Source organism: Rutidosis leptorrhynchoides, chromosome 9 (genome assembly GCF_046630445.1).
Source record: "Rutidosis leptorrhynchoides isolate AG116_Rl617_1_P2 chromosome 9, CSIRO_AGI_Rlap_v1, whole genome shotgun sequence".
Lineage (NCBI taxonomy): Eukaryota > Viridiplantae > Streptophyta > Magnoliopsida > Asterales > Asteraceae > Rutidosis > Rutidosis leptorrhynchoides.
This window is the reverse complement of record NC_092341.1, coordinates 64089226-64161314: the sequence shown is the minus strand read 5'-3', so window position 1 is coordinate 64161314 and position 72089 is coordinate 64089226.

Genomic DNA, 72089 nt, shown 5'->3' with positions numbered 1-72089 from the left:
AAATTAAATTTTTTTTTTATTTAGCGTTGCTCTTCCGGCTTTTAAACTAGATTTCGAGTCCCCGGCAGCGGCGCCAAAAATACTTGATGTTATGCGAGGTGTATATAAAATAGCTTATATTTTACAAGGAAATACTATTAAATACGATACAATTTTACACAAGATATTTATTTATTTAGAGAATGGATATACTTAAACCTTGCTACAACACTTATAGGCAGTGTACCTAATCGTACAGTAGTGTAGTTTTTAGTAAGTCCGGTTCGTTCCACGGGGAAAATCTTTTAATCAAAGCTTAACGCTATATTAGTTTCATTTTATAAAAATACAAATATATATATATAAGTAATATTATTATTATAAAGGGGGGTTTTTACCGTTTAATGACCGGTTTGTCGATTTTAAAAACTTTAGTCGCAGTTAAAACAAAATGTAAAATATTGAATAAATAAAAGACTTAATTTAAAGCGTAAAGTAAATAACGATAATGAAATTGCGATAAATAAAAGTGCGATACAATAAACTTGCGATAATTAAAAAGTACTATAATTAAAAGTGCAATTAAATACAATAACAATAAATAAAAGTGCTATAATTAGAAGTGCAATTAAATATAAAATAAAGGAAATTAAATATGAAATAAAAGAATTATGCTTATTTAAACTTCCGTAATTATGATGTTTGACGTGTTGATTTTAGTTTTATGCCCATGGGTTAATTGTCCTTTGTCCTGGATTATTTAATATGTCCGTCTGGTTTTTGTCCATAACAGTCCATCAGTCATAAATATAAAGTGCGAGTGTCCTCATCAAATTATCCTTATACCCGAAGTTAAATATTCCAACTAATTGGGAACTTAAACTGTAACAAGATTTTAATACTTTGTTTAATAATTACACCAGGATGTCGACTGAATGTAACCCAATGTTTTAATACGTTGTTATCAATTATGCCAAGTGTCCTTGTACATAATTTCACCCCTGTTTTAATAATTCTAGTGGCTATTAATTCATTCCCGTGTCCGGTTAAATGAACGATTATTCGTACATATAAATACCCCGCCCATTGTGTCCGATCGAGTGTATATGGTTATTTATAGGGACGTCCAATTGTAAATCTTTATATTAACATTAACAAATTATCATTTAGTTAAACAAATATAAAGCCATTAATAGCCCATAGTCTAATTTCCACAAGTGTCGTTCTTTTGTCCAAACCCCAATTATGGTACAAAGCCCAATTACCCAATTTTAATAATTAGCCCAACATCATGATTACTTCGGATTAAATAAGCATAATAATAACTTAGCTACGAGACATTAATGTAAAAAGGTTGAACATAACTTACAATGATTAAAAATAGCGTAGCGTTACACGGACAGAATTTTGACTTACACCCTTACAACATTCGCTAACATACCCTTATTATTAGGATTTAAAATTAAAATTAAAATTAAAATTAAAATATAAATATTACGTATAGATATATTGAGAGATAGAAAAAGATGTGTTTTGTGTTACACCAAAGCTCGATTTTTATAGGCCTGTGATCTGGAAAAGATGCTCATGCGATCGCATGAGCTTTACCCTTCAAGGCCATGCGATCGCATGGCCAGCTGGGGAGACTCAAAAGTCTTTTTTTTTTGCCGATGGTTTTTAAATATAATATAATATATATATTAATTTTAAGAATTAATTATATATTATATTATATTCATGTGCATAGTTCACTTGAAATTTTTAGTCCATTGTGTCGAGCGTTGAGAGTTGACTCTGGTCCCGGTTCCGGATTTTCGAACGTCCTTGCGTACAATTTAATATCTTGTACTTTGCGTTTTGAATCTTGTACTCTTGTAATTTTGAGACGTTTCTTATCAATAATTGGAACCTTATTGATTGTATTTTGTACTTTTGAGCTTTTTGGTCGTTTGCGTCTTCAATTCGTCGAATCTGTCTTTTGTCTTCACCTTTTATTATTTAAACGAATATCACTTGTAAATAGAACAATTGCAACTAAAAGCTAGTCTTTCTTGAGGAATAATGCTATGAAATATATGTTCGTTTTTAGCATTATCAGTCGCGGGGTTTGAAATTTCAGATAAGGTGGTTTCGTTTGACAGGTTTCGTAATTATTTTTTTTTATTTTTCTATTTTTAATTTAATTAATATATTTATATAAATTTAATAAAACTTATATTTTAAAAACTAAAATAAAAATAGAAATATTTTATAATTTTATAAATAAAAATCTTAAAACTAGATTTATATATATATATATATATATATTTTTTTCAGTTTTTATTTTATGTTTTAAATAAACACAAAATATTTAAATAAAACTTATATTTTTATAAAATAAAAATAAAGAAACTTTATAAAACTTAAATATTTAACAAACTCTTAAAAATATTTATATTTTTGTTTTTCTTTTTATGTTTTCGAATATTTAAAACGTATTTTTACAAAAACGTATTTTTATAAAAGTAAACTAAAAATAATTTTTTTTTTATTTAGCGTTGCGCTTTCGTCTTTTAAGCTAGATTTTGTTCCCCGGCAGCGGCGCCAAAAATACTTGATAGTTAAAGCTAAGGGGTATAAAATACTATTAAATTTTACAAGGAAATACTATTAAATACGATACAATTTTACACAAGATATTTATTTATTTATAGAATGGATATACTTAAACCTTGCTACAACACTTATAGGCAGTGTACCTAATCGTACAGTAGTGTAGTTTTTAGTAAGTCCGGTTCGTTCCACAGGGAAAAATCTTTAAACAAAGCTTAACGCTATATTAGTTTTAATTTATAAAAATACAAATATATAAATAAGTAATATTATTATTATAAAGGGGGGGGGGTTTACCGTTTAATGACCGATTTGTCGATTTTAAAACTTTAGTCGCAGTTAAAACCTAATGTAAAATATTAAAAATAAATATAACTTAAATTAAAGCGTAAAGTAAATAACGATAATGAAATTGCGATAAATAAAAGTGCGATAAAATAAAATTGCGATAATTAAAAAGTACGATAATTAAAAGTGCAATTAAATACAATGACAATAAATAAAAGTGCGATAATTAGAAGTACAATTAAATGTAAAATAAAGGAAATTAAATATGAAATAAAATAATTATGCTTATTTAAACTTCCGTAATCATGATGTTTGACGTGTTGATTTTAGTTTTATGCCCATGGGTTAATTGTCCTTTGTCCTGGATTATTCAATATGTCCGTCTGGTTTTTGTCCATAACAGTCCATCAGTCATAAATATAAAATGCGAGTATCCTCGTGAAATTATCCTTATATCCGAAGTTAAATATTCCAACTAATTGGGGACTTAAACTGTAACAAGGTTTTAATACTTTGTTTAATAATTACACCAGGATATCGACTGCGTGTAATTCAAGGTTTAATACTTTGTTAACAATTATGCCAAGTGTCCTTGTACATAATTTCACCCCTATTTTAATAATTCCATAGACTATTAATTCATTCCCGTGTCCGGTTAAATGAACGATTATTCGTACATATAAATACCCCGCCCATCGTGTCCGATCGAGTGTATATGGTTATTTATAGGGACGTCCAATTGTAAATCTTTATATTAAAATTAACAAACTATCATTTAGTTAAACAAATATAAAGCCCATTAATAGCCCATAGTCTAATTTCCACAAGTGTCGTTCTTTTGTCCAAACCCCAATTATGGTACAAAGCCCAATTACCCAATTTTAGTAATTAGCCCAACATCATGATTACTTTGTTTTAAATAAGCATAATAATAACTTAGCTACGAGACATTAATGTAAAAAGGTTGAACATAACTTACAATGATTAAAAATAGCGTAGCGTTACACGGACAGAATTTCGACTTACACCCTTACAACATTCGCTAACATACCCTTATTATTAGAAAAATTAAAATTAAAATTAAAATATAAATTATATATATATATATAGTTACGTATATAGATAGAGAGGATGGATATATGGATATTTAAAACGTCGAATTGCGCTGGCTTTTATAGGCATTTTTGTCCAGGGAGACTCCGCGAGTCGCGGGCTTTTTGGCCTTCAAACTCCGCAACTCGCGGAGTTTGTTTCTACAGCTCATCTCATTTTGGAACCTTTCTTGCCGACGGTTTTAATATATAAATATAATATATATATAATTTATATAATTAATTATATATTATATTATATTATATTTATATACATAGTTAACTTGTAATTTTTAGTCCGTTGTGTCGAGCGTTGAGAGTTGACTCTGGTCCCGGTTCCGAATTTTCGAACGTCCTTGCGTACAATTTAATATCTTGTACTTTGTGTTTTGAATCTTGTACTCTTGTAATTCTGAGACGTTTCTTATCAATAATTGGAACCTCTTTGATTGTATTTTGTACTTTTGAGCTTTTTGGTCGTTTGCGTCTTCAATTCGTCGAATCTATCTTTTGTCTTCACCTTTTATTATTTAAACGAATATCACTTGTAAATAGGACAATTGCAACTAAAAGCTTGTCATTCTTGAGGGATAATGCTATGAAATATATGTTCGTTTTTAGCATTATCATTAGGACAAGGCTAAGTGAATGGAACTATCTAAAGGTCTAGCATACAGTACCAACTTGTACTCCTACAGCAACAACCATATTCAACCACTTACAACAAGAAACAACTAGCAACTAACAACTTTGCTCCAACTAGAGGACCGGCGGCTTGTACGGGCACACGATCCTAGCCGATCAGGCTAGAATCTACCGATAGTCCTTACTACTGAATCCCTAGTATAGTCATCCAGACACAGGTGATGCGTCATTCAGCACTATACTCAACAAACAGTAGCAAACTGGACCCAACCACAACTAGGTTGACCTCTCTGAGCTGAACCTAACAGATCAAGGTTCCAACAACAACAACAACTTGTGCACATACAACCAGTCAACTACTACTACTACAGGCAACTATTACTACTAAAAGCATGACAACTACAAATCAACACTTAGTCAGAATTCCAACTGCCAAAGACCATCGGTCGATGGTCAGAGACGGTCGGTCGATCGTCACTACACCATCGGTCGATGGACTACTCTATCGGTCGATCGTTAAAATTGCAGCCGATGGTCAAAGGACTCACATCATCGGTCGATGGTCTAGTCCATCGGCCGATCGCCAGACACCATCGGTCGATGGTCTTTGACCATCGGCCGAGGGTAGTTCATCAGCAGCAGCAGCTGAAAAGTGATGGGTTTCACCCCAAACTCACCAATTCTCGATCTAGAGCTCGTTTTTAACCTCAAAACTAACCAAATCAAAGACTCTATACATGTACAAACATAAACCAACAAGATTTTGACTCAAACAACACCAAATCTAACCATTTTGACCCAATTTACACTTTTATTAAAACTAACACAAAAATTCTTAATTTCTCAAATGTTGAATCACGAAATATTATAATTCTTACCTTAAACGAATCAATGAATCACAGAGAACACAAAGATATAAACGATTTGAGCTCTAGAAGAAGGATTAAATATCTAGGGTTTGGTAGTATATGAAGATGAGAGTATGTGTGTGTGTGAATATTCTTGAAACAAGAGCAAGAAAGGCAGGCATAAGTCTTTTATTTGGGATTAAAACTAACACAAAAATTCTTAATTTCTTAAATGTTGAATCACGAAATATTATAATTCTTACCTTAAACGAATCAGTGAATCACAGAGAACACAAAGATATAAACGATTTGAGCTCTAGAACAAGGATTAAATATCTAGGGTTTGGTAGTAGGTGAAGATGAGAGTATGTGTGTGTGTGTGTGTGTGTGAATATTCTCGAAACAAGAGTAAGAAAGGCAGGCATAAGTCTTTTATTTGGGATTAAATCCCATACTGTGCAACACACAGGTATCTATCAGTTATCTTATATCTTTCGTACTTCATTTGGCTACCCTAAGGGAGTCCAAATTAAATAAACAAACATGTTCTGTGACCCTTGTCACAAACTGGTCTCAACTAAAACACCAAATAATTATAAACATATAATTATTATAATAACATACAAACACACCCAAGGATAAAAGGGTCATTTCAGCTAGGCCCGGTAACAGGATGTTACAAATCTACCCCCTTAAAGAGATTCCGTCCCCGGAATCGGGTCAACTACGGTCAATAAAACCGTAAACTCAACTAAGTCTTTCACAATAATCGATCCAAAATAGAAAATCATCCTTCCAATACCCATCGTCTTTCTTCAAACAAGTGCACGCATACGAAATTTCTAACTTTTACTCACGTCCGTACAATACAAATTACCACCATGTCTACTTTTCAACAACTTGAATCCACAAATCTCCACTGTCAATCCAATTTTCCAAGTTAAATTTCACGTTTCTAAGTCATCCTGTATCGATTTTTCACAATCTGTCATCAAATTCAACTTCTAATACAGTCAACATTTCACAATTATTCCAAGCTCAGACTATAGAATTAGTCATCATTCTAAGTTATGTGTCTATGTCCACAAAATTGTCCGTAATTCAAGGCAATATTCCAGGTTATTCGTCTTTTGTCCAATCATATCACAATCCAATATAGCACATGCCACCTAATTTTTCCTTCAACTTCCCAGAAATTCTGTATGACTCACCTTAATACACTTCTGTTGGCCAGACACAAGTATATTAGCCTGAATCACACCTTCATTCTGAGTCGCTCGAAATGGAAAAATACTACTTGTTCCATCCACTAACTTAAGTCCAACGAGTCTCCTCAAACGCCTCGGCAAATAAATAAGCTACTTAATAATTAATCAATCACACCATATGTCCAATCATAGTTATTTAAACATTGTCCATCAAATGTTCAAATATAATCTACCAACATTACCACACATCCAACAAGCATAGGAAAATATCTGGTCAATAAGGTCCACTACTGACATATCACTCCTACTCATGTCACTATCTAACAACTTTCTGTAGTCAAAAGTCAACTGCATAAAGATACCCAACACATCTCTATCCAAGTCACGGTCTTTAATCTCAAAAATCAACCTAAGGTTCACCCTTACCCCAAAAGGCACACAAGGGTCGCAACCAGACATACAACAACATAACCCAACAAAATAAATCTTACGCTTCAATCAAGATCTACCAATCTACACACACACATACACATATATATACACAATCATATACATATATACAACTAAAAAATACGAGGATTTTAAAGGATACCTGTATTCACATCATATTCAACATTTGCATCAGCAACCATCTGATAATAGTTACAAATCAACTAGTTACAAATCAACACTTAGTCAGAATTCCAACTGCCAAAGACCATCGGTCGATCGTCAGAGATGGTCGGCCGATCATCACTACACCATCGATCGATGGACTACTCAGTCGATCGTTAAAATTGCAGCCGATGGTCGAGGGACTCACACCATCGGTCGATGGTCTAGTCCATCGGCCGATCGCTAGACACCATCGATCGATGGTCTTTCTAACACCCCGTTTTTCCCCTTACGTGATATATAAGAGTATTGTGTAGGTACGACTAGAGTATGAAGGATTGAGATATGTTCGTGTGTGAAGTTTATGTGTGCAAGAAAATGGGTCAGACCATGTTAAAGGTCGCGGCGTGGAGGTATGGGTTGCGGCGCGACATTACAAACAAATCAGGATCAGGAGGCACGGTAAGGAAGGCACCAGACCATGCCTTGGGTCGCGGCAAGACAGAAAGGGCCGCGGCGCGGCATTCAGCTAATTTCAATTTCGGGAGGCATGTTAAGGCAAGCACCAGAATACGTTATAGGTCGCAGAATGATGATTAAGGCCGCGCCACGGCATTCTGGGCGAGCTGGTACCAGATTTTCAATTTTAAAGGATATTCGAGGGCATTTTAGTCATTTCGCGTATGTGCCAGATTTGGGATCTTAAATCCCATCCACTCATATCATTTTCTTTATTTCTTTTCCTTTTCTTCTTCATTTTCTCTCAAAACTTAAATACTCCAAATCTTTCAAGAGGGATTTTGGAAGGGAAGGTTCGGGTTTTGATCGAAGGCGTAAGAGGCAACTTTGTTCTCCTCGTTCTTAGCTACAATTTGATACTAGCAGTAAGCTCTAACTCCGAATTTTGTTTTCGTGTTCTTCATCTAAATTTAGGGCTTTTGATTGTATGTTCATACATGGAACCCCACTAGTTGTTAATGGAAGATAATAACTAGGATTCGGGTTTATTAGTGATGAAGGCAGGTTTTGGGTTGATTGATGATTTATCCTTGTTTAGGGCTTTAAATTGAGTGTAATCACTATGATTAGTGATTATGGAAGTGTTGGAACACATTTGGGTGTGTTTGGTTGACTAATTTTGAAATGGGTCAAAATTAGGGTTTTGGTGTCAAATTAGGCAAGACAAGTGTTTAACACTTGTGTTCGGGTTTAATTGGCTTATTAGGACCATTGTCACTAGTGTTAGTGATTATTGGTTAGTTTGGGCGCGGTTTGGGCTTGGAAGTGCAATTGGGTCGAAATTACACTAGTTGTCGATTCGGGTTAGTTTGTAAATCCACCCTAATTGTGTTATTTGTTATGTGATAATGGAATAGGTACATTCCATTGGCGAGTTGTGGATTGTTTGGTTGCATTCATCAAGGCGATAAGGTGAGTGTTAATATCCTATGTACATACGTATGTGTAGGATGAGTGCGGTTCGGGTGAAGTGGTTCTCGGTTATAGAGCTCACTTCGCCTATAGGTGGGTTTGATGGACTTGCGTATAGGTCCAATTGGAATGGTTATGCGTATTGGTTGACCACCTTTGGTGAGGTGCACACTTTGTGTGTACGTTATCACATTGCTTGTGATGTGGATAATATAACCCCAATGGCGAAGGGTTGATATTGAGTTGTGTTTGGGAGAAGTGGGTCACGTGTGGATGCGGATTCACGATGACACGTGTAGTTCGGTCATCTTATCGGAAGTGAGTCTCGTGTAGTTCGAATTCACGATGACGCGTGTAGTTCGGTCATCTTATTGAGGTAGTGATCTCGTGTGGTTGCGAATTCACTAAGGCTCGTGTAGTTCGGCCAACCTCGATGTTGTTGTGTGATTGAAGATAGTAGTCTTGTGTGGATGCGGATTTACTAAAGCTCGTGTAGTTCGGCCAATCTTCATTCGGTAATTGGTAATCGGTTTTGATATTGGGTTAAGGGGTTAACCTTGGACGCTTATATATTGTTTTACATATTGTCGTATTGTTGTGTTGTAGCTAACCCTCCGGGTGTAGCTTATTGGCATTGTTCACATCATCGTTGGTGAACTTATATTTGTTGCTAATTTAGCTTGTTGCTTAGTGTTCGTACGGTATGCTTAGCTTAGCTTGCCTTTATGCTTGGATGCTCCGGTATGTGTTATTTGATTACTTGTGTGGCGTGTCCATTTTATGCATATATATGTATGTAGTATATTCTCACTCACTAAGCGTTAGCTTACCCTCTCGTTGTTTACATTTTTATAGATTTGCATGGAGGCGGTGGTTCGGGTAAGCATGGGGACTAGTGGACTCGCGTAGTTTGCTTTAGAAGTGTGCTTTTGGAGTTGTTAGGATTGGGTAGCGTATTCCCAATCACCATGCTCGTTTGGAAATTTAACTATGTATTAAATGTTTTAAAAGTTTATTGAACTTATTATGTAGTGACCCGAACTTTTCCATGTTTATATATATTAAATAAAATTGATATTTACATGATTAAGTGTTTCCAACATGTTAAGCAATCAAACTTGTTAAGACTTGATTAATTGAAATAGGTTTCATATAGACAATTGACCACCCTAGTTTACCGGTGATTCACGAACGTTAAAACTTGTAAAAACTATATGATGACATATATATGATTATATATATAGTTAACATGATATTATGATAAGTATGTATCTCATTAGGTATTTTAACAATGAGTTATATATATAAAATTGAGTTTATTGAATTAAGAAACTCGAAACGATATATATAACGATTATCGTTATAACAACGTCTTACTAAATACATATGAATCATATTAAGATATTAATACACTATGTTTAATCATGATAAATGATAAGTAAACATGTCATTAAGTGTAGTAACAATGAACCACATATGTAAAAACAAGACTACTAACTTAATGATTTCGAAACGAGACATATATGTAACGATTATCGTTGTAACAACATTTAACTGTATATATATCATACTAAGATATATTAATATATCATAATATCATGATAATGTAATAATTTAACATATCATTAGATATAATAAACATTGGGTTAACAACATTTAACATGATCGTTAACTTAAAGGTTTCAAATCAACATTTACATGTAACGACTAACGATGACTTAACGACTCAGTTAAAATGTATATACATGTAGTGTTTTAATATGTATTCATACACTTTTGAAAGACTTCAAGACACTTATTAAAATACTTCTACTTAACAAAAATGCTTACAATTACAACCTCGTTCAGTTTCATCAACAATTCTACTCGTATGCACCTGTATTCGTACTCGTACAATACACAGCTTTTAGATGTATGTACTATTGGTATATACACTCCAATGATCAGCTCTTAGCAGCCCATGTGAGTCACCTAACACATGTGGGAACCATCATTTGGTAACTAGCATGAAATATCTCATAAAATTACAAAAATATTAGTAATCATTCTTGACTTATTTACATGAAAACAAAATTACATATCCTTTATATCTAATCCATATACCAACGACCAAAAACACCTACAAACACTTTCATTCTTCAATTTTCTTCATCTAATTGATCTCTCTCAAGTTCCATCTTCAAGTTCTAAGTGTTCTTCATAAATTCTACAAGTTCAAGTTTCATAAAATCAAGAATACTTCCAAGTTTACTAGCCCACTTTCAATCTTGTAAAGTGATCATCCATCCTCAAGAAATCCTTGTTGTTTACAGTAAGATATCATTCTAAATCAAGGTAATACTCATATACAAACTTTGATTCAATTCCTATAACTATAACTATCTTAATTCGAGTGATAATCTTACTTGAACTTGTTTTCGTGTCATGATTCTACTTCAAGAACTTTCAAGCCATCCAAGATCCTTTGAAGATAGATCATTTCTTGTCACTTCCAATAGGTTTACCTACTAAACTTGAGGTAGTAATGATGTTCATAACATCATTCGATTCATACATATAAAACTATCTTATTCGAAGATTTGAACATGTAATCACTAGAACATAGTTTAGTTAATTCTAAACTTGTTCGCAAATAAAAGTTAATCCTTCTAACTTGACTTTTAAAATTAACTAAACACATGTTCTATATCTATATGATATGCTAACTTAATGATTTAAAACCAGAAAACACAAAAAACACCGTAAAATCGGATATACGCCGTCGTAGTAACACCGCGGGCTGTTTTAGGTTAGTTAATTAAAAACTATGATAAACTTTGATTTAAAAGTTGTTTTTCTGGGAAAATGATTTTTCTTATGAACATGAAACTATATCCAAAAATCATGGTTAAACTCAAGGTGGAAGTATGTTTTCTAAAATGGTCATCTAGACGTCGTTCTTTCGACTGAAATGACTACCTTTACAAAAATGACTTGTAACTTATATTTCCGACTATAAACCTATACTTTTTATGTTTAGATTCATAAAATAGAGTTCAATATGAAATCATAGCAATTTGATTCACTTAAATCGGATTTAAAACGAAGAAGTTATGGGTAAAACAAGATTGGATATTTTTTGATTGTTGTAGCTACGGGAAATATTGTAATAATTCTATACAAATCATATCCTAGCTAACTTATAATGTATTATACATGTATTCTAATATACTATGTAATCTTGGGATACCATAGACACGTATGCAAATGTTTTGACATATCATATCGACCCATGTATATATATTATTTAGAACCACCATAGACACTCTATATGCAGTAATGTTGGAGTTATCTATACAGGGTTGAGGTTGATTCCAAAAATATATATACTTTGAGTTGTGATCTAGCCTGAGGCATGTATACACTGGGTCGTGGATTGATTCAAGATAATATATATCAATTTATTTCTGTACATCTAACTGTGGATAACTAGTTGTAGGTTACTAACGAGGACTACTGACTTAATAAATTTAAAACAGTAAAACGTATTAAAAATATTGTAAATATATTTTGAACATACTTTGATATATATGTACATATTTGTTATAGGTTCGTGAATCGACCAGTGGCCAAGTCTTACTTCCCGATGAAGTAAAAATCTGTGAAAGTGAGTTATAGTCCCACTTTTAAAATCTAATATTTTGGGATGAGAATATATGCAGTTTTATAAATGTTTTACGAAATAGACAAAAGTAAATGAAACTACATTATATGGGTGAATGATCAAAGCCGAATATGGCCCTTTTGTTTGGTAGCCTAAGAATTAGTAAACCGATCTACTAATTGACGCGAATCCTAAAGATAGATCTATTGGGCCTAACGAACCCCATTCAAAGTACCGGATGCTTTAGTACTTCGAATTCGTTTTTATCATGTCCGAAGGATTTCCCGGAATGATAGGGGATATTCTTATATGCATCTTGTTAATGTCGGTTACCAGGTGTTCACCATATGAATGATTTTTTTATCTCTATGTATGGGATGTATATTGAAATATGAAATCTTGTGGTCTATTATTATGATTTGATAATATATAGGTTAAACCTATAACTCACCAACATTTTTGTTGACGTTTTAAGCATGTTTATTCTCAGGTGATTATTAAGAGCTTTCGCTGTTGCATACTAAAATAAGGACAAGATTTGGAGTCCATGCTTGTATGATATTATGTAAAAACTGCATTCAAGAAACTTATTTTTGATGTAATATATTCTTATTGTAAACCATTATGTAATGGTCGTGTGTAAATGGTATATTTTAGATTATCATTATTTGATAATCTACGTAATGCTTTTTAAACCTTTATCAATAAAATAAAGGTTATGGTTGTTTTAAAAAATGAATGCCGTCTTTGAAAAATGTCTCATATAGAGGTCAAAACCTCGCGACGAAATCAATTAATATGGAACGTTTATAATCAATATGAACGGGACATTTCAGTTGGTATCCGAGCGTTGGTCTTAGAGAACCAGAAAATTGCATTAGTGTGTCTTACCGAGTTTGTTAGGATGCATTAGTGAGTCTGGACTTCGACCGTGTTTTTTCTTCAAAAACGATTGCTTAACATTTTTTTGTTGGAAACTATATATTATTAACATGTAAATATTATGTGATAAATTAATCTCTTAATGTGTTTGATATTGTGTGATAGATGTCTACCTCTAGTACAAATCCCATTGATTCACCTAATAATAATGAAGAGTCGAATATATTTTGGGAAGATTCACAAATTACCGAAGAGGAACCGGAAGAGGAGGAACCGGAAGAGGAGGAACCGGAAGAAGAGGAACCAAAAGAGGAGGAACCGGAAGAAGAGGAACCAAAAGAGGAGGAATCGGAAGAGGAGGAACCAGAAAAAGAAGAGGTTCCAGAGGAAGAAATATTGATACCTATAGTAAATCGATTAAATAAAAGAAAATCCTCAACCAACGGACCAAAGTTAATAATGGTCAATGGTGTTTCCGCCGAGGAAGCAAAATATTGGGAAGATTACCAATTTTCTGATGAATCGGATCCTGATGAGGATTCTGATGATGTTATAGAAATTACATCGACCCAATTTAATAAAGCGAAATAAAATAATAAGGGAAAAGGTATAAAAATAGAGAAACCCGATTCCAACCCCGATGAACTTTATATGTATCGACAACATCCGTATTTCTTAAAATGTAACAATGACCCGGGAACCTCTAAACCACCAGGTTTTTCTAAACCATTATGGAAAACGATGGCTCGTATTAGAGGAACACCATATATTCCTAGAAAAATAGGAAAACGAACCAAGTCCGAAGAAGAAGAAACTAGCGATTCAGATTATAGGGTTGTAATCATGTTGTGTATTATATGTATTGTAGTGTGCTTGTACTTTTATGTTCTATGTAAAAATTGCTTGTATTGTTTGTTATTACGAATCTAATCCTTGTCTATTTTACAGTATAAAAAAAATGGACGTTAAGGGTAGACAACTGAATATTTTAGAAGACCTACCAGAGGATATGATTGAGGAAATCTTGTCTAGAGTCAGTCAGAATTCATCAGCACATTTAGTTATGGCGAAATTAACTTGTCAAACATTTGAAAGACTTTTCAGAAATGCCTTAGTTTATAAAAGGCTTTCCTTTGATAGGTGGGGTATATCACATTGGGGAGACCGTAAGTTACACCGTGTTTTCTTTAAAGCATTAAATGCGGGGAACCCAAATGTAATTTTACGCTACGGGTTAAGAACCTATTTTGACTCAACATATCTCAACATAGGATTTCGTGAATTAGAAAGAGCTTCTAACATGCAACATAAAGAAGCATGTTATGCTTACGGGTTAGTGATGTTCGCTTCTTACCAAAGTGAGAAAAAGAACATTGGATTGCAACTTTTAAATAAAACCTTCCCACAAGTGACGGATTCAGTAGTTGGGGTGAAAAACAAGGTTTTTAGATTATTATGGGGCTGTTGGACATTACGAAACCCTCGTTCTTTTGATGACATTACAACATGCTGCCTAGCCAATGGTCATAACGGTTATTTTCCACAAGACCAAGGATGAAAAGTCGTCTTAGTAAAACAAGAATGCATGACTTGTTTCTGGACTTATAAACTACGTGTCTTTATTTCCTTTGCTGAACAACTTGCGTATTAACTAGATTTATCTTCAAAACTGTCCTGTATCATAGTGTACTATATTTCATGTTAAATGTAATATAGCGAAGTTGTAAGTTTGAAGAATATTTGTACGTGATATATTATTATAATCAGTTTTTCATATGGAATTGTAGTAGTTAAATTGTATATTAGCTACTAAGTATGAACTTAACGGGTAGGTAGTACCTGAATTTAAACTTATAAAACGCTAATATGAAGAAAAAGCTTTTATAAATGAGTTCATATTATGCTACGAAATACTATTGACTACTCTTAATATTCTGTATGATTAACTCGATTCAGTTGGCTATTTTGAAGGAAATGGCACCGACTACTCGACACACCATGAATATGAGCGAAGAGGAATTTCGTACCTTTCTTGTTGCAAACATAGCCGCAGTACAGGCTGCGCTACATACCAACAATAACTCTGAATCTAGCAATGCAGCTAACGGCGCAAGAAATCGTGTAGGATGCTCCTACAAAGAATTCACTGCCTGCAAACCTTTGGAATTTGATTTAACCGAAGGACCAATTGGATTGAAACGGTGGATCGAGAAATTCGAATCGGTGTTTGCCATAAGTAAGTGTACTGAAGAGGACAAAGTTAAGTATGCTACGCATACCTTCACAGGTACTGCGTTAACGTGGTGGAACACCTATCTTGAACAGGTAGGACAAAATGCCGCTTACGCACTACCGTGGTCGGCATTCAAGCAATTGATGAACGAGCAGTACTGTCCTAGAAACGAAGTCAATAAACTCAAGGCAGAACTTAGAGAGTTACGAACACAAGGGCTTGACATTACCACATATGAACGACGATTCACAGAGTTGTGCCTATTGTGTCCGGGAGCATTCGAAGATGAAGAAGAGAAGATCGACGCGTTTATAAAAGGGTTACCAGTAAGGATTCAAGAAGATGTGAGTTCACAAGAGCCCGCTTCTATACAGAAGGCAAGTCGAATGGCTCATAAACTCATAAATCAGATTGAGGGAAGAATTAAAGAGCAGGCAGCCGAAGAAGCCAACACGAAATAACTCAAGAGGAAGTGGGAGGAAAACGGTGACAAGAGTCACCAGTACAACAACAACAACAATTACAACCACAATCGCAACAACTATCCCAACAACCGCAACAACAATCGCAACAATAACCGCAATCCTAACAATAACTACAACAAACATCCCAACAACAACAACAATTACAACAACCGTTTCAACATCAATAACAACCCCAACAACAACCTCAATAACAACAACGGCAACAAAAACCAAAAACAACCATGTCATAGGTGTGAAGAAAATCATCAGGGGTTCTGCACGACATTTTGCAACAGGTGTAAAAGAAATGGTCAGAGCGCGACAAAGTGTGAGGTCTACGGACCAAAGTTTAACAGAACTAAAGGAAAAAATAATGTCGGAACAAGTAATGCCGAAACGAATAGTGTCGGAGCAAGTAATACCAACTCTGTTTGTTATAAATGTGGAAAACCGGGTCACATTATTAGAAATTTCCTGAATCAGGGTAATAGTAATGGGCAGGGCCATGGAAGAGTTTTCAATATTAATGCGGCAGAAGCACAGGAAGACCCGGAGCTTGTTACGGGTACGTTTCTTATTGACGATAAATCTGCTTATGTTGTATTTGATTCGGGTGTGGATAGAAGCTATATGAGTAGAGAATTTTGTGCTAAATTAAGTTACCCATTAACGCCTTAGGATAATAAATTTTTACTCGAATTAGCAAACGGTAAATTAATTTCAGCAGATAATATATGTCGGGAGAGAGAAATTAAACTGGGGGATGAAACGTTTAAAATTGATTTAATACCAGTCGAGTTAGGGAGTTTTGATGTAATCATTGGCATGGACTGGTTGAAAAAGGTGAGAGCAGAGGTCGTTTGTTACAAAAATGCGATTCGCATTATGCGTGAAAAAGGAAAACCTTTAATGGTGTAAGGAGAAAAGAACAACGTGAAATTAAATCTTATTAGTAGTTTGAAGGCACAAAAACTAATAAGAAAAGGTTGTTACGTCATTCTAGCACACATCGAGGAAGTTAAACCTGAAGAAAAGAACATCATTGATGTTCCCATCGCAAAAGAATTTCTCGATGTATTTCCGAAAGAATTACCGGGATTACCCCCACATCGATCCGTTGAATTTCAAATAGACCTTGTACCAGGAGCTGCACCAATAGCTCGTGCTCCATACAGACTCGTACCCAGCGAAATGAAAGAATTACAAAGTCAGTTACAGGAACTTTTAGAGCGTGGTTTCATTCGACCAAGCACATCACCATGGGGAGCTCCTGTTTTGTTTGTCAAGAAGAAAGATGGTACATTTAGGTTGTGTATCGACTACCGAGAGTTGAACAAACTTACCATCAAGAACCGCTAGCCACTACCGAGAATCGACGACTTATTTGATCAACTACAAGGCTCATCTATTTATTCGAAGATCGATTTACGTTCTGGATATCATCAAATGCGGGTGAAGGAGGATGATATTCTGAAGACTGCTTTTAGGACGCGTTACGGTCATTACGAGTTTATGGTTAGGCCGTTTGGATTGACTAACGCACCAGCTGTGTTCATGGACCTCATGAACCGAGTGTGTGGGCCATATCTTGATAAGTTTGTCATTGTTTTCATCGATGACATACTTATTTACTCGAAGAATGATCAAGAGCACGAAGAACATTTGAGAAAAGTGCTAGAGTTGCTGAGAAAAGAAAAACTGTACGCTAAGTTTTCAAAGTGTGCATTTTGGTTAGAAGAAGTTCAATTCCTTGGTCATATAGTGAACAAAGAAGGTATTAAGGTGGATCCAGCAAAGATTGAAACTATTGAAAAGTGGGAAACCCCGAAAACTCCAAAACACATACGCCAATTTTTAGGGCTAGCTGGTTATTACAGGAGATTCATCCAAGATTTTTCCAAAATAGCAAAACCCTTGACTGCATTAATGCATAAAGGGAGGAAATTTGAATGGAAGGATGAACAAGAAAAAGCGTTTCAATTGTTGAAGAAAAAGTTAACTACGGCACATATATTGTCATTACCTGAAGGGAATGATGAATTTGTGATATATTGTGACGCCTCAAAGCAAGGTCTCAGTTATGTATTAATGTAACGAACGAAACTAATTGCTTATGCGTCTAGACAATTGAAGATTCACGAGCAGAATTATACGACGCATGATTTGGAATTAGGCGCGGTTGTTTTTGCATTAAAGACTTGGAGGCACTACTTATATGGGGTCAAAAGTATTATATATACCGACCACAAAAGTCTTCAACACATATTTAATCAGAAACAACTGAACATGAGGCAGCGCAGATGGATTGAATTGTTGAATGATTACGACTTTGAGATTCGTTATCACCCGGAGAAGGCAAATGTGGTAACCGATGCCTTGAGCAGAAAGGACAGAGAACCCATTCGAGTAAAATCTATGAATATAATGATTCACAATAACCTTACTACTCAAATAAAGGAGGCGCAACAAGGAGTTTTAAAAGAGGGAAACTTAAAGGATGAAATACCCAAAGGATCAGAGAAGCATCTTAATATTCGGGAAGACGGAACCCGGTATAGGGCTGAAAGAATTTGGGTATCAAAATTTGGAGATATGAGAGAAATGGTACTTAGAGAAGCTCATAAAACCAGATACTCAATACATCCTGGAACGGGGAAGATGTACAAGGATCTCAAGAAACATTTTTAGTGGCCAGGTATGAAAGCCGATGTTGCTAAATACGTAGGGGAATGTTTGAAGTGTTCTAAGGTCAAAGCGGAGCATCAGAAACCATCATGTCTACTTCAACAATCCAAAATCCCGGAATGGAAATGGAAAACCATTACCATGGATTTCATCACTAAATTGCCAAGGACTGCAAGTGGTTTTGATACTATTTGGGTAATAGTTGATCGTCTCACCAAATCAGCACACTTCCTGCCAATAAGAGAAGATGACAAGATGGAGAAGTTAGCATGACTGTATTTGAAGGAAGTCGTCTCCATACATGGAATACCAATCTCTATTATCTCTGATAGGGATGGCAGATTTATTTCAAGATTCTGACAGACATTACAGCAAGCATTAGGAACTCGTCTAGACATGAGTACTGCCTATCATCCACAAAATGATGGGCAGAGCGAAAGGACGATACAAACGCTTGAAGACATGCTACGAGCATGTGTTATTGATTTCAGAAACAGTTGGGATTGACATCTACCGTTAGCAGAATTTTCCTACAACAACAGCTACCATTCAAGCTTTGAGTTGGCGCTGTTTGAAGCACTTTATGGTAGAAAGTGCAGGTCTTCGATTTATTGGAGTGAAGTGGGGGATAGACAGATTACGGGTCCGGAGATAATACAAGAAACTACCGGGAAGATCATCCAAATTCAACAACGGTTGAAAACCGCCCAAAGTCGACAAAAGAGCTACGCCGACATTAAAAGAAAAGATATAGAATTTGAAATTGGAGAGATGGTCATGCTTAAGGTTGCACCTTGGAAAGGCGTTGTTCGATTTGGTAAACAAGGGAAATTAAATCCAAGGTATATAGGACCATTCAAGATTATTGATCGTGTCGGACCAGTAGCTTACCGACTTGAATTACCACAATAACTCGCGGCAGTACATAACACTTTCCACGTCTCAAATTTGAAGAAATGTTTTGCTAAAGAAGATCTCACTATTCCGTTAGACGAAATCTAAATCAACGAAAAACTTCAATTCGTCGAAGAACCCGTCGAAATAATGGATCGTGAGGTTATAAGACTTAAGCAAAACAAGATACCAATTGTTAAAGTTCGAGGGAATGCTCATAGAGGACCCGAGTTCACCAGGGAATGAGAAGATCAGATGAAGAAGAAATACCCGCACTTATTTCCAGAAGATACGTCAACACCTCCAACTACTTAAAATTTCGGGATGAAATTTATTTAACGGGTAGGTACTGTAGTGACCCGAACTTTTCCATGTTTATATATATTAAATAAAAATGATATTTACATGATTAAGTGTTTCTAACATGTTAAGCAATCAAACTTGTTAAGACTTGATTAATTGAAATAGGTTTCATATAGACAATTGACCACCCAAGTTGACCGGTGATTCACGAACGTTAAAACTTGTAAAAACTATATGATGACATATATATGATTATATATATAGTTAACATGATATTATGATAAGTATGTATCTCATTAGGTATTTTAACAATGAGGTATATACATAAAATTGAGTTTATTGAATTAAGAAACTCGAAACGATATATATAACGATTATCGTTATAACAATGTCTTACTAAATACATATGAATCATATTAAGATATTAATACACTATGTTTAATCATGGTAAATGATAAGTAAACATGTCATTAAGTGTATTAACAATGAACCACATATGTAAAAACAAGACTACTAACTTAATGATTTCGAAACGAGACATATATGTAACAATTATCGTTGTAACAACATTTAACTGTATATATATCATAATAAGATATATTAATATATCATAATATCATGATAATGTAATAATTTAACATCTCATTAGATATAATAAATATTGGGTTAACAACATTTAACATGATCGTTAACTTAAAGGTTTCAAATCAAAATTTACATGTAACGACTAACGATGACTTAACGACTCAGTTAAAATGTATATACATGTAGTGTTTTAATATGTATTCATACACTTTTAAAAGACTTCAAGACACTTATCAAAATACTTCTACTTAACAAAAATGCTTATAATTACAACCTCGTTCAGTTTCATCAACAATTCTACTCGTATGCACCCGTATTCGTACTCGTACAATACACAGCTTTTAGATGTATGTACTATTGGTATATACACTTCAAACATTAGCTCTTAGCAGCCCATGTGAGTCACCTAATACATGTGGGAACCATCATTTGGCAACTAGCATGAAATATATCATAAAATTACAAAAATATTAGTAATCATTCATGACTTATTTACATGAAAACAAAATTACATATCCTTTATATCTAATCCATATACCAACGACCAAAAACACCTACAAACACTTTCATTCTTCAATTTTCTTAATCTAATTGATTTCTCTCAAGTTCCATCTTCAAGTTCTAAGTGTTCTTCTTAAATTCTACAAGTTCTAGTTTCATAAAATCAAGAATACTTCCAAGTTTACTAGCTCACTTTCAATCTTGTAAAGTGATCATCAAACCTCAAGAAATCCTTGTTGTTTACAGTAAGATATCATTCTAAATCAAGGTAATACTCATATACAAACTTTGATTCAATTCCTATAATTATAACTATCTTAATTCGAGTGATAATCTTACTTGAACTTGTTTTCGTGTCATGATTCTACTTCAAGAACTTTCAAGCCATCCAAGATCCTTTGAAGCTAGATCATTTCTTTTCACTTCCAGTAGGTTTACCTACTAAACTTTAGGTAGTAATGATGTTCATAACATCATTCGATTCATACATATAAAACTATCTTATTCGAAGATTTGAACATGTAATCACTAGAACATAGTTTAGTTAATTTTAAACTTGTTCGCAAATAAAAGTTAATCCTTCTAACTTGACTTTTAAAATCAACTAAACAAATGTTCTATATCTAAATGATATGCTAACTTAATGATTTAAAATCGAAAAACACCGTAAAACCGGATATACGCCGTCGTAGTAACACCGCGGGCTATTTTGGGTTAGTTAATTAAAAACTATGATAAACTTTGATTTAAAAGTTGTTCATTTGGGAAAATTATTTTTCTTATGAACATGAAACTATATCCAAAAATCATGGTTATACTCAAAGTGGAAGTATGTTTTCCAAAATGGTTATCTAGACGTCGTTCTTTCGACTGAAATGACTACCTTTACAAAAACGACTTGTAACTTATATTTCTTACAATAAACCTATACTTTTTATGTTTAGATTCATAAAATAGAGTTCAATATGAAACCATAGCAATTTGATTCACTTAAATCGGATTTAAAACGAAGAAGTTATGGGTAAAACAAGATTGGATATTTTTTTATTGTTGTAGCTACGGGAAATATTGTAACAATTCTATACAAATCATATCCTAGCTAACTTATTGTAACATCCCGCGTTTTTCCGTTAAATTTAATTTTAACACCGTCTTTTTTTTTTTTAAACATAATCTTTCGTATTTAAATTAATAGTTTCCGTGAGTAACGTTCATTATATTCCCGCTATTTAATTTTGACATCACCGTTTACTCGAGCGTTTTAAAATATTCGATCGGTTAAATCCCGCACCCGCTTCTAAACTCGAGGGACTAAAATTGACACGGGGCAAACTAGTTGACTAGGTCAACTAGTCCACCCCAATCACCACCATTCAATCACCTCCATCTCTCTCTCTTTCTCTCTAGCAAGAACACACACACAAATACCCAATTCAATCATTCATCATCTAAATTCGATCTATGAGGCTTACAATAAAACAAATTACATATTTGGAATCCTCTCTTCATCCTCTACAATTTGATACCAACTTCATCTCATTTGGGTAACTTTCTAAAAACTCTAGATTTCTATAAATTCGTGTTTTTGATTTGAAATGTTGTTAGTTAGTGTCTATGGCTCGTGTCTAGCATGAATATATGTTTTGTTTGCTCGATCTTGATGTTTTGGTGGAAGTATCATGAACTTGAAAAATTGCTTGTTTAATCTTTGATTTTGGATGATCAAATGTTGTTAGATTGTTAAAGTTCATGTGTTAATTGTGTTACTAGCATCACTAGCTTCGTTTTGATGTATAGGTTGATTAAGAAAACTTCAAAAACCCGATTAAGGATTTTGTGATGTTTGACTAGGGTTTGATAGTTCTTGACATGAACTTTTGATGCTTGAATGCCATGAAATGTTAATTGTTAGTGTTTAGTAGTAATGTATGCTTAATTACCTTCGAAACGGCATATCGTATGTGTAAATTGGATTCCCGAATCATAAAATACGTTTTACGAACTTGAAACTTTGAAAATAAACTTTTCTTGATCAATTGACGAGTTTTCGGTTATTGTAAATGATGTTTTTGTTTGATGATATGTGGTTAGTTGTATTGCTCGTCAAAATACCTTTCCGAGGATATAAGATACATGTTTTGGTTGTTTGCGGATCATAAATGGTGAATGTTTGATGTTTGGTTCGTGCATACTTTGAAAAAAACTGACCAGAAATCTCTGCCCAGATGGTGGCGCGGCGCGCCCCATCCCCGCGCGGCGCGCGGATTGGCCTGGCCAGATTCTGCCTTGTTTGGCGCATTTCACGCGAAATGTTTGACTAGCTACCGACCTCCGATTCACATGAAACTTGTTTTAATATACTTGTATATGAATATTTAGCATAGAAAAATAGTTCGGGACCCGACCCGAACGCGTTGACTTTTCGTTGACTTTGACCAAATTTGACTTTTAGTCAAACTTAACCAAACTTTTATACAATCATTCTAACATGCTTTTATACTTGTTTCTTGTATGAAACTTGACAACGTGATTCACATGCTATACATAATCGAGTCGTAACGAGCCATAGGACTAATTGAACACATTTCACCCGACCTTGTGTCGTAACCGGTTAATTGATACAACTTACTTGTTTAGGTCAAGGCTAAGCAACTTTCATGCACACGTTTACTTGTTGAAGTACCTTTATACTCGTGCACTCGAGGTGAGATCATAGTCCCACCTTTTCAACAACTTTTATACTTTTAAATCGTGGGCTGAGAAAACATATACTTTGTTACATCTTGTACTACTTACTTTTATGTTTTGAACACAAGTGTGAAAACAAACATTCCACGTGCGAGTTAGAACAAAAATGCCTCAATTCGATTATCATTAGTTACACTTGCAGGGTGTAAGCGAGAACTTATATTGTGTGGCCATACGGGTTTAACAAACCCTCATTCGGACGGTTCGCTACCGTTATGCGGATGAAATATATTTTTGTGTTTAGTGTGGGTTCTAGCACTGTGTGATGGGGTAACGTTGGTTAAGTTTTGATAATTGGGTGCTCGCGAACAATACTTTTGGAATGCAAACAATTTTGATAATCAACTATGGGAATACTAAATCTTGTGGTTCAAAAACAACGTTTACAAATACACCTATGATTTCACCAACGTTTTTCGTTGACAGTTTTCTATATGTTTCTCAGGTTCATACTTGGCTATTTGATACATGCTTCCGCGTACACTCATACTTGCTTGGAGTCGAGCATACATGCATACACTCTGATTTCTTGCTTGGGGTCAAGCATACATACATACATACGCTAGGGATAGCACTTTTGGATTCAAACTTTTGTTTACATACTTACGCTATTTATAGCAACTGTGGTTTCAAACTAATTATGTCGCAAGTTATTTCATTCATACTTTATAACTTTGTAAACTTAGACTTGTTGTCGAACGGTTTTGTAAACTAAACTTGCAAGTCTTGTACCTTTCAAATGAATGCGACATAATTTTGGTCAAACGAGTCTCCTATAGGGACTACGACCACGCAACGGGACCTAAGTTAACGGCGCCGTCAATAACGGTTTTGGTCGGGTCGTTACACTTATATTGTATTATACATGTATTCTAATATATTATGTAATCTTGGGATACCATAGACACGTATGCAAATGTTTTGACATATCATATAGACCCATGTATATATATTATTTGGAACAACCATAGACACTCTATATGCAGTAATGTTAGAGTTAGCTATACAGGGTTGAGGTTGGTTCCAAAAATATATATACTTTGAGTTGTGATCTAGCCTGAGACGTGTATACACTGGGTCGTGGATTGATTCAAGATAATATATATCGATTTATTTCTGTACATCTAACTGTGGACAACTAGTTGTAGGTTACTAACGAGGACAGTTGACTTAATAAATTTAAAACAGTAAAACGTATTAAAAATATTGTAAATATATTTTGAACATACTTTGATATATATGTACATATTTGTTATAGGTTCGTGAATCGACCAGTGGCCAAGTCTTACTTCCCGACGAAGTAAAAATCTGTGAAAGTGAGTTATAGTCCCACTTTTAAAATCTAATATTTTGGGATGAGAATACATGCAGTTTTATAAATGTTTTACGAAATAGACACAAGTAAATGAAACTACATTATATGGGTGAATGATCGAAGCCGAATATGCCCCTTTTGCTTGGTAACCTAAGAATTAGTAAACCGATCTACTAATTGACGCGAATCCTAAAGATAGATCTATTGGGCCTAACGAACCCCATCCAAAGTACCGGATGCTTTAGTACTTCGAATTCTTTTTTATCATGTCCGAAGGATTTCCTGGAATGATAGGGGATATTCTTATATGCATCTTGTTATTGTCGGTTACCAGGTGTTCACCATATGAATGATTTTTTTATCTCTATGTATGGGATGTATATTGAAATATGAAATTTTGTGGTCTAATATTATGATTTGATAATATATAGGTTAAACCTATAACTCACCAACATTTTTGTTGACGTTTTAAGCATGTTTATTCTCAGGTGATTATTAAGAGCTTCCGCTGTTGCATACTAAAATAAGGACAAGATTTGGAGTCCATGCTTGTATGATATTATGTAAAAACTGCATTCAAGAAACTTATTTTTGATGTAATATATTCTTATTATAAACCATTATATAATGGTCGTGTGTAAATGGTATATTTTAGATTATCATTATTTGATAATCTACGTAATGCTTTTTAAACCTTTATCGATAAAATAAAGGTTATGGTTGTTTTAAAAAATGAATGCAGTCTTTGAAAAATATCTCATATAGAGGTCAAAACCTCGCGACGAAATCAATTAATATGGAACGTTTATAATCAATATGAACGGGACATTTCATATTAATTGTGTTAATGATGTTTTGGAAACATAATTGGGACCTAAATATCAATGTATTAAAGAAAATTTTTACGGGCCGGTTTAAATACGGGTTGGGTTGTTTCAAGTGGTATCAGAGCATGGTCTAAGGGATTTAGGCGACTTGAGATAGGTGCCTAGACTTAGACTTTTGTGTGTGCTTATTTGTTGCGGGACTTGTAGGTGTACGGGTCGGAATGGGAACTTGGTTAGTGCCTTAGCGCGTAAGTGAACTAACTAGGATTTTGGCTTGTGTTGTAATGTAATTCTTGAAATGTCCCGTTCTTATTGATTAAAAACGTTCCATATTAGTTGATTTCGTTGCGTGGTTTTGACCTCTATATGAGATATTTTTCAAAGACTGCATTCATTTTAAAACAAACCATAACCTTTATTTCATCAATAAAGGTTTAAAAAGCTTTACGTAGATTATCAAATAATGATAATCTAAAATATCCTGTTTACACACGACTATTACATAATGGTTTACAATACAAATATGTTACAACGAAATAAGTTTCTTGAATGCAGTTTTTACACAATATCATACAAGCATGGACTCCAAATCTTGTCCTTATTTAAGTATGCGACAGCGGAAGCTCTTAATAATCACCTGAGAATAAACATGCTTAAAACGTCAACAAAAATATTGGTGAGTTATAGGTTTAACCTATATATATCAAATCGTAACAATAGACCACAAGATTTCATATTTCAATATACATCCCATACATAGAGATAAAAATCATTCATATGGTGAACACCTGGTAACCGACATTAACAAGATGCATATATAAGAATATCCCCATCATTCAGGGACACCCTTCGGATATGATATAAATTTCGAAGTACTAAAGCATCCGGTACTTTGGATGGGGTTTGTTAAGCCCAATAGATCTATCTTTAGGATTCACGTCAATTAGGGTGTCTGTTCCCTAATTCTTAGATTACTAGACTTAATAAAAAGGGGCATATTCGATTTCGATAATTCAACCATAGAATGTAGTTTCACGTACTTGTGTCTATTTTGTAAATCATTTATAAAACCTGCATGTATTCTCATCCCAAAAATATTAGATTTTAAAAGTGGGACTATAACTCACTTTCACAGATTTTTTACTTCGTCGGGAAGTAAGATTTAGCCACTGGTCGATTCACGAACCTATAACAAATATGTACATATATATCAAAGTATGTTCAAAATATATTTACAACACTTTTAATACATTTTGATGTTTTAAGTTTATTAAGTCAGTTGTCCTCGTTAGTAACCTACAACTAGTTGTCCACAGTTAGATGTACAGAAATAAATCGATATATATTATCTTGAATCAATCCACAACCCAGTGTATACATGTCTCAGGCTAGATCACAACTCAAAGTATATATATTTTTGGAATCAACCTCAACCCTGTATAGCTAACTCCAACATTACTGCATATAGAGTGTCTATGGTTGTTCCAAATAATATATATACATGGGTCGATATGATATGTCAAAACATTTGCATACATGTTTATGGTATCCCAAGATTACATAACATATTAGAATACATGTATAATACAATATAAGTTAGCTAGGATATGATTTGTATAGAATTGTTAATATTTCCCGTAGCTACAAAAATAAAAAAATATCCAATCTTGTTTTACCCATAACTTCTTCATTTTAAATCCGTTTTGAGTGAATCAAATCGCTATGGTTTCATATTAAACTATATTTTATGAATCTAAACAGAAAAAGTATAGGTTTATAGTCGGAAATATAAGTTACAAGTCATTTTTGTAAGAGGTAGTCATTTCAGTCGAAAGAACGACGTCTTGATGACCATTTTGAAAAACATATTTTCACTTTGAGTTTAACCATGATTTTTGGATATAGTTTCATGTTCATAAGAAAAATCATTTTCCCAGAAGACCAACTTTTAAATCAAAGTTTATCATAGTTTTTAATTATCAAACCCAAAACAGCCCGCGGTGTTACTACGACGGCGTATGTCCAGTTTTACGGTGTTTTTCATGTTTCCAGGTTTTAAATCATTAAGTTGGCATATCATATAGATATAGAACATGTGTTTAGTTGATTTTAAAAGTCAAGTTAGAAGGATTAACTTTTGTTTGCGAACAAGTTTAGAATTAACTAAACTATGTTCTAGTGATTTCAAGTTTAAACCTTCGAATAAGATAGCTTTATATGTATGAATCGAATGATGTTATGAACGTCATTACTACCTTAAGTTTTGTGGATAAACCTACTGGAAAAGAGACAAATGGATCTAGCTTCAAAGGATCTTGGATGGCTTGAAAGTTCTTGAAGTAGAATCATGACACGAAAACAAGTTCAAGTAAGATTTCCACTCGAAATAAGATTATTATAGTTATAGAAATTGAATTAAAGTTTGAATATGAGTATTACCTTATATTATAAAGATATCTTACTGTAAATAAGAAAGATTTCTTGAGGTTGGATGATCACTCTACAAGATTGGAAGTAAGCTAGCAAACTTGGAAGTATTCTTGATTTTATGAAACTAGAACTTGTAGAATTTATGAAGAACACTTAGAACTTGAAGATAGAACTTGAGAGAGATCAATTAGATTAAGAAAATTGAAGAATGAAAGTGTTTGTAGGTGTTTTTGGTCATTGGTGTATGGATTAGATATAAAGGATATGTAATTTTGTTTTCGTGTAAATAAGTCATGAATGATTACTCATATTTTTGTAATTTTATGAGATATTTCATGCTAGTTGCCAAATGATGGTTCCCATATGTGTTAGGTGACTCACATGGACTGCTAAGAGCTGATAATTGGAGTGTATATACCAATAGTACATACATCTAAAAGCTGTGTATTGTACGAGTACGAATACGGGTGCATACGAGTAGAATTGTTGATGAAACTGAACGAGGATGTAATTGTAAGCATTTTTGTTAAGTAGAAGTATTTTGATAAGTGTCTTGAAGTCTTTCAAAAATGTATAAATACATATTAAAACACTACATGTATATGCATTTTAACTGAGTCGTTAAGTCATCGTTAGTCGTTACATGTAAGTGTTGTTTTGAAACCTTTAGGTTAACGATCTTGTTAAATGTTGTTAACCTAATGTTTATAATATCAAATGAGATTTTAAATTATTATATTATCATGATATTATGATGTACGAATATCTCTTAATATGATATATATACATTAAATGTCGTTACAACGATAATCGTTACATATATGTCTCGTTTCAAAATCATTAAGTTAGTAGTCTTGTTTTTACATATGTAGTTCATTGTTAATATACTTAATGATATGTTTACTTATCATAATATCATTTTAACTATATATATAACCATATGTATGTCATCATATAGTTTTTACAAGTTTTAACGTTCGTGAATCACCGGTCAACTTGGGTGGTCAATTGTCTATATGAAACCTATTTCAATTAATCAAGTCTTAACAAGTTTGATTGCTTAACAAGTTGGAAACACTTAATCATGTAAATAACAATTTCATTTAATATATATATAAACATGGAAAAGTTCGGGTCACTACAGTACCAACCCGTTAAATAAATTTCATCCCGAAATTTTAAGCAGTTGGAGGTGTTGACGTATCTTCTGGAAATAAATGCGGGTATTTCTTCTTCATCTGATCTTCTCGTTCCCAGGCGAACTCGGGTCCTCTACGAGCATTCCATCGAACCTTAACAATTGGTATCTTGTTTTGCTTAAGTCTTTTAACCTCACGATCCATTATTTCGATGGGTTCTTTGATGAATTGAAGTTTTTCACTGATTTGGATTTCATCTAACGGAATAGTGAGATCTTCTTTAGCAAAACATTTCTTCAAATTTGAGACGTGGAAAGTGTTATGTGTAGTGACCCGAACTTTTCCATGTTTATATATATTAAATGAAATTGATATTTACATGATTAAGTGTTTCCAACATGTTAAGCAATCAAACTTATTAAGACTTGATTAATTGGAATAGGTTTCATATAGACAAATGACCACCCAAGTTGACCGGTGATTCACGAACGTTAAAACTTGTAAAAACTATACGATGACATATATATTGTTATATATATAGTTAACATGATTTTATTATAAGTATGTATCTTATTAGGTATTTTAACAATGAGTTATATACATAAAAATGAGACTATTAAATTAAGAAACTCGAAAACGATATATATAACGATTATCGTTATAACATCTTACTAGGTACATATGAATCATATTAAGATATTGATACACTTGGTTAATTATGTTAAATGATAAGTAAATATATCATTAAGTGTATTAACAATGAACTACATATGTAAAAATAAGACTACTAACTTAATGATTTTGAAACGAGACATATATGTAACGATTATCGTTGTAACGACATTTAATGTATATAGATCATATTAAGAGATATTTGTACATCATAATATCATGATAATATAATAATTTAAAATCTCATTTGATATTATAAACATTGGGTTAACAACATTTAACAAGATCGTTGACCTAAAGGTTTCAAAACAACATTTACATGTAACTACTAACGATGACTTAACGACTCAGTTAAAATGTATATACATGTAGTGTTTTAATATGTATTCATACACTTTTGAAAGACTTCAAGACACTTATCAAAATACTTCTACTTAACAAAAATGCTTACAATTACATCCTCGTTCAGTTTCATCAACAAATCTACTCTTATGCACCCGTATTCGTACTCGTACAATACACAGCTTTTAGATGTATGTACTATTGATATATACACTTTAATGATCAGCTCTTAGCAGCCCATGTGAGTCACCTAACACATGTGGGAACCATCATTTGGCAACTAGCATGAAATATCTCATAAAATTACAAAAATATGAGTAATCATTCATGACTTATTTACATGAAAACAAAATTACATATCCTTTATATCTAATCCATACACCAACGACCAAAAACACCTACAAACACTTTCATTCTTCAATTTTCTTCATCTAATTGATCTCTCTCAAGTTCTATCTTCAAGTTCTAAGTGTTCTTCATAAATTCCAAAAGTTCTAGTTTCATAAAATCAAGAATACTTCCAAGATTGCAAGTTTACTTCCAAGTTTTTTAAATCCATTCCAAGTAATCATTCAAGATCAAGAAACCTTTGTTACTTACAGTAGGTTATCTTTCTAATACAAGGTAATAATCATATTCAAACTTTAATTCAATTTCTATAACTATAACAATCTTATTTCGAGTGGAAATCTTACTTGAAATTGTTTTCGTGTCATGATTCTGCTTCAAAAACTTTCAAGCCATCCAAGGATCCTTTGAAGCTAGATCCATTTTTCTCATTTCCAGTAGGTTTATCAAAGGAACTTGAGGTAGTAATGATGCTCATAACATCATTCGATTCATACATAAAAAACTGTCTTATTCAACGTTATAAACTTGTAATCACTAGAACATAGTTTAGTTAATTCTAAACTTGTTCGCAAATAAAGTTAATCCTTCTAACTAGACTTTTAAAATCAACTAAATACATGTTCTATATCTATATGATATGCTAACTTAATGATTTAAATCCCGGAAACACGATAAACACCATAAAACTGGATATACGCCGTCGTAGTAAAACCGGGGGCTGTTTTGGTTGGGATAATTAAAAGCTAAGAAGAACTTTGATTTAAAAGCTATACTTCTGGAAAAATGATTTTTCTTATTAACATGAAACTATATCCAAAAATCATGGTTAAACTCAAAGTGAAAGTATGTTTTTCAAAATGGTCATCAAGATGTCGTTCTTTCGACGGAAATGACTACCTCTTTCAAAAACGACTTGTAACTTGTATTTACGACTATAAACTTATATTTTTTCTATTTAGATTCATAAATTTAAGTTCAATACGAAACCGTGGCCACTGGAATCACTCAAAACGGATTAGAAACGAAGAAATGGCGAGTAAAACAAGATTGATAAAAACTACTCATTTTACCTACGTGAAAGTTAGTAATAAATCCATTCCAACCATAACCTAATCAAATTATATTGTATATTATGTAATCTTGAGATACCATAGACACGTATACAATGTTTCAACCTATCATGTCGACCCATCTATATATATATTGCGGAACAACCATAGACACTCTATATGTGAATGTTGGAGTTAGCTATACAGGGTTGAGGTTGATTCCAAAATATATATATAGTTTGAGTTGTGATCAATACTGAGATACGTATACACTGGGTCGTGGATTGATTCAAGATAATATTTATCGATTTATTTCTGTACATCTAACTGTGGACAACTAGTTGTAGGTTACTAACGAGGACAGCTGACTTAATAAACGTAAAACATCAAAATGTATTAAAAGTATTGTAAATATATTTTGAACATACTTTGATATATATGTATATATTATTATAGGTTCGTGAATCAACCAGTGGCCAAGTATTACTTCCCGACGAAGTAAAAATCTGTGAAAGTGAGTTATAGTCCCACTTTTAAAATCTAATATTTTTGGGATGAGAATACATGTAGGTTTTATAAATGATTTACAAAATAGACACAAGTACGTGAAACTACATTCTATGGTTGAATTATCGAAATCGAATATGCCCCTTTTTATTAAGTCTGGTAATCTAAGAATTAGAGAACAGACACCCTAATTGACGCGAATCCTAAAGATAGATCTATTGGGCCTAACAAACCCCATCCAAAGTACCGGATGCTTTAGTACTTCGAAATTTATATCATATCCGAAGGGTGTCCCGGAATGATGGGGATATTCTTATATATGCATCTTGTTAATGTCGGTAACCAGGTGTTCACCATATGAATGAATTTTATCTCTATGTATGAGATGTATATTGAAATATGAAATCTTGTGGTCTATTATTATGATTTGATAATATATAGGTTAAACCTATAACTCACCAACATTTTTGTTGACGTTTTAAGCATGTTTATTCTCAGGTGATTATTAAGAGCTTCCGCTGTTGCATACTAAAATAAGGACAAGATTTGGAGTCCATGCTTGTATGATATTATGTAAAAACTGCATTCAAGAAACTTATTTTTGATGTAATATATTTTTATTGTAAACCATTATGTAATGGTCGTGTGTAAACGGTATATTTTAGATTATCATTATTTGATAATCTACGTAATGCTTTTTAAACCTTTATAGATAAAATAAAGGTTATGGTTGTTTTAAAAATGAATGCAGTCTTTGAAAAACGTCTCATATAGAGGTCAAAATCTCGCGACGAAATCAATTAATATGGAACGTTTATAATCAATATGAACGGGACATTTCATTATGTACAGCCGCGAGTTGTTGAGGTAACTTAAGTCGGTAAGCTACTGGTCCGACACGATCAATAATCTTGAATGGTCCGATATACCTTGGATTTAATTTCCCTCGTTTACCAAATCGAACAACGCCTTTCCAAGGTGCAACTTTAAGCATGACCATCTCTCCAATTTCAAATTCTATATCTTTTCTTTTAATGTCAGCGTAGCTCTTTTGTCGACTTTGGGCGGTTTTCAACCGTTGTTGAATTTGGATGATCTTCTCGGTAATTTCTTGTATTATCTCCGGACCCGTAATCTGTCTATCCCCCACTTCACTCCAAAAAATCGGAGACCTGTACTTTCTACCATAAAGTGCTTCAAACGGCGCCATCTCAATGCTTAAATGGTAGCTGTTGTTGTAGGAAAATTCTGCTAATGGTAGATGTCGATCCCAACTGTTTCTGAAATCAATAACACATGCTCGTAGAATGTCTTCAAGCATTTGTATCGTCCTTTCGCTCTGCCCATCAGTTTGTAGATGATAGGCAGTACTCATGTCTAGACGAGTTCTTAATGCTTGCTGTAATGTCTGCCAGTATCTTTAAATAAATCTGCCATCCCTATCAGAGATAATAGAGATTGGTATTCCATGTCTGGAGATGACTTCCTTCAAATACAGTCGTGCTTACTTCTCCATCTTGTCATCTTCTCTTATTGGCAGGAAGTGTGCTGATTTGGTGAGACGATCAACTATTACCCAAATAGTATCAAAACCACTTGCAGTCCTTGGCAATTTAGTGATGAAATCCATGGTAATGTTTTTCCATTTCCATTCCGGGATTTCGGGTTGTTGAAGTAGACCTGATGGTTTCTGATACTCAGCTTTAACCTTAGAACACGTTAAACATTCTCCTACATATTTAGCAACATCGGCTTTCATACCAGGCCACCAAAAATGTTTCTTGAGATCCTTGTACATCTTTCCCGTTCCAGGATGTATTGAGTATCTGGTTTTATGAGCTTCTCTAAGTACCATTTCTCTCATATCTCCAAATTTTGGTACCCAAATCCTTTCAGCCCTATACCGGGTTCCGTCTTCCCGAATATTAAGATGCTTCTCCGATCCTTTGGGTATTTCATCCTTTAAATTTTCCTCTTTTAAAACTCCTTGTTGCGCCTCCTTTATTTGAGTAGTAAGGTTATTGTGAATCATTATATTCATAGATTTTACTCGAATGGGTTCTCTGTCCTTTCTGCTCAAGGCATCGGTTACCACATTTGCCTTCTCCGGGTGATAACGAATCTCAAAGTCGTAATCATTCAACAATTCAATCCATCTGCGCTGCCTCATGTTCAGTTGTTTCTGATTAAATATGTGTTGAAGACTTTTGTGGTCGGTATATATAATACTTTTGACCCCATATAAGTAGTGCCTCCAAGTCTTTAATGCAAAAACAACCGCGCCTAATTCCAAATCATGCGTCGTATAATTTTTTTCGTGAATCTTCAATTGTCTAGACGCATAAGCAATCACCTTCGTTCGTTGCATTAATACACAACCGAGACCTTGCTTTGATGCGTCACAATAAATCACAAAATCATCATTCCCTTCAGGCAATGACAATATAGGTGCCGTAGTTAGCTTTTTCTTCAATAACTGAAACGCTTTCTCTTGTTCATCCTTCCATTCAAATTTCTTCCCTTTATGCGTTAATGCAGTCAAGGGTTTTGCTATTCTGGAAAAGTCTTGGATGAACCTTCTGTAGTAACCAGCTAGTCCTAAAAACTGGCGTATGTGTTTCGGAGTTTTCGGGGTTTCCCACTTTTCAACAGTTTCTATCTTTGCCGGATCCACCTTAATACCTTCTTTGTTCACTATGTGACCGAGAAATTGAACTTCTTCCAACCAAAATGCACACTTTGAAAACTTAGCGTACAATTCTTCCTTCCTCAATACTTCTAACACCTTTCTCAAATGTTCACCGTGTTCTTGGTCATTCTTTGAGTAAATAAGTATGTCATCAATGAAAACAATGACAAACTTGTCAAGGTATGGTCCACACACTCGGTTCATAAGGTCCATGAACACAGCTGGTGCATTAGTTAAACCAAACGGCATGACCATAAACTCGTAATGACCGTAACGTGTTCTGAAAGCAGTCTTTGGAATATCATCTTCTTTCACCCGCATTTGATGATACCCGGAACGTAAGTCAATCTTTGAATAAACAAACGAGCCTTGTAGTTGATCAAATAAGTCGTCGATTCTCGGTAGTGGGTAGCGGTTCTTGATGGTAAGTTTGTTCAACTCTCGGTAGTCGATACATAACCTGAATGTACCATCTTTCTTCTTGACAAACAAAACAGGAGCTCCCCACGGTGATGTGCTTGGTCGAATGAAACCACGCTCTAAAAGTTCTTGTAATTTTCTTTGCAGTTCTTTCATCTTGCTGGGTGCGAGTCTGTAAGGAGCACGAGCTATTGGTGCAGCTCCTGGTACAAGATCTATTTGAAATTCAACGGATCGATGTGGGGGTAATCCCGGTAATTCTTTCGGAAATACATCAGGAAATTCTTTTGCGACGGGAACATCATTGATGCTCTTTTCTTCAGTTTGTACTTTCTCGACGTGTGCTAGAACAGCATAGCAACCTTTTCTTATTAGTTTTTGTGCCTTAAAATTACTAATAAGATGTAGCTTCGTGTTGCCCTTTTCTCCGTACACCATTAAGGGTTTTCCTTTTTCTCGTATAATGCGAATTACATTTTTGTAACAAACGATCTCTGCTTTCATTTCTTTCAACCAGTCCATACCGATTATCACATCAAATCTCCCTAACTCTACTGGTATCAAGTGAATCTTAAATGTTTCGCTAACCAGTTTAATTTCTCGATTCCGACATATATTATCTGCTGAAATTAATTTACCATTTGCTAATTCCAGTAAAAATTTACTATCAATGGACAACTTAATTTAGCACAAAAATCTCTACTCATATAGCTTCTATCCGCACCCGAATCAAATAAAGCGTAAGCAGATTTATTGTCAATAAGAAACGTACCCGTAACAAGCTCCGGGTCTTCCTGTGCCTCTGCCGCATTAATATTGAAAACTCTTCCGCGGCGTTGTCCATTCGTGTTCTCCTGGTTCGGGAAATTTCTAATAAGGTGGCCCGGTTTTCCACATTTATAACAAACTACATTGGCATAACTTGCTCCAACACTACTTGCTCCACCATTACTCATTCCGACACCATTTGTTCCTTTCGTTCTGTTAACCCCTGGTCCGTAGACCTCACACTTCGCCGTGCTATGACCATTTCTTTTACACTTGTTGCAAAATTTGGTGCAGAACCCCGAGTGATACTTTTCACACCTTTGGCATAGCTGCTTCTGATTGTTGTTGTTGTTGTTGTTGCGGTTGTTATTGTTGTTGGAATGATTGTTGTAGTTGTTGTTGTTGTTGTTTTGTCGTTTGTTGTAGTTGCGATTGTTGGGATAGTTGTTGTTTTGGTGACTCTTATCACCGTTTTCCTCCCACTTTCTTTTGACTAGCTTCACGTTGGCCTCTTCGGCCGCCTGTTCTTTAATTCTTCCCTCAATCTGGTTCACTAGTTTGTGAGCCATTCTACATGCCTTTTGTATGGAGGCAGGCTCGTGTGAACTTATATCTTCTTGGATTCTCTCCGGTAACCCTTTCACAAACGCGTCGATCTTCTCTTCCTCATCTTCGAACGCTCTCGGACACAATAGGCACAATTCTGTGAATTGTCTTTCGTACGAAGTAATATCGAATCCCTGTGTTCGTAACCCTCTAAGTTCTGACTTGAGCTTATTGACCTCGGTTCTAGGACGGTACTTCTCGTTCATCAAGTGCTTGAATGCTGACCACGATAGCGCGTAAGCAGCATCTTGTCCCACTTGCTCTAGATAGGTATTCCACCATGTTAACACAATACCTGTGAAGGTATGCGTAGCGTACTTCACTTTGTCTCCTTCAGCACAGTTACTTATGGAAAAGACCGATTCAACTTTCTCGGTCCACCGTTTTAATCCGATTGGTCCTTCGGTCCCATCAAATTCTGAAGGTTTGCAAGCAGTGAATTCCTTGTAGGAGCATCCTACACGATTTCTTGCGCTGTTAGCTGTATTGCTAGATTCAGAGTTATTGTTGGTATGTAGCGCGGCCTGTACTGCGGCTATGTTTGAAGCAAGAAAGGCACGAAATTCCTCTTTGCTCATATTCAAGGTGTGTCGAGTAGTCGGTGCCATTTCCTTCAAAATAGTCAAATGAAACGAGTTAATCATATAGAATATCAAGAGTAGTCAATAGTATTTCGTAGCGTAATATGAACATATTTATAAAAGCTCTTTCTTCATATTAGCATTTTATACTCTTAGATTCGGGTAGTACCTACCCGTTAAGTTCATACTTAGTAGCTAACATACCATTTCAACTACTACAATTCTATATGAAAAACTAATCACAAAAAAATATATATCATATTCAAACCTTTATACAATAACTTGCAAACTTACAATACTGCTATTTTACATATAGCATGAAATATAGCACATAAAACTTTGATACAAAGTAGTTGCGAAGATAATTCTAGTTAATAAATAAGGCTTTCAGCAAAGGCAATAAAGACACGTAATTCATACGTCCAGAAACAAGTCATGCATTCTGGTTTTACTAATACCACTTCCCATCCTTGGTTTTGTGGAACATAACCGTTGTGACCGATAGTAAGACAATGTGTTGTAACGTCGTCAAAAGGATGAAGGTTACATAATGACCAACAGTCTCGTAATAACCTAAAAACCTTATTTCTTACCCCAATTACCGACTCCGTCACTTGTGGAAACGTTTTGTTTAATAGTTGTAGCCCGATGTTCTTGTTCTCACTTTGGTGAGAAGCGAACATTACTAACCCGTAAGCATAACATGTTTCTTTATGTTGCATGTTAGCCGCTTTTTCTAAATCACGAAGTCCTATATTCGGATATATTGAGTCAAAATAATTTCTTAACCCGTTGCGTAAAATAGCATTTGGGTTCCCCGCAATATATGCATCAAAGTAAACACATCGTAACTTATGGATTTCCCAATGTGATATCCCCCATCTTTCGAACGAAAGCCTTTTATAAAACAAGGCATTCTTGGAACGTTCTTTGAATGTCTTACAAACTGATCTCGCCTTAAATAGTTGTGCCGAGGAATTCTGACCGACTCTAGACAAGATTTCATCAATCATGTCTCCGGGTAGGTCTCTTAAAATATTGGGTTGTCTATCCATTTTGTGTTTTTATACTGTAAAATAGACAAGAGTTAGATTCATAAAAAAATACTTATTAATACAAGCAATTTTTACATATATCATAAAGCATAAGCACACTATATTACATATATTACACCACACGAATACAACTATCTTATTTCGACTCGCTCGTTTCTTCTTCTTCGGTTTTGGTTCGTTTTGCCAAGTTTCTAGGGATATATGATGTTCCCCTAATACGAGCCGTCGTTTTCCACATTGGTTTAGAAAAACCTGGTGGTTTAGAGGTTCCCGGGTTATTGTCACAACTTAAGAAATACGGGTGTTGACGATACATATAAAGTTCATCGGGTTTGGAATCAAATTTCTCTATTTTTATGCCCTTTCCCTTATTGTTCTCTTTTGCCTTATTAAATTGTGTTGGGGTAATTTCTATAACATCATCGGAATCCTTGTCGGGATCCGATTCATCGGAGAATTGGTAATCCTCTCAATACTTTGCTTCCTTGGCGGAAACACCATTGACCATAATTAACTTTGGTCGGTTGGTTGAGGATTTTCTTCTACTTAAACGTTTTATTATTTCCCCCACTGGTTCTATTTCTTCTTCCGGTTCCGATTCTTCTTCCGGTTCCGATTCTTCTTCCGGTTCCGACTCTTCTTCCGGTTCCTCTTCGGGAACTTGTGAATCAGTCCACGAATCATTCCAATTTATATTTGACTCTTCATTATTATTAGGTGAGTCAATGGGACTTGTTCTAGAGGTAGACATCTATCACATAATATCAAACACGTTAAGAGATTAATATATCACATAATATTCACATGTTAAAAATATATAGTTTCCAACAAAATTTGTTAAGCAATCATTTTTCAAGTAAACACGGTCGAAGTCCAGATTCATTAATGCATCCGAACAAACTCGATAAGACACACTAATGCAAAATTCTGGTTCTCTAAGACCAATGCTCGGATACCAACTGAAATGTCCCGTTCTTATTGATTAAAAACGTTCCATATTAATTGATTTCGTTGCGAGGTTTTGACCTCTATATGAGACGTTTTTCAAAGACTGCATTCATTTTAAAACAAACCATAACCTTTATTTCATCAATAAAGGTTTAAAAAGCTTTACGTAGATTATCAAATAATGATAATATAAAATATCCTGTTTATACACGACTATTACATAATGGTTTACAATACAAATATGTTACAACGAAATAAGTTTCTTGAATGCAGTTTTTACACAATATCATACAAGCATGGACTCCAAATCTTGTCCTTATTTAAGTATGCGACAGCGGAAGCTCTTAATAATCACCTGAGAATAAACATGCTTAAAACGTCAACAAAAATGTTGGTGAGTTATAGGTTTAACCTATATATATCAAATCGTAACAATAGATCACAAGATTTCATATTTCAATATACATCCCATACATAGAGATAAAAATCATTCATATGGTGAACACCTGGTAACCGACATTAACAAGATGCATATATAAGAATATCCCCATCATTCCGGGACACCCTTCGGATATGATATAAATTTCGAAGTACTAAAGCATCATGTACTTTGGATGGGGTTTGTTAAGCCCAATAGATCTATCTTTAGGATTCACGTCAATTAGGGTGTCTGTTCCCTAATTCTTAGATTACTAGTTTAACCATGATTTTTGGATATAGTTTCATGTTCATAAGAAAAATCATTTTCCCAGAAGAACAACTTTTAAATCAAAGTTTATCATAGTTTTTAATTATCAAACCCAAAACAGCCCGCGGTGTTACTACGACGGCGTATGTCCAGTTTTACGGTGTTTTTCGTGTTTCCAGGTTTTAAATCATTAAGTTAGCATATCATATAGATATATAACATGTGTTTAGTTGATTTTAAAAGTCAAGTTAGAAGGATTAACTTTTTTTTGCGAACAAGTTTAGAATTAACTAAACTATGTTATAGTGATTTCAAGTTTAAACCTTCGAATAAAATAGCTTTATATGTATGAATCGAATGATGTTATGAACATCATTACTACCTCAAGTTTTGTGGATAAACCTACTGGAAAAGAGACAAATGGATCTAGCTTCAAAGGATCTTGGATGGCTTGAAAGTTCTTGAAGTAGAATGATGACACGAAAACAAGTTCAAGTAAGATTTCCACTCGAAATAAGATTGTTATAGTTATAGAAATTGAATTAAAGTTTTAATATGAGTATTTTCTTATATTAGAAAGATATCTTACTGTAAATAAGAAAGATTTCTTGAGTTTGGATGATCACTCTACAAGATTGGAAGTAAGCTAGCAAACTTGGAAGTATTCTTGATTTTATGAAACTAGAACTTGTAGAATTTATGAAGAACACTTAGAACTTGAAGATAGAACTTGAGAGAGATCAATTAGATTAATAAAATTGAAGAATGAAAGTGTTTTTAGGTGTTTTTGGTCGTTGGTGTATGGATTAGATATAAAGGATATGTAATTTTGTTTTCATGTAAATAAGTCATGAATGATTACTCATATTTTTGTAATTTTATGAGATATTTCATGCTAGTTGCCAAATGATGGTTCCCACATGTGTTAGGTGAGTCACATGGGCTGCTAAGAGCTGATCATTGGAGTGTATATACCAATAGTACATACATCTAAAAGCTGTGTATTGTACGAGTACGAATACGGGTGCATACGAGTAGAATTGTTGATGAAACTGAACGAGGATGTAATTGTAAGCATTTTTGTTAAGTAGAAGTATTTTGATAAGTGTCTTGAAGTCTTTCAAAAGTGTATGAATACATATTAAAACACTACATGTCTATGCATTTTAACTGAGTCATTAAGTCATCGTTAGTCGTTACATGTAAGTGTTGTTTTGAAACCTTTAGGTTAACGATCTTGTTAAATGTTGTTAACCCAATGTTTATAATATCAAATGAGATTTTAAATTATTATATTATCATGATATTATGATGTACTAATATCTCTTAATATGATATATATACATTAAATGTCGTTACAACGATAATCGTTACATATATGTCTCGTTTCAAAATCATTAAGTTAGTAGTCTTGTTTTTACATATGTAGTTCATTGTTAATATACTTAATAATATGTTTACTTATCATAATATCATGTTAACTATATATATAACCATATATATGTCATCATATAGTTTTTACAAGTTTTAACGTTCGTGAATCACCGGTCAACTTGGGTGGTCAATTGTCTATATGAAACCTATTTCAATTAATCAAGTCTTAACAACTTTGATTGCTTAACAAGTTAAAAACACTTAATCATGTAAATAACAATTTCATTTAATATATATATAAACATGGAAAAGTTCGGGTCACTACAATTCTTGCGTGTGTTTATAACGCGTAGAATTTTCGTTATGTTGGTTTAAATCATCGAGCGAGGCAGTCGTTGTACTAACCTTATTACGGGTGCAAATCGTGTCTAACAAGTGATGTACGACGAGTGTTGAGCAAGACGGGGCGGTGTTGTGCGTGTGATTTTATACTTTTGTGGACTAATCATTTTGCATTCTTTAGAATGACGACGCAAAACGAGATCGAGAGGAATAATGATGAGTTTAACACTAGAGTTGCGGCCGCCGTTGCAGAGCAAATGGGTGCGTTTCGAGAAGAAATGGATAGGAAGTATTCCAAAATCGAAAATAGTGGTGAAATGGAGCGTTAACTTAAGAGATTCATGAGGACTAAACCCCCGATGTATGATGGAAAACCGGATCCTTTGGTAAGCACAACATGGATCTCGGATGTCGAAGGGTGTTTTCGTACTATTGAATGTCCTCCCGAGAAGAGGACAAGACTCGCTACTAGTTTGTTGCGGGGTAGGACGAATGATTGGTTGGATGGTAAGATTGATCTTGTCGGTGGTGAACCGTTTATGGCATTATCGTGGGCCGAGTTTAAGAAGGAATTCTTCGAGGAGTTCTGGACTTCAGCTGATTTGTCGGAATTGCGTAATGAGTTGCGAAATTTGCAATAGGGTTCTATGGATTTGAATACTCTCAAGACGAACTTTATGGCGAAGGCTCGTTTTTGCCCAAAATATTTGGGGAATGATCGTTTGTTGATGGAGGATTTCTATCAAACTTTGAATGATGACTTGAAGAATAAAATTAGCCGGGGTTACACGAAGTCATTTGCGGAGTTATTCACGGTAGCTAGGGGTTTCGAATCGTATTAGCGATCAAAGATTGGTGAACCTTCAAGTAAGAGAAGGGTTGTTTAGTATGGTGCTCCAAGTAAGAGGACTAAGGGTCCGAGTGTGAGCATGGGTGGTACACGGACGGGTATATCGGAATCTAGTGCGTCTAGGTGTTATAATTGTGGCGTGAGGGGTCACAAGTCTTGGGAATGTTTGGTGCCAAAGGGTGATGGCACGGTGTGCTTCAATTGCCAACAAGAAGGACATCGTAAGTCGGAGTGTCCCGAGTTAGCGGGGACGGGTGCGGCAAGGAGACGTTAAGGTACGTTTCATTTTAATAAATATGTCATTTGATTATTTATTTTGTGCCGATGAGTTTGGGTTTGTTAATGCTTTGTGTTGTGCATATTGTTATGGGTGACGTTCCTAATGGAATTACCCTAAGGTGACGTTTTGAATGTCGGGCGAAGGGTGTAAGACTTGGTGGAACCAAGCATTCCTTAGTGTCGGGAAATGTTTCTACCAAGCCTTGGGCATGGGCTTTGGTGTTCGGATGTTAGAGCGTGTTCGCTCTCGTGTTGAAGTTGATGAACCGTGAGGTTCGTTGGGTGGATGAAACCCTTGAGATCAAGTGTTTTGAATCTCGATGTATGATTGGTGAAGGAGTCTACGTGACGCAACAGTAGGTGCCCCTTTTATACCTACTAGCATGGTGTTCGACTCCGATGGTGCTGCGGTTACATTGTACTTAGGATACCAGAGAGAAACCCTTAGGTACATGAGTGACTAGGTGGGAATTTGACAAACTTTAGCAATTGGATAATTACGAGAGTAAAAGTTTGTGTAATTTATGGTGAACTCTTCGTTCGAAGTGTTTAAGGATTGGTTAAAATCCTTCGTAAGTTCAAGGTTGGAGCAAGATGTGGTGATGGGTCGTGTGAACCCAATTATTAGTAAAGTCTACCTTTGGTAGCATTGTACGGGTGTACATGATGCGGTTATGGAATGTAGTTCCAAGTGGGGGAGTTACACTCCTGCACGAGGAGGTTTTAGTGTGAGATTTCGGATGACGCTTTAGTAGATCCGAAATTTGTGTCGGGACCTAGATTTGGTCGATTTGTGGTAAGAGTACAATTTTGGTTAAATTGTATGTATGGATTTGGATTTAAATTATCACCGAGGAGGTAATGTGGTGAATCTCGTTGAGGGATAATGGGCATATTTGACGAGCAAGGTGAAGTCCCTCGGTTAAGGGATGTGCGTGTCGGATTCTCTTTTAGAGAATTATTGTGTTGTGCCTATGTGCGATATAGGTGGTTCTTGCTCGATTGTGGTGGCGATGTGTACACGTACGTATGATGCGTGTGCGAGGATTTTCAAGTGAGTGGAATAATTATGCGTGTACGTATATAATGTATTTATTTGTGTAGCGTGAGATGTGAAGTGTCGACGTGTTAAGACACCACGTTTCACGTGATGAGTGAAGTTTCGATGTGCTAAGACACCACTCCGGAAATTATGAAGAGTGAAGTATCGACGTGTTAAGATGCCACTCTAAGAAATGTAACGGGGTGAAGTATCGATGTGTTAAGATGCCACTCCAAGTAATATGACGAGTGAAGTGTCGACGTATTAAGACACCACTCGGGGTGAAGTGTCAACGTGATAAGACACCACCCAGGGTGAAGTATCGACGTGTTAAGATGCCACCCGTGGGGTTAGTGTACGACGTGTTAAGTACTCTAACGGTTGTTATGAACAACGATGGGAAATTCGAGTACCATTCATGTGTTGTGACTTGGAAAGTGAGTCTCGTGTAGTTCGAATTCACAATGACACGTGTGGTTGCGGTCATTCCTTGGGATAGTGACTCTCATTTAGTTCGGATTCACTAGGGCGCGTGTAGTTCGGCCAATCCCGATTGTTGTGCGGTGGAGGTAGTGAGTCGCGTGTAGTTTGGATTCACTAAGGCGCGTGTAGTTTCGGCCAGCCTTCATGTTACTGGATGTGTGAACTATTGGTTGTTTTATACGCCGATGGTGGGGTAGTAAGGACCATGTTGTGTGATCTATTGGTTGTTTTATACGCCAATGGTGGGGTCATAAGGACCATGTTGTGTGATCTATTGATTGTTTTATACGCCAATAGTGAGGTCGTAAGGACCATGTTGTGTGATCTATTGGTTGTTTTATACGCCAATGGTGGGGTCGTAAGGACCATTTTGGTGTGAATTGTGATGCAATAGTCGTATTTTTCTCACGTGTTGCGGTAGTTGCGTATTAGACGTGTTTGCGCACTACAAGGGATGTTAAGTGGTAAGTATTATCCGTTAGATTTCACTTTTATTTGGTCTTCATCGGTTAGATGGTTGACTTTAGTTTGGGACGTGGTTACTTTTAGCATTGTACTTGGTATGGTACGCTAAAGGGTTGATATCTCGGTACGAGATTGGTGGAGTTTTCCCCGATATGAGGGATTGAGCAAGTTTCGGTGCTCGGATTTTTGGACTTGATAAATCGCGAATGACGATTTAGTTGTTATGGGTAACTCTATGAGAAGAATTGCCTATAGGAGTTGGAAGGATACGTGGCGGATTCGCGTATTCTAAGTGATCGTTGTAGACTTCGGATATTGTGTGTATTGTACGTCTCAGAATGCGTGCAAGTGTGTATTAATTTAATGGATTGACCTTCGGGTTAATGAGTAATGTGGTGTAAGTTCGGATTTAGTTAAGTGACTAGGATCACGAGGACGTGATCGAATCTAAGTGGGGGAGAGTTGTAACACCCCGTTTTTCCCTGTACGTGATATATAAGAGTATTGTGTAGGTACGACTAGAGTATGAAGGATTGAGATATGTTCGTGTGTGAAGTTCATGTGTGCGAGAAAGCGGATCAGACCATGTTAAAGGTCGCGGCGCGGAGGTATGGGTCGCGGCGCGACATTACAAACAAATCAGGATCAGGAGGCACGGTAAGGAAGGCACCAGACCACGCCTTGGGTCGCGGCGGGACAGAAAGGGCCGCGGCGCGGCATTCAGCTGATTTCAATTTCAGGAGGCATGTTAAGGCAACCACCAGAATATGTTATAGGTCGCGGCGAGACGATTAAGGCCGCGGAGCGGCATTCTAGGCGAGCTGGTACCAGATTTGCAATTTTAAAGGATATTCGAGGGCATTTTGGTCATTTCGCGTATGTGCCAGATTTGAGATCTTAAATCCCATCCACTCATCTCATTTTCTTTATTTCTTTTTCCTTTTCTTCTTCATTTTCTCTCAAAACTTAAATACTCCAAATCTTTCAAGAGGGATTTTAGAAGGGAAGATTCGGGTTTTGATCGAAGACGTAAGAGGCAACTTTATTCTCCTCGTTCTTAGCTACAATTTGATACTAGCGGTAAGCTCTAACTCCGAATTTCGTTTTCGTGTTCTTCATCTAAATTTATGGCTTTTGATTGTATGTTCATACATGAAACCCCACTAGTTGTTAATGGAAGATAATAACTAGGATTCGGGTTTATTAGTGATGAAGGCGGGTTTTGGGTTGGTTGATAATTTAGCCTTGTTTAGGGCTTTAAATTGAGTGTAATCACTATGATTAGTGATTATGGAAGTGTTGGAACTCATTTGGGTGTGTTTGGTTGACTAATTTTGAAATGGGTCAAAATTAGGGTTTTGGTGTCAAATTGGGCAAGACAAGTGTTTAACACTTGTGTTCGGGTTTAATTGGCTTATTAGGACCATTGTCACTAGTGTTAGTGATTATTGGTTAGTTTGGGCGCGGTTTGAGCTTGGAAGTGCAATTGGGTCGAAATTGCACTAGTTGTCAATTTGGGTTGGTTTGTAAATCCATCCTAATTGTGTTATTTGTTATGTGATAATGGAATAGGTACATTCCATTGGCGAGTTGCGGATTGTTCGGTTGCATTCATCAAGGCGATAATGTGAGTGTTAATATCCTATGTACATATGTATGTTTAGGATGGGTGCGGGTCGGGTGAAGTGGTTCTCAGTTATAGAGCTCACTTCACCTATAGGTAGGTTTGATGGACTTGCATATAGGTCCAATTGGCACGGTTGTGCGTATTGGTTGACCACCTTTGGCGAGGTGCACACTTTGTGTGTACGTTATCACATTGCTTATGATGTGGATTATATAAATCCAATGGCGAAGGGTTGATATTGAGTTGTGTTTGGGAGAAGTGGGTCGCGTGTGGATGCGGATTCACGATGACACGTGTAGTTCGGTCATCTTATCGGAAGTGAGTCTCGTGTAGTTCGGATTCACGATGACGCGTGTAGTTCGGTCATCTTATTGAGGTAGTGATCTCGTGTGGTTGCGGATTCACTAAGGCTCGTGTAGTTCGGCCAACCTCGATGTTGTTGTGTGATTGAAGATAGTAGTCTCGTGTGGATGCAGATTTACTAAGGCTCGTGTAGTTCGGCCAATCTTCATTCGGTAATTGGTAATCGGTTTTGGTATTGGGTTAAGGGGTTAACCTTGGACGTTTATATATTGTTTTACATATTGTCGTATTGTTGTGTTGTAGCTAACCCTCCGGGTGTAGCTTATTGGCGTTGTTCACATCGTCGTTGGTGAACTTATATTTGTTGCTAATTTAGCTTGTTGCTTAGTGTTCATACGGTATGCTTAGCTTAGCTTTCCTTTATGCTTGGATGCTCCGGTATGCGTTATTTGATTACTTGTGTGGCGTGTCCATTTTATGCATATATATGTATGTAGTATATTCTCACTCACTAAGCGTTAGCTTACCCTCTCGTTGTTTACATTTTTTTAGATTTGCATGGAGGCGGTGGTTCGGGTAAGCATGGGGACTAGTGGACTCACGTAGTTTGCTTTAGAAGTGTGCTTTTGGAGTTATTAGGATTGGGTAGCGTATTCCCAATCACCATGCTCGTTTGGAAATTTAACTACGTATTAAATGTTTTAAAAGTTTATTGAACTTATTAATTGTGTTAATGATGTTTTGGAAACATAATTGGGACCTAAATATCAATGTATTAAAGAAAAATTTTACGGGTCGGTTTAAATACGGGTTGGGTTGTTTCAGTCTTCGACCATCGGCCGAGGGTAGTTCATCAGCAGCAGCAGCTGAAAAGTGACGAGTTTCACCCCAAACTCACCAATTCTCGATCTAGAGCTCGTTTTTAACCTCAAAACTGACCAAATCAAAGACTCTATACATGTACAAACATACACCCACAAAATTTTGACTCAAACAACACCAAATCTAACCATTTTGACCCAATTTACACTTTTATTAAAATTAACACAAAAATTCTTAATTTCTCAAAGGTTGAATCACGAAATATTATAATTCTTACCTTAAACGAATCAGTGAATCACAGAGAACACAAAGATATAAATGATTTGAGCTCTAGAACAAGGATTAAAGATCTAGGGTTTGGTAGTAGATGAAGATGAGAGTATGTGTTTGTGTGTGTGTGAATATTCTGGAAACAAGAGCAAGAAAGGAAGGCATATGTCTTTTATTTGGGATTAAATCCTATACTGTGCAACACACGGGTATCTATCGGTTATCTGATATCTTTCGTACTTCATTTGGCTACCCTAACGGAGTCCAAATTAAATAAACAAACCTGTTCTGTGACCCTTGTCACAAACTGGTCTCAACTAAAACACCAAATAATTATAAACATATAATTATTATAATAACATACAAAACACACCTAAGGTTAAAATGGTCATTTCAGCAAGTCCGGTAACATGATGTTACAGAGAAAACGATGATCAACAGAATAAGAGAATGTGTGTGTGTTGTTAACCCTAGCACTTGATCAGCCGAAATATATGAAGAAAAAGAAGCCTTGAGCCCAAAGCAACAATCAGCCCAATCTGCTAAGAAGTCCACTAAGCTGCAACAAAAATCTCTTTGTCCAGAATGAGCCCCTTAACTCTATAAATGCTTGTAATGCAAATCCTTTCCAGTTAACTTTTTAACCTGCATTTTCTAGAATCCAAAGAATAAGTAAAGAACAACATGTATTTAAAAATAAGCTTGTATAAACTTAACACCGTATGAACTATTTCCGTTTTGCCCTAACACTAACTCTGTGCTCAAATTGGGGGCAACTGATTTGAACAAAAGAATAATATCCATCCATGGTCCATGATTAATTAATTATTAATTAATTATTATAAAAAGAAAAAGATAATTGAGTGATGTGGATATACTACAAATGTTTGGGGCAATATTGGCAGAGAAAGATATACAAATGTGAAAAGTGAACTCCGTTCGCGTGATAGGCATGTTTCTGATTCACAACTGAGTTGAGTTGAAGGTTGTTAATGATCAATTTGTTAAGATACTACGGAGTATCTTATTTTTTTGATTTTGTAGAGTACTAACCGATCAACCAATTAGGAGTGTTAAATGAATTTGATTAATATTAATGTTTTATTGGGGTTTGTCGGTTTTAGATGTTTGTTTATTTTGTGTTGACTATCCACTTGCTTAAATCATACTACCTCCGTCTCATTATAAGTATATAAGTATCCACTTACTTTTTGCACACAGTTTTGGAAAATTCCACTAACTTCATTCTTTACCAATCAAAGATTTTTACTCTCCAGAATAACCTCTTCTCATTAATTGAAATACAAAGTGGACACTTAAAATGGAACATCTCAAAATAGAACTATGAACACTTATAGTGAGACGTAGGAAGTACTATTGAATTTATTAATTGTAAACCGAGAAGATATATCATTTTTTAATTTCCTATCTTTCTTGATAAATAACAAGATCACGGCCAATCCCAAAAACAACCAAGGGGCCATTGGTGATCCTCCGAATCCGCCACAACCGGACCATCTGAACATGAACGCGAGAGCGAACTGGGACGATCTTTTACCACTTTACTGCCTATACCCGCATCAACCTCGGTCGGCGACATAACATCCAAAGCATTCTCCACACCCGCTTTACCTAATGCTTACTGAATTCGATTAGCCACATTTGAGTGTTAAATTTAAGAAGAAAGATTTTGAGTAATATTGTAAAATATAATTGAAAGTTTAGTAAAAAATAAAAATAAATAAATAAATAAATAAGATGAAAATGAGATGTCAAAATCTCATTGGGTGTCACTATTTACAGGTTGTATATGTGAATCACGCCCAAAAGATATTAAATTTTATGACCCGTAACAAATGTGAGTGTAATATTATTTCTATTTCTCTTTAGACCACTCACAGTGCAGCATCACTACAAGAAAAAACAGAACAGACGTCGACCCTTTTTTGCGGCGCTTTGTGGTCGCCGCAAATAATCCACTAAACGTCAAAAAATTTCACGTTCTTTGACTGCTTTTCCGATCATAGATGGGTCCACCTTTTTTTGCGGCGATACTTTTTACCCCTCGCCGCAAATAATCGTTAATTTATTTTCGTTTACATTTTCTTTTTATGACAGACGCTCAAAGCGTTGAATTTTTTTTTTTGCGGCGATGTATGTCGCTGCAAATAATGGTTCTTTTTTCCCTCCAAATTTTTTCTGACAAAAAAATTCCCTCCAATTTGCAGCTCGCCGCAAAAAAGTCGCCGCAAATAACAAGGATTTTTTTCTATTTAACAGGCTGAATAACTTATCATCAAACACACACAATACACACACACACACACACACACACACACACACAAACAATACACAAAATGACTATCGTTGCGCCGATGATTGTCTCATTGGAAGTTTATTACGGAAGTAATTTCCGTAAGGAAAGGAGAGATTACGATTATGCCCGTAGTTCTCAATCTATATTCAGAGAAATTGATGTTCGCCACGCAGCCGCAAAAAAGTCGCCTCAAATAACAAGGATTTTTTTCTATTTAACAGGCTGAATAACTTATCATCAAACACACACAATACACACACACACACACACACACACAAACAATACACAAAATGACTATCGTTGCGCCGATGATTGTCTCATTGGAAGTTTATTACGGAAGTAATTTCCTTAAGGAAAGGAGAGATTACGATTATGCCCGTAGTTCTCAATCTATATTCAGAGAAATTGATGTTCGCTACGCAGGTTTAGAGGACTTGTTATGTTTTTTTGAAAGAAATGGTTCCGTTTGAACACACTGACATGTTGTATTACGAAGATGACTATGTTCCGGAATTATCCGCTAAATATCTCCGTACCGAAGATGAGTGGAACGGTATAAAAGAGACATTGAATTGGCGTTCCAATCGCATTTCTCTCTATTTAGTTTTCGAAGAAGATGAAGAAATGTTTTAGTATCGTTTAGTATTATTACTAAACTGTTAAGTTTAGTGTTATTAGTATCGTTTTTATGTTGTATCGTTTATGTTATTGTCATCTTCTAGTTTTCAAGTATTAATTGTATCGTTTTATAAGCAATGTTGAATGAAATCGTTTATGTTATTGTCATTTTCTAGTTTTTCATGTCTTAGTATCGTTTTATAAGCTATCGTTTATGTTATTAGTACCGTTTATGTTTTACTTTAATTAACATCGGACAAACGACAAACATTCAATCGAATATTATACAAAGATTGTGAATTAAGCACTGCAAACGACAAACATAAAATAAAGGTCATACGATGTTACTGAATTAAACACACACTTCAACATAAATTATTAAATGACGATCTTAAAAAGGAAATGAAGGAAATGTCAATAGGTACCGTACTTAAAAGACGTCGTCCTACAAGACCATTAACCGCACCGATATTAGTAAATAAACGACTAAAAAACGCTCCAAATGGAAGAGGTCTTGTTTCATTATGAAGCTCATTCATTTGGGAAGCGACTAAATGAGCAATATTAACTCTAATATTGTGAGTCATGCACCAGTGAATCAAAGCTTCAGTCATTGACAAACGACTGACATTTGGATCATTGTGGATCATTGTGGTACAAAATTACCTCGTTTATTTTGTAGATCAAGTGTTTGCGAGTACAAGAAAAATCTCAAGTTAGTGATGAGTTACTTGCTTTGGCACATGGACCAATAAGTGTGACCTCTTACACCGCTTGCATATGTAACGGTGTGAGGTTTGTGATTAATAGTAGAGATAAACGCCGAACAACTCAGAATAGTGGAATTTCAAGTCCTGGACCTAATGGCACACTATATTATGGTGTGCTAGAAGAAATCTTGGAGCTTCAATATTTGTACGACTGTATTGTTTTTTTATTTCGATGCAAGTGGTTCAACACCGGTATCACTGGTTTAGTTACTAAGAATAACATAACTACCATTAATACTCAAAATGAATGGTACATAAATGCTCAATACATCCTTGCAACACAGGCAAATCTAATCTTTTACCTTGATGGCCCGACTAATAGGAAAGGCCAAATAAGCAAGTATTGGAAGGTTGTTCAAGAAATCCACCATCGGAACACTTGGGACTGAGATATCTTTGTTGGAGACGACGAATTGGACCTTATACATGCCAACACTTCATCCGATATTCGTTAGTCTTCTAACTTGGAAGAACTCATTCAAACTAATTTGAGTAGAAACGAAGCAAAAATAGTTGAACATGTCCAAGTAAATGCCATAATCGATCTTGATGTCGATGTAGACAACAACGAAGACGACGATGTGAATGATGAAGACAATCAAGTAGTCAATGATGATGACCAAGAAGTCAATGATGACAACCAAGAAGTCGATGAAGACGATGTGGACGAAGATGATGACTACGAGCATCCGACCTAGTGGACGAATTTTCAGAACCCGAGACCGATGCTTCTGAAGTTTCAGCAATGAAGGAAATGTCAATAGGTACCTTAATCACAGAGTGATTCATTATGTAATTGGGATAGAGAACTGAGTTGAGTTGGTGGATATGAAGGAACACATGGGTGCATTGGATAGTCTTTAAATAGCCATAAACATATACTGCCACAAAGTGTTTCCCGCCCAATTAGTTGATATGTTAATTAGGGGTTAATTATCGTTCAATTAGAAAATTCAACACATATATTAATTAATTAGAAACTTCAACACATAGTAATTAGAAACTAAAACACATTGTTAAATAAGTTAAACTAGAAACTGACGACGACGATGAAGATGACGACGATGGACGATGATGGTGATGACGGTGATGGACGATGATGACAGTGATGGATGATGATGACGGTGATGAAGATGACGATGATAACGCTAATGACGGTGATGACGATAATATGTGCGGTCGACTAATTTATAAACTTAAATATAAAAATTACATTTTATATATATTCTACAATATATATATATATATATATATATATATATATATATATTATAATATTTATATAAAATACTTATCTTAATTAATATATATAAAATAATTATATAAATTAATTAGTAAACTAGTTATAATTATTAAAATTTTAAAAAAATCCTTTTTAGCGGCGACCATAGCCGCAGATAAGTTCCCATCGAAATTTTCACGAAAAATTCAAGTTTCCCTCACTCTGACAGGCATTTTCTGCGGCGATTTTTAGCGGGGATTATCGCCGCAAAAAAATAAAAAAAACTTAATCGCAGCTTTTCTGTTAACATCCCACACTTTACACCCACATCACCACCAAAAAACCCTTCGACGATTTTGCTTAAAATCCGGCCAAATCCATCAATTTCCACCAATTTCCTTCTAATTTCTTCACAATTCTTTCATCAAAGTTAGTGATTTTCTCATCTTTTCTTGTTTTTTTTCTAATTTTTGCAATTTCTTTGTTTAATATGCTAATTACTTGTTTAAACTTGCTTCTTTAACATCAATTTCGAATTATGTTGTTAGGGTTCTTAGTTTTTGGAGGATAATTGTTAGTGTTGAATTTTAAATTAGGACTTTGTAAGTTTGAAGTTTAATAATTTTGATTTCATGTGTATGTTAATAATTTGTGTGTTGTAAGTTAGTAATTTGTAAGTTAGATACTTGTATGTTAGTAATTTGTAAGTTAGATAGTTGTTAGTTAGTAACTTGTAAGTTAGATACTTGTAAGTTAGATACTTGATTAGTTAATTAGATTCTTGTTAGTTAATTTTAACTTGTAAGCTAGTAATTTGTATGTTGTAAGTTATTTAATTGTTAAATAGTTATTTGTTAGTAAGATATTGTAAGTTTAATACTTGTTAAATTGTATGCTTTGTATGATATTAGTTTTGGTATGCTAATTCTTCCCCGTTTAAACCGTAGGTCACACGTCCGAAATTAATTTAGAAATTAATTTCGGATTGTCCCCGTTTTGGGACTGCTTTTTGAATGTGTTGTCTCATTTAGGATATGAGTGTGTTGTCTCATTTAGGATATGACAACCAAGAAGTCGATGAAGACGATGTGGACGAAGATGCTTTCTGCGATACATATATATATACGTGTGTGTGTGTGTATATATATATATATATATACACGTACAGTTTTTTCTTTCCTTTTTTTTCTTTTTTCAAGAACATTATGTTTATATACTACTGTATGTATATATAATATATAATGTTCTTTGAAAAAAGAAAAAAAAAGGGAAACTGTTATATATATGTATATATATATATATATATGCCTATTATTGTATATATATGTATGCCTATATATATATATGGCTATTATTGTGTATATATATATATATATGTACATATATTGTTATTAGCTACTTATTAATATTATATACCGTACAGCGTAACTTGGAGACAAATGAGCTTGAAAGTTTAATTAAAGCGTATAAACGGAACAACACTGATAAAGATGGTAAATTTCGTGGCAACACAGAAGAAAAATATGTAAGTAAATACCTTATAATTCACTAGAACGTTAATTTTTTATATAAGTCAAAACATACTAAAAGTGTTCGTATTATAACGTGGATTATTCTCGTGTTTTAAATATGTAGGATGAAATGGTTGAACTTCTAAATGAGCAAGTTGGTGTAGAAAACCCGATGACCGAACTACAAATCATGAACAAGGTATTGGGGTCACGCCCCGGATGGGAGCGTGGTATCGGTCCACGCATTTCTGGGTCCCGCATGTCCGTTGATAGCTCAAGTTCAAATTCAAGTCAACGTTTTTACACCGAGGATGAATTTAATTCAAAGTGGCAATTGGAACGTGAGAAAATGAAAGCCGAGCTAAAACAAAGTTTGATTCCGGAAGTGAAGTCCGATTTAACAAAAGAGTTTCAAAAATCCATGAAAGATGCCATTAAAGATTCGGTGAAAAGTTACATAAAAAGATGTTCTCGGGATCGGGAAGTACAAGCGGAGAGCCCAAGAAAAAGAAGAAAAAAGCAAAGGGCGGTAAAGGAAAAGAACCGGAATTTACTTTGAGAGACGAACCGTCGGATGATTCGGATGATGGTCCGGGAGATGGTACGGAAGATGATGATATCGGAGGAAATTATGAGGATACCGCATGTATGGAACAATATTGATACTTTAGAACTTTAAAACGTTAAAACTTTAATATTTGAAATTCGTATAATTGTTCACTTTCGTAAACGTTTATTGTTCTTTATATATTGTTGTTCGTGTTTATTGTTGTTTTGGAGTTATATACGTTGTTATAGGTGCTATTAAATCGTATGAAACAGGTTTCGGAAAAACGCCCAGAAAATCGGGCGGGATGCTGTAAATACAGCAGAATTCTGTCAAAACCATCAGGTACTTTTTGCGGCGATAGTCGTCGCAAAAAATAGCAGCAGGTACTGAATCTGTTTTTGCCAGTAATCACCGCAAATAAGTCGCCGCAAAAAAGAATATATATTTTCTTTTCTTTTTTCTTATTAAAAAGTGGGCCCCATTTTTGTCCGCCGCAAAAAAACGACGCAAAATATTTTAGACGGCGACCTTACGGTGACGACCTTATAAGCGGCGAAGGGTCGTCGCCAAAGCTTTTTTGCGGCGAGATACCCCATTTATTGCGGCGATTTTCATCGCCACAAAAAATGTTATTTCTAGTAGTGCATGAAGGGGCCAAAAACACCACCATCACGCCACCATCGCGCCACTGTGCGGCGTGATGGTGGTTTTTTTTCGCTGGCGCTATGAGGGGATCACGGAGAAGGGGTTGAGCGTGAAGTTTTTTTGGGCCAATGGGGAGCTGTCAACTAATGAAATGGAATACTTGAAGCCTTTTTTAATTTTATTTCCAAACATTATGTGCGTATTTAACTATTAATAATTTATATAACTTAAAAAAATTATAAAAATGAAACAAAAAAGAAAATTGTGGGACCTACTTTCATATCACACAACCATCAAGCTTACCACTAAAAATTCCATCACGCTATCACCTTTGTCAAATCAGCACTATACCCCACAAAAATACCCCATCACGCCCCATCACCGGTCACCACTACAAATGGTCTTATACATTTGATTTAATAAATAAATTTTATTTTATGATTTACTATCGATTCATATTCACGTGTGTTCGTTTTCATTCATTTTATTTTTCTTTATACATTTGATTTAATAAATAAATTTTATGATTTATTATCTATCTATTCATTTAGTACGTAATTAACAAACATAGAATACGCTTCAGCTTTTTCGGGTGATTTCAACAGTTTTCCGGCACAGCCGTGAAACTTCGTCCATTCATTTAGTACGTAATTTTCCGGTGTCGCCGTGAAACGCTTTTCAATGGGTTCCATTGGGTGGATTACAGTTCACGTGGAGAAATAATATTTTGTTGTCGTTAGATGATTTGAAAGGTACAGTTATGCCACGAGGACATTCGGATCATTCGCCTATTTTTTTATATCAAGAACTTGTGGATTTTGGGCCAACGTATTTTAAAGTGTTTGCGTCATGGTTTGAAAGACCCGATTTTGACATCACTGTTTGAAATGCATGGGATGACTTAAATGAGGACAATGACGTTCCTTTTGTTTCTAAGCTGCGCATTATTAAAGAGAAACTTAGTGTGAATTAAATTGTCAAGACACTTGGAAGTAGGCAGAATCAAAGAGGTGGAGAATAGAATCAAAACTATAGATGTGGATTTGGAAATGGGTCTGGCCACTAATGATGTTGTACTTGAACGAAACAGATTATTCCAAGAACATATTGTTCTCACAAAATTGCTGAAATGGTCCCTGTGATTTCTACCAAAACACTGGTTTAGTCCCTGTGCTTTTTTTTGATAGATTTGGTCCCGGTTGTTTGTAAAGGTTGCTGATTTAGTCCCTCTGACCGACGGCCGTCAAAAAATGCTGTTAACTCCAGTCATGTGGCAGACATGTGAGAGTATTTTCGTCAGTTTCTTTCATTTATTTACAATATTGCTGAAATGGTCTCTGTGGTTTGTAACAAAGTTGCTGAATTGGTCTCTGTGGTTTTCAAATTGAGCAGGTCGTCACTTTCATAAGAACACAAAATCAAAATCTGGATTCATAGTAAATTGAGCTCGAAAATCAATTGAAACCTCATTTATATGCAGCGACTAACATGTGTTGTGAAGCAACTTCCATCAAAACACCATGAAATTCCTGAATTCGATCAAGAACAGCTCGTATCCTTCTTTATGAACTTCAAAATTAAAAAACAAGATCTGATGTTGTTTAGCATATGAATCCTTCACGAAAGTGGTTGCAAATGTATCCACAAACACTTGACAATCATCATCCAGACTTGAGTCATAATAGAAATTACGAATTTGAAGGATGAAGATTCGATTGACTTTTTATACGAATCTTTGACTCCAAAATTCAAACTCGATACATCCAATTGAGATCTGAGATTGTTCATACACCTTCATGAGATGAAAATAAACAACTCTGCACTTTTACTTTTCTCGATTTCATTCTGAAACGATCCGGAGCTCAAGTCACCATGACTTTCTGAAGAACGGCGAACTCGAGATCAATTTGCTCAAATATGTTGTTGTAGAATTGAAGTTGTGATCGATGAGGTTTAGGAATTTTATTAGAATCATGTTGTGGTAATCAATTAAAGTTAACACTCAATATTTGAAGATTTGGATTTTATGAGCTATGAACATTCATACGATTACTGTAGGAGGTAGCTTGAATCTGATTAAGTGACTTTTGTGAATTATGTAAACTGAATCTGAGATTGAATAAACTGAAATGAATGAATGATCTCAGACAGTGTTGATGTGAGGAAGATAGAAATTTTGGGGATAAAGATTTCAGTAATTTTGTTACAAACCACAGGGACCAATTCAGCAACTTTGTTACAAACTACATGGATCATTTCAGCAATATTGTGAATAAATGAAAGAAACTGACAAAAATACCCTCACATGTCTGGCACATGACTGGAGTTAACGGCATTTTTTGATGGCCGTCGGTCAGAGGGACTAAATCAGCAACTTTTACAAACCACCGGGATCAAATCCATCAAAAAAAGCACAAGGACGAAACTAGCATTTTGGTACAAACCACAGGGACTATTTCAGCAATTTTTTCTATTGATCTGAAAAATCTTGCTTCGATGGACGTGTTAAAAAATCTAGTATTAAATCGGACGTGAAGACGATGAGAACACCGAGTTTTTTCATTGCTCGTTGAAACATAAAAGGAAACAACAACATATTCAAGGGTTGATGATTGATGGGTCTTGGGTGACAGATCCTTTTGTTATCAAAAATAAATTTTTCGAGTTCTACAAAAATAAATTTGAAGCGGATGATCCAGGAGTTATTTATGGTAACATAATTACTGCGGAAGACGTTTCTTTCTAGATCGAACATTTGATGATGCAGGGATTAAAAATGCGGTGTGGAATTGTGGTAGCTCCAAGGCTCCGGGCCAGATGGTTTTTCATTTAAATTCATCAAACACTTTTGGGATATATTTTCCAAAGACATATGTAGAGATGTTCGCAAGTTTTTCGAGTCTAATGTTATGCCTCGTGGTGCAAACTCGGCTTTTATCACTTTAATTCCAAAGGTAAAAACCCAATTCTTATTAAAAATGTTCGCCCCATATCTCTGGTTGGTATGTTTTACAAGATTGTCACTAAGTTGTTGACGAATCGATTATCTAATGTCAATGATAAAATTGTTTTGTAACACCGGCCATTTTTTTTTAAACACAGCGGAAGACTTTTATATTAAAATCACAACATTAAATACATCACAACATAAATCCACATAATTAAGTTTAAGTTTACGCGACGGTGTTACTTATTACAAAATACATGTTGCAAAAGTCCACATCAGAGTTTACACGTCAAACATGTCTTCAACACTAGCACCCGTCCAAACTAGTAGAACTTAAACCTGCAAGGGTTGAAATGTGGGGGATTAGCACAATGCTAAGTGAATGAAATCTATCTAACAGATATCGCATAAGCACCTTTCATGCGAACAATATCACTAACATGCTAACAACCAACTAACACACAACATAAAGACAATATGAGGATCAGTGGCTTGTACGAGCACACGACTCCTAGTTGATGGAGCTAGAGTCTACTGATAGTCCTTACTACACGATTCACAACATAGTTATCCGAACGTAGGGGATGCGTCATTCAATACTATACTCCACAATCGGTAGTCCTTGGACCCAACCTCCTCAGGCCCGGTTGACCTCACACGAACTCTAACCTCCTTAGGCCCGGTTACGAGTCCCCAGCCTCCTCAGGCCCGACTGGGGCCAAACACAGTGCGCACATAATATCATATAATCACAATAAACATGTAATAAACTCACTAGCATGACAACCAATATCTAAACATGGCAATAACATTATAGCAAATCATGGTAATAGAATAAATCATAGTAGCATGACATGCTACTTAAACTCTATCTGAAGATAGACCCACTCATCGATTACCAGCTACAGCTCCGTTATCTTACTTCTAAGCTTCTTCCTTGTTCTTATCACCTGAGAACAACACAAATGAAGTCAATATACATATCTCAATCAATATTATAACCAAATCATACTATAAACTAGGTCATAACATCATTTCACAAGTCCACAACATAACTCCATCCACTATTGTCAAACAAGTACGTGGAAAACGGGACACGCACGCCAAAACCTATTTTCTGCCCTAAAAACATTTTGATCCAACTTCTTAAAAGTTCATCATTGAAAAGTACTCTTCAATATGATTCCAACGATATTCGATTCATCGAAAACAGAGTTACGATTTGAAAGTTATGATCAAAATAAAATTCTCAAAATGCTGAAAAGACACACTACCCAACTCGGTAGTGTGTGTCGTAGACACTTGACCGAGTGTGTAGACACACGGCCGAATGAGTAGAGACACTCGACTGACTGTATTTTCAAAAGACACACTACCGAGTGTGTAGACACACGGCCCACTTCAAAAGACACTCGAACGAGTGTGTACACACACGGCCAACTTCCAAAAGACACTCGACCGAGTGTGTTCTTGAGCTGCTGAAAATTGGAAAAGTGACGGGTTTGAGCCAAAAATCACCAAATCTTGACCATATACTCGTTTTAAACCTCAAAACTCATCACATCTTGTTTATAAAATCTTTTAAGACATAAACCCACAAACATTACATCAAAACAACAACAAATTAAGCAATTTTGACCCAAAATCACACTTTTGTAAAACCTAGCACAAAACTCCATTTTTACACAAATTCAAGCATGAAAACTCATGATTCTTACCTTGTTTGAATCAGTAAAACACAAAGAATTGATTTCTAACACAAATTAGACTTCAAATCGAGATTTAGTGAATTAGGGTTCAAGCGGAAGAAGAAGTTAGGTACGGGATGTAATTTGGGAATTTTAGAGAGAAGGAGAAAAATGAGCTGAACCACAGCACTCTAGTCACTTAATTGGGTTAAAACCCATACCCCTCAACACACGGGTATTTATCAGTTATCTAAAATCTTTCGTACCTCGTTAGGCGGCCCTAACGGAGTCCAAATTAAATAAACAAACCTGTTCTGTGACCCTTGTCACAAACTGGTCTTGACTAAATAATAAAATAACACTATTCACATAATTAAAATAAAAGCATATAAAACACATAATAAAATTCTAAGGGCAAAATAGTCCACTTACAACTAGCCCAGGTTCCAGTCTGTTACAAATCCACCCTGTAGTGGCCCGAACTTTTTCATGTTTATATATCTTAAATGAAATTGATATTTACATGATTAAATGTTTTCAACATGTTAAGCAATTAAACTTGTTAAGACTTGATTAATTGAAATGAGTTTATGTAGTCAATTGATCACCCAAGTTGACCGGCGATTCACGAACGTTTAAACTTGTAACAACTACATGATGATATATATATATATATATATATATATATATATATATATATATATATATATATATATATATATATATATATATAGTTAACATGAGAATTATCATAGGTAAGTATCACACTAAGTATGTTAACAATGAGTTATATACATAAAAATGAGACTATTGAATTAAGAAACTCGAAACGATATATATAACGATTATCGTTATAACAACGTCTTACTAAATACATATGAATCATATTAAGATATTCATACACTATGCTTAACATGATAAAATGATAATTAAATATATCATTAAGTGTGTTAAAAATGAACTACATATGTAAAACAAGACTACTAACTTAAGAGTTTCGAAACGAGTTATATATGTAACGATTATCGTTGTAACGACGTTTTAATATATATATATATATATATATATATATATATATATATATATATATATATATATATATATATATATATATATATATATATATATATATATTGTATTAAGATATATTCATACACCATGTTATCATGATAATATGATAATTTAACATCTCATTAGATATAATAAACAATGGGTTAACTACATTAAATGAGATCGTTAACTTAAAAGTTTCAAGACAACACTTACATGTAACGACTAACGGTGACTTAACGACCCAGTTAAAATGTATATACATGTAGTGTATTAAGTTATATTAATACACTTTTGAAAGACTTCAAGACATATATCAAAACACTCATACTTAACAAAAATGCTTACAATTACATTCTCATTCATTTTCATCAACAATTCTACTCATATTCATTCAGTCTTCGTACTCGTATTATACCCAGCTTCTAGACGTACTTACTATGGGTATATACCAATAGGAACTAGCATGGGATTCCACTCTTGATTATGTCATGCATGACTAATCAAGTTTAACTTCTACCATGAACTAGTCAACTAACAAGAACTCAATTTAACCCACTCACTATTCACTTCATTTCATTTCCATTTTGCTTTCTAATTCTCTCTCAACACACACATACACCTATGAACGAATTTTTCCAGTAACCAAATCATCATTTTTATCAAAAACTACTTCAAGAATTAGGCTATAATCATCATAGGAAGAACACTTCAAGAACACTTCGAAAATCCTTTCAAGTTTGCAAGTATACTTCCAAGCTTTCTAATCCATTCCAAGTAATTATCTAAGATCAAGAAACCTTTGTTATTTACAGTAGGTTATCCTTATTATTCAAGGTAAAACTCATATCCAAACTCTGATTCCATTTCTATAACTATAACTATCTTAATTAGAGTAGAAATCTTACTTGAACTTGTTATCGTGTCATGATTCTACTTCAAGAACTTTCAAGCCATCCAAGGATCCTTTGAAGCTAGATCATTTCTTGTCACTTCCAGTAGGTTTACCTACTAAAATTGAGGTAGTAATTATGTTCATAACATCATTCGATTCATATATATATAACTATCTTATTCGAAGATTTAAACTTGTAATCACTAGAACGTAGTTTAGTTAATTCTAAACTTGTTCGCAAACAAAGTTAATCCTTCTAACTTAACTTTTAAAATTAAATAAACACATGTTCTATATCTATATGATATGCTAACTTAATGATTTAAAACCTGGAAACACGAAGAACACCGTAAAATCGGACATATGCCATCGTAGCGAAAACGGAGGCTGTTTTGGTTTGGATAATTAAAAACTATGATAATCTTTGATTTAAAAGCTATACTTCTGGGAAAATGATTTTTCTTATGAACATGAGACTATATCCAAAAATCATGGTTAAACTCAAAGTGGAAGTATGTTTTTCAAAATGGTCATCAAGACGTCGTTCTTTCGACTGAAATGACTACCTCTACAAAAACGACTTGTAACTTGTATTTCTGACTATAAACTTATACTCTTTCTGTTTAGTTTCATAAATTTCAGTTCATTATGAAACCATAGCAACTTGAATAACTCAAAACGGATTTAAAACGAAGAAGTTATGGGTAAAACAAAATTGGATAATTTTGCTTGTTGTAGCTACATGAAATTTGTAACAAATCTATACAAATCATAACTTTACTAACTTATATTGTATTACACATGTATTCTAACATATATTATATAATCTTGGGATACCATAGACATGTATACAATGTTTTGACATATCATATCGACCCATCTATATAATATATTTCGGAACAACCATAGACACTCTATATGCAGTAATGCTTGAGTTAGCTATACAGGGTTGAGGTTGATTTCAAAATAATATATATACTTTGATTTGTGATCTAGCCTGAGACTTGTATACCCTGGGTCGTGGATTGATTCGAGATAATATATATTGATTTATTTCTGTATATCTAACTGTGGACAACTAGTTGTAGATTACTAACGATGGACTGTTAACTTAACAAACTTAAATCATTAAAACGTAATAAAAATGTTGTGAATATATTTTGATCATACTTTGATATATATGTACATATTTGTTATAGGTTCGTGAATCGACCAGTGGCTAAGTCTTATTTTCCAACAAAGTGAAAATACGTGAAAGTGAGTTATAGTCCCACTTTTGAAATCTGTTATTTTTGGGATGAGAATACATGCAGTTTTATAAATGTTTTACAAAATAGACACAAGTGATCGAAATTACATTCTATGTTGAATTATCGAACCGAATATGCCCCTTTTTAGCTTGGTAGCCTAAGAATTGGTGTTTATGATAATTGCAACCAATTGACGCGAATCCTAAAGATAGATCTATTTGGCCCAACAAGCCTCATCCGAGTTACATATGCTTTAGTACTTCAATTTATCATATCCGATGTGAGTCCCGAAATGATGGGGATATTCTATATGCATCTTGTTAATGTCGGTTACCAGGTGTTCATCATATGAATGATTTTTATGCAGATTGCATGTTATTGAGAAATGGAAATGGAAATCTTGTGGTCTATTATTACGATTTGATAAATATATAGTCTAAACCTATAACTCACCAACATTTTTGTTAATGTTTAAAGCATGTTTATTCTCAGGTGATTATTAAGAGCTTCCGCTGTTGCATGCTAATTTATGGATAAGAGTTGGAGTCAGCATGCTTGTATAATATTGTTTAAAAATGCATTCGAAGACATATATTGTTGTGTAATATTATTGTAAACCATTATGTAATGGTCGTGTGAAAACGCTATATTTTAGATTATCATTATTTGATAATCGTCTTAATATTTTAAAGGTTATGGTTTGTTTTAAAATCGAATGCAGTCCTTGAAAAATGTCTCATATAGAGGTCAAAACCTCGCAACGAAATCAATTAATATGGAACGTTTATAATCAATATGAACGGGACATTTCAGTTGGTATCCGAGCGTTGGTATTAGAAAACCAGAAATTGCATTAGTGTGTCTTACTGAGTTTGTTAGGGTGCATTAGTGAGTCTGGACTTCGACCGTGTTTTCTTTAAAAACCATTGCTTAACACTTTTTGTTGGAAACTATATATTACTAACATGTAAAAATTATGTGATATATCATCTCTTAACGTGTTTGATATTGTGTGATAGATGTCAACCTCTAGTACAAATCTCATCGACTCACCTAATAATAATGAAGAGTCGAATATATTTTGGAAAGATTCACAAATTCCCGAAGAGGAACCGGAAGAGGAGGAACCGGAAGAAGAGGAACCGAAAGAGGAGGAACCGGAAGAAGAGATTCCGGAGGAAGAAATATTAATACCTACAATAAAACGATTAAATAAATCCTCAATCAATGGACCAAAGTTAAAAATGGTCATTGGTGTTTCCGCCAAGGAAGCAAAATATTGGGAAAATTTCCAATTTTCTGAAGAATCGGATCCCTACGAGGATTCCGATGATGTTATAGAAATTACCCTAACTCAATTTAATAAGGTAAAAGAGAATAATAAGGGAAAGAGCATCAAAATAGAGAAACTTGATTCCGACCCTGATGAACTTTATGTGTATCGTAAATTCCCGTATTTCTTAGATTTTAACAATAATCCGGGAACATCTAGGCCACCAGGTTTTTCTAAACCATTTGTGAAAATGATGGCTTGTATTAGAGGATCACCATGTATCCCTAGGAAATTAGCCAAACGAACCAAGTCCGAAGAAGAAGAAACGAGTGAGTCGGAATAAAGAGTTGTAATCATGCTGTGTAATATATGTATTGTTGTGTGCTTGTACTTTTAAGATATGTGTAAAAATTGCTTGTATTGTTTGTTAATTATCTTTTACGAATCTAATCCTTGTTTATTTTACAGTATAAAAACAAAAATGGACGTTAAGGATAGACAGCCAAAAATTTTAGAAGACCTACTAGGGGATATGATTGATGAAATCTTATCTAGAGTTGGGCAGAATTCATCAGCACAATTATTTATGGCGAAATTAGTTTGTCGAATGTTTGAAAGACATTCCAGGCATGCCTTAGTTTATAAGAGGCTTTCCTTTGAAAGATGGGGTATATCACATTGGGGAGACTTTAAGTTACGCCGAGTTTTCTTTAAGGCATTTAGTGCGGGAAACCCAGATGCAATTTTACGCTACGGGTTGAGAACCTATTTTGACTCAACCTATCCCAACATAGGACTTCGTGCATTAGAAAGAGCTTCAAACATACAATTTAAAGAAGCATGTTATGCTTACGGATTAGTAATGTTCGCTTCTCACCAAATTGAGAAAAAGAACATCGGATTACAACTGTTAAATAAAACATTCCCACAAGCGACAGATTCAGTAGTTGGGGTGAGAAACAAGGTTTTTAGATTGTTACAGGGCTGTTGGGCATTACGTAACCCTCATCCTTTTGACGACGTTACAACATGCTGCCTAGCCAATGGCCACAACTGTTATTTTCCACAAGACCAAGGATGGTAAATAATATTAGTAAAACCAGAATGTATGACCTGTTTCTGGACCTATGAATTACGTGTTTTTATTGCCTTTGCTGAATGACTTGCGTATTAACTGGAATTGTCTTCGCAACTACCTTGTATCAAAGTTATTATGTGCTATATATCATGCTATATGTAAAATTGCGGTATTATACGTTTGTAAAATATTGTATAAAAGTTTGAGCGCTAAATATTATTATCAGTTTTTCATATAGAATTGTAGTAGTTGAATTGTATATTAGCTGCTAAGTATGAACTTAATGGGTAGGTACTACCCGAATTATAAATTATAAAACGCTAATATGAAGAAAAAGCTTTTATAAATGAGTTCATATCATGCTACGAAATACTATTAACTACTCTTAATATTCTGTATGATTAACTTGATTCATTTTTTTATTTTTGAAGAAAATGGCACCGACTACTCGAAATACTCTGAATATGACCGAGGAAGACTTCCGTGTTTTCTTTGCTGCAAATGTAGCCACAGTGCAGGCTGCAATGCGAAATAACAACAATAACTCTAAAACTAGCAATGGATCTAACGCCACTAGAAATCGTGTAGGATGCTCCTACAAAGAATTCACTGCCTGCAAACCTTTGAAATTTGATGGAACCGAGGGTCCAATCGGATTGAAACGGTGGACCGAGAAGGTTGCATTGGTGTTTGCCATAAGTAAATGTACTAAAGAAAACAAAGTAAAGTACGCTATGCATACCTTCACAGGTACTGCGTTAATATGGTGGAATACCAATCTCGAGCAGGTAGGACAAGATGCCGCTTACGCACTACCGTGGTCAGCATTCAAGCACTTGATGAACGAGCAGTATCATCCCAGAAACGAGGTCAATAAGCTCAAGGTAGAGCTTAGATGATTACGAACGCAAGGTTTCGATATCACCACGTACGAACGACAATTCACAGAGTTGTACCTATTGTGTCCCAGAGCGTTCGAAGACGAAGAAGAGAAGATCGACGCATTTGTAAAAGGGTTACTGGAAAGGATTCAAGAAGATGTGAGTTCACACGAGCCCGCCTCCATACAAAAGGCAAGTTGAGTGGCTCACAAACTAGTGAACCAAATTGAGGGTAGGATTAAAGAGTAGGCGGCCGAAGAGGCCAAAACGAAGCAAGTCAAGAGAAACTGGGAAGAAACCAGTGACAAGAGTCACCAATACAACAACAACAATCACAACCACAATCGCAAAAATGATCCCAACAACCACAACATCAACCGTAAAAACAACAATCGCAATCCCAACAACTACTACAACAAACGTCCCAACAACAATAATTACAACAAACGCCCCAATAACAACAACAACAATCCCAACAACAATCTCAATAACAACAATGGCGACAACAATCAGAAAAATCCATGCTATAGGTGTGATGGATATCATCCGGATAAATACTGTAAGGTTGTATGTACCAAATATAAAAGACTGGGTCATGGTGCGACGAATTGTCAAACTTTCGGACCAACGACTGGAGGAACAAATAACGTTCACATTGTTTGTTTCGGATGTGGGAAGAAGGGCCACTTCAAAACTACGTGCCCAAATCAGGGGAATACTAATGGGCAAGGCCACGAAAGAGTTTTCAATATTAATGCGGCAGAAGCGCAGGAAGACCCGGAGCTTGTTACAGGTACGTTTCTTATTAACAATAAACCTGCTTATGTTTTATTTGATTCGGGTGCGGATAGAAGCTATATGAGTAGGGATTTTTGTGCTAAATTAAGTTATCCAGTGACGCCTTTGGATAATAAATTTTTACTCGAATTAGTCAACGGAAAATTAATTTCAGCAGATAATATATGTCGAAATCGAGAAATTAAACTGGTTACCGAAACGTTTAAGATTGATTTGATACCAGTAGAGTAGGGAGTTTTGATGTAATAATCGGCATGGACTGGTTGAGAGAAGTGAAAGCAGAGATCGTTTGATACAAAAATGCAATTCGCATTGTACGAGAAAAAGGAAAACCCTTAATGGTGTATGGAGAAAAGAGCAACGCGAAGCTAAATCTTATTAGTAATTTGAAGGCGCAGAAACTAATAAGAAAAGGTTGCTATGCTGTTCTAGCACACATCGAGAAAATCAATACCGAAGAAAAGGACATCAATGATGTTCCCGTCGCAAAAGAATTTCACGATGTATTTCCGAAAGAATTACCGGGACTACCTCCACACCGATACGTTGAATTTCAAATAGATCTTGTACTAGGAGCTGCACCGATAGCTCGTGCTCCATACAGACTCGCACCCAGCAAAATGAAGGAACTCCAGAGCCAATTGCAAGAACTTTTAGAGCGTGTTCGAACAAGCACATCACCGTGGGGAGCTCCTATTTTGTTTGTCAAAAAGAAGGATGGTACATTCAGGTTGTGTATCGACTACCGAGAGTTGAACAAACTTACCATCAAGAACCGTTATCCACTACCAAGAATCGACGACATATTTGATCAACTACAAGGCTCGTCAGTTTATTTGAAGATCGATTTACGTTCTGGGTATCATCAAATGCGGGTGAAGGAGGATGATATTCCAAAGACTGCTTTTATAACGCGTTACGGTCATTACGAGTTTATGGTTATGTCGTTTGGGTTGACTAACGCACCACCTGTGTTCATGGACCTTATGAACCGAGTGTGTGGACCATATCTTGATAAGTTTGTCATTGTATTCATCGATGACATACTTATTTACTTAAAGAATGATCAAGAACACGAAGAACATTTAAGAAAAGTGCTAGAATTGTTGAGGAAAGAAAAACTGTACGCTAAGTTTTCAAAGTGTGCATTTTGGTTGGAAGAAGTTCAATTCCTCGGACACGTAGTGAACAAAGAAGGTATTCAGGCTGATCCGTCAAAGATTGAAACCAATGAAAACTGGGAAACTCCGAAAACTCCGAAGCATATACGCCAATTTTTAGGATTGGCTGGTTACTACAGAAGATTCATCCAAGATTTTTCCAAAATAACAAAACCCTTGACTGCATTAACGCATAAAGGGAAGAAATTTGAATGGAAGGATGAGCCAGAGAAAGCGTTACAATTGTTGAAGAAAAAGTTAACTACGACACCTATATTGTCATTGCCTGAAGGGAATGATGATTTTGAGATTTATTGTGCCGCATCAAAGCAAGGTCTCGGTTGTGTATTAATGCAACGAACAAAAGTAATTTCTTATGCGTCCAGACAATTGAAGATTCACGAGCAAAATTATACAACTCACAATCTCGAATTAGGCGCTGTTGTTTTTGCATTAAAGAATTGGAGACACTACTTATATGGGGTCAAAAGTATTATATACACTGACCACAAAAGTCTCCAACATATATTTAATCAGAAACAACTGAACATGAGACAGCGTAGGTGGATTGAAATGTTGAATGATTACGACTTTGATATTCGTTACCACCCGGGGAAGGCAAATGTGGTAGCCGATGCCTTGAGCAGAAAGGATAGAGAACCTATACGATTAAAAGCTATGAATATAATTATTCATACTAACCTTACTACTCAAATAAAAGAGGCACAACAGGAGGTTATAAAAGGGGGAAAGTTGAAGGATGAAATACCCAAAGGATCGGAAAAATATCTTAATATTCGGGAAGACGGAACCCGGTATAGGGCTGAAAGAATTTGGGTACCAAAGTTTGAGATATGAGAGAAATGGTACTTAAGGAAGTACATAAAACCGGATACTCAATACATCCTGGAGCGGGAAAGATGTACAAAGATCTCAAGAAACACTTTTGGTGGCCGGGTATGAAAGCCAATATTGCTAAATACGTAAGAGAATGTTTAACTTGTTCTAAGGACAAAGCTGAACATCAGAAACCATCAGGTCTACTTCAACAACCTGAAATCTCGGAATGGAAATGGGAAAACATTACCATGGATTTCATTAATAAATTGCCAAGGACTGCAAGTGGTTATGATACTATTTGGGTAATAGTCGATCGTCTCACCAAGTCAGCACACTTTCTACCAATTAGAGAAGATGATAACATGGAAAAGTTGGTGCGTTTATACATGAAGGAAGTCATCTCCAGACATGAAATACCAATCTCTATTATCTCTGATAGAGATGGCAGATTTGTTTCAAGGTTTTGGCAGACATTACATCAAGCATTGGGAACTTGTCTAGATATGAGTACTGCCTATCATCCACAAACTGATGGGCAGAGTGAAAGGACGATACAGACGCTTGAAGACATGCTACGAGCATGTGTTATTGATTTTGGAAACAGTTGGGATCGACACCTACCGTCAGCAGAATTTTTCTACAACAACAGTTACCACTCGAGTATCGAAATGGCACCATTTGAAGCACTTTATGGTAGAAAGTGCAGGTCTTTGATTTGTTGGAGTGAGGTAGGGGATAGACAGATTACGGGTCCAGATATAATCCAAGAAACTACCGAGAAAATCATCCAAATTCAACAACAGTTGAAAATCGCCCAGAGTCGACAAAAGAGCTACGCGGACCTTAAAAGAAAAGATATAGAATTTGAAATTGGGGAGATGATCATGCTTAAGGTTTCACCTTGGAAAGGTGTTGTTCGATTTGGTAAACGGGGAAAACTAAATCCAAGATACATTGGACCATTTAAGATTATAGATCGTGTCGGACCAGTAGCCTACCGACTTGAATTACCTCAACAACTCGCCAATGTACATAATACCTTCCACGTCTAAAATTTGAAGAAATGCTTAGCCAAAGAAGATCTCACTATTCCTTTAGACGAAATCAAAATCAACGAAAAACTATAATTCGTTGAAGAACCCGTCGAGATAATGGATCGTGAGGTTAAAAAACTCAAGCAAAACAAGATACCGATCGTTAAGGTTCGATGGAATGCTCGTAGGGGACCCGAGTTCACCTGGGAGCATGAAGATCAAATGAAGCTGAAATACCCGTACCTATTTCCAGAAGATGCGTCAACACCTTCAACAGCTTAAAATTTCGAGACGAAATTTATTTAACGGGTAGGTACTGTAGTGACCCAAACTTTTTCATGTTTATATATATTAAATTAAATTGATATTTACATGATTAAATGTTTCCAACATGTTAAGCAATCAAACTTGTTAAGACTTGATTAATTGAAATGAGTTTATGTATTCAATCGATCACCCAAGTTGACCGGCGATTCACGAACATTTAAACTTGTATAAACTACATGATGATATATATATATGGATATATATATATATATATAGTTAACATGAGAATTAACATAGGTAAGTATCACACTAAGTATATTAACAATGAGTTATATACATAAAAATGAGACTATTGAATTAAGAAACTCGAAACGATATATATAACGATTATCGTTATAGCAATGTCTTACTAAATACATATGAATCATATTAAGATATTGATACACTATGTTTAACATGATAAAATGATGATTAAATATATCATTAAGTGTGTTAACAATGAACTACATATGTAAAACAAGACTACTAACTTAAGAGTTTCGAAACGAGTTATATATGTAACGAATATATATATATATATATATATATATATATATATATATATATATATATATATATATATATATATATATATATATATATGTATATTGTATTAAGATATATTCATACACCATGTTATCATGATAATATGATAATTTAACATCTCATTAGATATAATAAACAATGGGTTAACTACATTAAATGAGATCGTTAACTTAAAAGTTTCAAGATAACACTTACATGTAACGACTAACGGTGACTTAACGACTCAGTTAAAATGTATATACATGTAGTGTATTAAGTTATATTAATACACTTTTGAAAGACTTCAAGACATATATCAAAACACTCATACTTAACAAAAATGCTTACAATTACATTCTCATTCATTTTCATCAACAATTCTACTCATATTCATTCAGTCTTCGTACTCGTATTATACCCAGCTTCTAGACGTACTTACTATGGGTATATACCAATAGGAACTAGCATGGGATTCCACTCTTAATTATGTCATGCATGACTAATCAAGTTTAACTTCTACCATGAACTAGTCAACTAACAAGAACTCCTTTTAACCCCACTCAACACTCACCATTCACTTCATTTCATTTCCATTTTCCTTTCTAATTCTCTCTCAACACACACATACACCTATGAACGAATTTTTTCAGTAACCAAATCATCATTTTCATCAAAAACTACTTTAAGAATCAAGCTATAATCATCATAGGAAGAACACTTTAAGAACACTTCGAAAATCCTTTCAAGTTTGCAAGTATACTTCCAAGCTTTCTAATCCATTCCAAGTAATTATCTAAGATCAAGAAACCTTTGTTATTTATAGTAGGTTATCCTTCTTATTCAAGGTAAAACTCATATCCAAACTTTGATTCA